Here is a 60,948-nt window from a genome sequence, read left to right on the forward strand (position 1 = left end):
AGCTTTTCAAAAAGTACGCATCAAGCTTTTTAAAATTCTCCTTTTGTTGTCCATAAAAGAAAGAAGGGTAAAAGGTATAAAGACATCACCACAGTGAGTAAATTATGACTTTATTTATGAAATTATTTAACAAAGAAATTGTGAAATTAAGGCAAGCCATTTTCACTTGGCAGCCATCTTTGAAATGCCTCTCAGTCATACAAGTGCAGCTCATATTTCTTTGAATCGGGAAACATCAGAACAATGAGGCTGCACTTGAAATCGCATACTTCCCTTCTATATAGTTTGGTGAAAATCAGTATGTTACAAGTATTCTGAATTCACAGTTCTCATAAAAGAGTAGCCAAAAACCCAGATGACCTACTACTTTCGGTAGACACTTTATTATCCCATGAGGCCGCGGGAGAGAATTTATGAATGTCAGTGAAGCGACGTAACTGACGCTGATAGGTCACATGATAATGACAACATGGTATTTCCGGATTACATTCATACTGGACACATTCATTCAATAGAACATACTGTTTTTAGCTATTTTTAGTATGAAATAATTACTTTTTCAAAATAAGTACCTACTCGAGAGAGTAAGTGATTTTGGATGCAGCATGCCAGTTTTTATAGCATCCGGAACTTCTAACGACAGCTGCAGTGATGCAATGACTTTATCAATCAGCGATTGGGTCTTGTCTTTTTTTCTTTCTTTTTTTTTTGAAATCAGGACTTATTCCGCCATACTGCGCGCAGCATTTTCTCCCACTCATAACTAATATGAGTGCACTGTCTTTGTATATCTAAGTCTTTGTTTAAGCTTGTTTTGTGTCTCAGGTGGGATTTAGCTCTATGAATGTTCTGGCAGATGTGAGCACTCCTCCCAGTCCAGACAACATCTATATTACCATGGTAAGCAAGAAATTAAAGCAAGATATTAAATTATCATTTACTCACCCTCATGCCGTTCCAAACCCGTAAGACTTTCGTTCATTTTCAAAACACAAATTAAGATATTTGTAATGACATCTGAGAGCTTTCAATCCCTCCATTGACAGCTACGCAACTACCACTGTGATGCTTCAAAAAGAGGTCGTAAAACTAATCCATATATGAATTGAGCGGTTTAGACCAAATTTTCTGAAGACACACGATCGCTTTAGATGATGAACTATTTGAAGCGTCAAAGTGTCAGTTGCATTGCTGTCTATGGAGGGACAAAAAGCTCTCAGGTTTCATTAAAAAGATCTTCATTTGTGTTTCAAAGATGAATGAAAGTCTTATGGGTTTGGAACAACATGAGGGTGAACTATCCGTTGCAACACAGGCTCATTAAATCAATATGTTTTAATAGCTATTTTGCAGGGCTTTAAAGTACGCTTATTTTGTTGTGCTAATATACTAAAGCACATGTTAAGTACTTGATTAGAATTTTGTGTTATTTTACATTACATTTTAAATTGCAACTTTAAGCATAAAAGTTTACCATGAATGCTTGTCAGTACATTCTCCAGTACACTTTAACCAAAGACAATGGAATTATGAAATTACATCAAAACTCTCTTTAAAATATTTATTAAAATATTAATGCACAGTCAGATAAAATATTTTAATAATAAGAGTAAGTGTAAGTGTATATCAAATTTCATATTATTCAAAATAATAATAGCAGATTTAAAGCTGCAGTCCGTAGCTTTTTTGGGGTTAAAAATTATCCAAAATATATATTTGAGAAAATACATAACCAGCCAGTATTCAAAACGATCTGCTTGCCTTAGCTCGATTCACAGCGGTAAGCTTGTAATAATGTTTTTGATTCCAGTGGAACTGGTGGATTTCCGCTGGAGATTCGAGCATGTCTTTGCGTCATTACGTCACATCTGTATAATATCTGTATATCGTCACATCACATAAAGAAGGGGTGCTTCTCATTTCTTATTTGTGCATCCTCGTTTCCTTTCCTCGCTTCCTTTCCTCGCGTCTCAGCTCCACCCGCTGTAGGACGCGAGGGAAGGCTGCAAGGAAAAAAAATGAGGACGGAGGAATTGAATGAAAGCTTTTTTATACATTGGAATACTTGATCACTCGAGCGTCACTTCACTGCGTCATCAGCAGTGCTCAAAGGATCTGCCCTTATGTTGTTAAGGTTTGTTTATTTAAGAAATTCATAATAAATAATAATAAAGCAAGATACCTAGTTGAAATATGTGAGTTGTGTGGTTTATGTAAAATACAAAAGTAAAGTATAAATTCAAATGATTGTGACAGATGTGAAGGGGGAGGAGAATTGATACGTGCGTCATGTTTAGTCGATAAAACTCTTCCGCAAAGAGTACACCTGTGTATCCTCGCTCATAGCTCCTCTGGAAGCCTCCTCACTCCTCGATCCTCGCGGTGCAATTAGAGAATTGAGATGTCCTTCAAGATGGCTAAGCTCGATTGGTTTCCGGGTCATAGGATGGAGGACGGAGGAGCGAGGAGACGAGGAGGGATATTGAGAAGCACCCAAGGAGTCTCGGCTAGTAGGCTATGTTGAGTCATTACGTCACATCCGTACACATAAAGAAGGAGTTGGAGGTGGAGATTTATAGCCTTTTCTCACAGCACTTGATATAATTAAACCTATCAATTTGATGGCGGATCCAGAAAGGTTCAAACGATGATCACCAGTGACAACAGATTCACCCGCTGTAAAATGCAAAAGACTTCGTTCGGACTTCGGAGTGGCTAACTTACAGAAAAAAATGAAACTGCAACAACCGGACATATGCGAAAACAAGGAGGATACATATCGGAAGGACATTACTCACGCAATGCTGACGTTGTTAACATTAAAAATTTGAGAACAAAGTATAATTTGCACGGTTTTGCATGATTATGATAAGCGATTTTTAGATTTAATCAGCGTGATTTACTGCAATGTCAGAACCAGAACAAAAGTGGATGTTACTTACTTGTTCACATTACATTTTCCAGTGAAAATTCTTATGTTGGTCATACTCCCAAAAAGAATAATCTGTGATTCTGAATGCCAGTATCCACTCCGGTGCGGTGACTGACAGCTGCACACTCTCCTCAAACATAAGCTGTGTCCCATAGGCGTCATTTACGGGGGGGACGGGTGGGACATGTCCCCACCACTTTTTGCCAGGGTCGATATTGTCCCCACCACTTTTGAAACATCTCGCGTCACGGATGTACCAATACAAATAAAACATCTCCAGTTAACTAGCAGCATTCGTTTCATTCATTTGTTAAATAAGACGCGATCTAGCGCTGAAATGTGTTGTCTTCACTCGGACGCGCGCTTCAATCCGTTGCAGAGATTCTATTCGTTCCAGAGAAATCACAATTCAAAATGCACACAAACGTGTCCCTGCTTCTCTGGGTTCTAATCCGCACTCGTATAGTTTTTTTCCCCCTCATCAAAACCGATAATGTTTATCAGTGATAAAGTATATCAAGATTCTTGATATACAACCACTGATAAACATTATCGGTTTTGATGAGGGAAAAAAACTATACCGAGTGCGGACTAGAACCCTCAACCTCCGACACGCTTGGCAAAAATTCTGCCACTGGCAGAAAATAAATATTATTTAATATTTAAATATTAAATATTTAAAATAATGTATTTGTATAAGGTTTGATAGTCAATTAAAATACTAGTAAAATCAAAGACTTTAATCTAAAAAACTATCACTAAACCATCTTTAGTTTAATAGTCTGTGTAAATTTGCATCCATTCGTTTTTAATTTTTTTAACCCGTAATTGAAAAACGAAAAATGAACGGTTTTAAAAGGCATAGTTGAACACCAACATTTGAATTTGAACTGTAGGCTACACACCAAATGCTGCACCAAAAATGCTGTCGTCACCGGCGCGCAATGAATTATGGGGTAGGATCAGGGTAGGATAGGCCGCTAAGTGTCCATTTATGTATCCTTCCTTTCACGGGGAAACGAAGGGTGCATTTGGCGTCGCTTTTGAATCGGGGCAGCCTTCGTCACGCCGTGATGACGCAACCGGCCTTCGAATACGGCCTTCGAAGGATGCGGAATTGAATTGGGACAGCCTTCATCGCGCCGCGGTGACGCAATCGGCCTTCAAATGCGTCCTTCGAAGATGCAGCCTTTGAATTGGGACAGCCTTCGTCACGCCGCTGTGACGCAATCGGCCTTCAAATGCGGCCTTCGGAGGACGCAGCCTTCACATTGGGACACAGCTATTGTGTTCATCCGCGCTGTGTCATGTCGAGGGTGTTGAACTACAACTAATTCCGCAAATGACTGCAATTGCAGATTTTGAACAGAGATGGCGACAAAGAGGAAAAACTGTGGACTGCAGCTTTATTTGATACTTCATCAAATGTTATGTGGACAGTAATTATACACATATTAATTCATTTCATAATGGCTTGCACCTTCATTACTGTAAGTAAAATAATGTGTACATGTAAATGCATACATCCCTTCCTATGTAAACTGGATATAACAAATATTTAGTAGAGCGAGAATGTGTTCAGAGGATGTAAAATGTTTTTTGTTTGTGTGTATTCTCAATTGCTGGGACCAGCATGGTTTCCCATTCACACCAGACGCTCCTGCCACAGCTGAACGCAGCAGACGTCTTCCCTCTGACTGGCAGCCAAAGGATGAGGAACCTGTATGTACCCACAGCCACCAAGATATACAATCAGATCATGCCGCTTTGTGCAAAACTCATAAACGATGAGGCACAAACAGAATTGGTAATTATGTAAATGGATGAGTGTAAAATAAGTTTGTATTGTCACATAGTAAAATGTGTCTGAGGCATTAGTCCCCATCATTCTGTTCTGGTTAAAGGTACACTATGTTGTGTTTAAAAATAATAAAAAAATACATGAATTTTTGGAAGAACATTGTTTTGGTTGTGTTTCGTGACTGTGTGGATGAATATGTTTATACTGTCCATAAAACATTCACTACTAGGCTTAAGAGATGTTTAGATGGAAAGGATCTCATCTGAAGACGTTACTCTATATAGGCCAACACATTAATACACATGGTACTTCTTTGAAAATAAATTCCAGCACAGACCAACAACCATAATGAAATGAGCCTTCACAGTAGATAATGTTTTACAATGAACTCTGTTAGAGAGCTACATGTGACAATTTATCTGTTCAATAAAATAACTTACTAACCGGGGCTGCGTTTCCCAAAAGCATCGTAAGCCTAGTTGATCGTAAAAACGATCGTACGACTGATCTTAATATTATGGTCTGTTTCCCAAAAGCATCGTAACTTAAGTAGCACTTGAAAATCTTCGTAGAACTACGAGTGCTCTGGAGTAATCGTAAATCCCCAAGTGCATCGTAAGAAGACAGAGTTATGAGGTCACCTGCAGGACAACCGGCAGATTACACTTTTATCTAGATTTAACAGACTACACTACGTGAGTATAATATACGGTTTTGATTGTACTTTATTGTACACTTTGTTGTACTCGTGTTTTGTTTAAATGAATGAAATAATTAAAAAGGGAAGAAAAAATAGAAATACACATCTAAATTAAACGAATGAACAAAAAAAATCATAAAATAAGAAATCTGGGAAATATGCTTTAAAGACTGGGTGTAGCCGGTTCGGCTACCCCTCTGCGTTGTGTTGTGTGTGGTGGTGGTGAATAAAGACTGGAGTCGAAATTGCTGGTTCGGTGATTCTTTTATCTGTGAAATACCAAGTTGGGAAAATGCTGTTAAATTGTTGTATAAAATCAGGTTGTGTAATCAAGCCAGCTCCTCGCTCTGCTCAGATCTCCCGCGGACCGAAGCGAGAGCGCGCACAACGCGCCAATGACGTCACAACTGCGACGAACGCAAAACTCACAAAGATATATATAAAAATTAATTATTTTCCTTTTCTCACATATGGATATTAATTTCTAACAGAAACCAGAAGGATTTTGTGTGAATTTAAAATAAAACACAAGTTATAATTAATACCTGTTACATGGGCAAAATAGGGATGAATTCAAAAAATTCTGTCAACGACTTGCTGACGTGCATGAAAACCAGCCATGTATTGGGCATTTCTTGCGGACCTCCTTCCCTGATCTTTGAACACGGTTGCAGTTAGTTTGCAATGTCCTCCCAGATGTTTAGTTTTTCCTTATTTGTATGGTGTCCTTTAAATCTGTTAAAAATAAAATTTTTGTTTCCCTCTATATATCTTCTCTAAAAGGACATTCATTTTATCTTTTTGAAAGGTATCCTCTCTTGTTTTTTTGTTTTTGTTCAGCCATTTTGTCAGCCTGTATAGGTGCTTGTATATAGAGTATATAGACTTGTCTTGATTTAATCCACAACAAATGACGATTATTAGGTTAAACGTTCAGAATACGATTCCATATAAGGTTATATTTCAGCACTTTGCGAATGGACAGCGACGCTTAAGTAGCACGTAGAACGCGTTCTCGCGTGTTCATGTTAAGTGCATTTTTGGGAAACGCGCGTGGAATTGCGGCGAGCGTTCGTAACCTTGCACGTAGAGAGCGCTCTTAAGTGCTAAGATACATCGTTATCGGGAAACCCGGCCCTGTTGAGTAATAAAAAAACGGTTTGCTTTTTACAACATTTCAAATCCCTCAGTTCTTCATCTCTGAAAAGCCAAGCCAATGTTGATTCACATTTTATAACGAGCTCTGTCTGACTCTCCTCTGTTTGGGGTTTGGGTGATTTCCCGGAGGTTTGAGATTTAGCGGCTCCATGTCGACCTTTCTCACTGGTTGTGACAACTAACCTCTGCCACTCACACCATACACACGTCAAAGTAGCCGGAACAACTTTTCTCTATTTACAGATACGAGACACGTGGGCGAGTGACGTGCAATTTCCCGCTAGAACCATCCCGTCAGGTCTAAAATATATAAACACTTACCATCATAAGGCTTACCATAGTGAATCGGGGTAAACAAAAACATGTTTTGGAAGAAGGAAGGAATGATGATGTATTGACTCATTTCAATTTTGCTAATTTTGAATTAAAAAAGTTTAATTAAAAAATACATGTCAATAATTGGTTTATTTTTTAACACTGCCCGACTGACTGTAGCTTACATTATCCCTCATAATAAATCTGTATCTCTCTGAATATGCATGTGATTCGTTCAATGCCATTTTCATTATTTATGAAATTAGTAATTCATCATTACTTTTCCTCTTTATCTTCTCAATGACTTCTCATCAGCATGAAATGACCACTTCTTCTAACTTCTGTCTCTATTGCAGACTCGCGTATTCATGCTCACTCTGTCCTTTGAGATTTGTGGAACTACATACCAAGTATTAATAACATAATAAAACTAGTGGCTAAAACCACATTGGCATCAAGGCACTCTCAGTGTACTCTCGTTTTACGCCGCCTTAGATGGTAGATGCTTATGTATAAAGTCTATATCCTTAATAGGCAGCAGCATCATCATAATTGTTCAGCACCATTCTCACCTTAAGTCATCTTCAGTAGGTGAGTGGGGTAAGATGAGCCTTTTTTTTTTTTTTTTGGTCCTCAAGATAAGAGAAAATTAGGCAGCAGTAGTGCAATGAAAGTATCTAAAGTAATTTCAGGATGTTTCCTATATAATTGATGACAAAGGGTTAAAAAAATATGGCTTCTTATTAATAAAAGGGTTCCTGTGGCTCAATTTACCCCAGGTTAGGGGTAAGTTGATCCCAGTCAGTGGGTAAGTTGCACCATCTGGGTGTAAACTGACCATCTAACTGAATCTGAATCAAACCCATGTGACATTTTAAAGACAATTTACCTCTTTTAAAAACTAATTTAATAATCAAATTTCCTTTTACACATAGTCAGATTTGTTTTCTTAAAGCCAACTTAAACAACATAAAACCAATCGAATTTGTAATTTAAATATATTTAATTGTTTGCATTTCTGAAACAATATGTTGAACACCAAAGTTGTAACCTTCCCAATAACAGACTAAATAGAATGTTTGTTAAGTAATATCAAATAAAAACTGAATTAGAATGAATGAATAACTGAAACTTATAAACATTTAGTCAAAAGGTTCATTGCATTTTTTTCTGCAATGCCAAACATGTTAGGCCATTAGGGACAGATATATGATTATAATCTGGTGAAAAGCACCTTCTGGTTCTTATCAGAGAAGGATTTGGTGTAATTGTACATTGTTTCCTATCAAATAAACTCAAACTCAAAAAATATATATATATATATATATATATAAACTAAACCAGTTGCATAATATTACATTGAAATTACACCAGTTTATACTTCAGAGATTTAACTTAAGTGCCTTATGGTGGGGTAAGTTAAAATGCTAGCTCAATTTACCCCAATGCATTTGGCTCACTTTGCCCCACAGCTGTCATTTTGGACAAAACTATACTAATTCAGATTAATATTTAAATGATTTGCATGTTTCATACATTGCTAAATCACCAATATCATAAATATTTTTAGACCTGGGCAAATTTCATTTGATGTAACAGCTATTACATCTGGTATACTAAAATGTTACTTTGACAAGCCAAAAACAGTTTTTAATTAAAGCAAATGATTGCCTTCCACTCCTCCCATGTGTTTCTCTTTTTTCACAGTCTGGCAGAAATGATGGGTGGTCACATGACAATAAAAGTGTACGGTTGTCAAGATAAAGGGGGTGGGTCAATTTACCCACTGGCTCATCTTACCCCACTCTCCCCTACACTTTAATCTCCATTAGTGAGGAGAGGTGGTCCTTCTGCAAACTAGTGCGTCATTTTTTTGTTTTGCGTCAACGGCCGCGTAGATTTTCTTCGACTGATTTCTGATTGCACTGAATCGAGGAAGGACATGTAATATATAGATGCGTCCTGGGTTTTTTTACGTCTTGTGAAATTATTTATATACCGTTTTATGTGTTGCTATTATAGTATTTTAATATTATAATGTTGCAACAGGGTTAATTTGAAACCTCGATAAAGACAAATGACAAACCACAACCATAATATCAACCAGTGCTCCTGCTTCAGACACTGCCAGCCATATCATAGCACAAAATAAAAAAACATATCCGTGTTTTTTATATGATTGAAACGGAGAAATAGATCTCACACACATTTTTAATACTTATTTTCCGATTCGTTCATTGTCCGCGACCAAAATGACCATTTTATTGCATTCTGGGGGAACGCAGTGGGCGTCCGCTATGAAATTATCCTGTGTTGCAATGGTGATGTTTTTGGGTAAGTAAAAAAAGCTTCTGCTATTGAAAAAATAAATAAACAAGCCCATCATTAAAATGATCATTTGACATTTTAACGATTTCAATAGCCTTCCAGCCAAACAGATGTGATTTCAGTCATGTTTCCCTGCCTTGGCTAGAGCCTGTTATTAATATTATGCGTTTTAAGAAAGAATGCAAATAAAATTAGGTGTGGGGCATATGTTATTACAGTACATTATAGCGTTTGATGGTGATTATTATTGCAGATTAATAATTGTCTCCATCAGCATTATCTGCGTTTTACTGTGATGCCATTGTGAGCGCATTTAGATCAGATTATGAAACGCTAGGTCATAATTGGCTACATTTTTTTTTTTTTTTCAGTTTATTGTCAAACAATAGGAAACGGCACTTCTGGGTTTTTTCTTCCAGACGCAGATTTGATGACATTGAGCATTGCTGCGTTTTTTAATGATCTGTTAAGCATACAATTCCGTGTCATATTAATGATATCTACAATCCACACTGTTTTTATCACGTTTGTTTATATTTTCCAGTAGATCTTTCTTCAGTTTACATCGTTGAACCAGTAGGAGGCGACAAGTGAATGTGTTTATGTGAGTCAGTCGTAGAATCTTGAACTCAAATGATTACATAAAAAAAAACAATGACTAAAGCAGCAACGATGAAAAAACTAGTTCTACTTTTGCTTCAATTATTATACCATTTTTGTTGACGGCGCAAAAAAATAAATAACTGGTGATATTGTATGATAAAATTGAGAGCGGGAGAAAAAGTGGGTGTCACATTTGATTTCATCACAACCAGATGAATACAAATGGTCACAGTATATAACATTTGAAGACGAGGAACAGCACTTTTAAATAATAATAACAACAATAATGACAGTTAAATAGGAAAATATGGAGACAATACTGCAGGTTGAGGAAAGGGGGCTTGGGATAGTTCACTTAAAAATGTTGTCATTACATACTCACCCGCAAGTTGTTCCAAACCTGTATTAGTTTCTTTCTTCTCTTGAACAAAAAATAAGATATTTTTAAGAATGTTGGAAACCAGACATGGTTGACTAATTGACTTGCATATATTTTTCCTACTATGGAAGTCAATGTCAACTGTCTGGTTTCCAACATTCCTTAAAATATCTTCTTTTGTGTTCAACAGAAGAAAGAAGCGAATACAAGTTTGGAGCGACATGAGGGTGAGTAAATTATATGACAACGTTTTCATTTTTGGGTGAGCTATCCCTTTAATGGAGAAAAGCAATATTGAACAGACATTTCACTTTGTAAACAACATGTAATACAAGGTGCTTCAGAGCAAACCAATGCATTAATAAAAAAAGAGAAAATGTTTAAAAGAGACTCTGAATGTCTGAACAAACACACAAGCTAGCAAGCTAAAATAATGCAAATCATAAACAACCAATGTGTGTGTTCTGGTTGTGAATAGGTTTACTGCTACAGATGTGGTCTCGTGGAACTGCTGCTGTTGAACGTTACATGAGGATTATTTATTTCAACAGAAGGCATACAGTATGCCCTACTTTCTTCTGCTTAATCCATGTGGTGTAGTCCACATTTTTTAATTAATTAAAGTTTTATTACTTAACTATGGCTCATTGTCCTGTAGGCTTAACATAAAGGAAAAAGAGCTGCACACACCAAAAGAGTATTCTTAAAACGATTGACTGGGGAAGTTGCGTTCAAGTTTAAGTGAATACAGTGCAGTTTTTTTAGAAAGTCACCAGAGGGCGTAAAACACAGCATTTCACTGACAGAAGATGAACATGAGATAGAATTATAAAACCCAGTTTCACTAAACTATCTCCAAAAATCGTAATATTTCCCATCCTAGATGATTTAATGAGGTTAAAAGATAAGCATATTTTGTTATTTATTTATTGATTCATTGCAATATCATTCATAAATGTGGCTTAAGTATGCAGATATACGTATTTTAGGACATTAGATGTATTTTTAAAACAAATATTAATGCATGGATATTCTCAGCTTTCATCATCTAGTCTAGAGCACAGTGAATTCCATTGGCAAAATTATTTGCACACCAATACCCCATTCAGGTATACAGATGCATTGACTATGAATTGCAGGAATATTGGTGCAGCATCCTATTCTATTGGAGATTGAAGTTAATAATACATTTCAGTTTGCTTTCTGAAAAATACTGAATTATTCCACTAGCCACAAAAGCTATTGAACTCAATTTCACTATAGAAACCTCTTCCTCTTCAGTATAAACGTAGACTACCGCTCAAAAGCTGTTGTAAATTGCACAAAAAAGAATTACAGTAAAGACATTGTTACAAAACAATCGGTTTCCACAAAAATATTAAGCAGCACAACTCTTTTCAACAGTGTTAATGATAAGAAATGTTTTTTGAGCAGCAAATCAGTATATTAGAATGATTTCTGAAGGATCATGTGACACTGAAGACTGGAGTGATGATGCTGAAAATACAGCTTTGCATCACAGGAATAAAAAATAAGAGTTGATTTAAATTGTAATACTTCATAATAGTACTTCTTACTGTATTTTGATCTAATAAAAATCCTTGGTGAGTATAAGATACTTATTTTAAAGACAAAAAACCCCACAAAAAAACACACACACAATCCCAAACTTTTAAATTCATACAAACTTGAAAGATAAACTATAGAAAATATTGGAGAAAATCTACCTAAGAAAAATAGTTTACAAGAATATGTTTTACTCATTACGTTATTTTAGATTTTTAGTCTTATTTTAAAGGGACAGTTCACTCAAAAATAAAAATGATGTTTTGAAGTGATTTCATTCCAAAACTGTTCTTTCTTTCTTCCGTGGAACATTGTATGGACTCCTTTCATGCAATGAAAGTAAATGGTATCAAGAGCTGTCACTCTCCAAACAGAGCAAAAAAGCAACTTGCTCTTTTTGTAAGGAACAGACTCAAATTTAAGATGTTATTTACTGAGTTATGGTCACCATTCACTTTTATTGTATGGAAAATCTGCTTTGACATTCTGCTATAAATACCTCTATTTGTCTAGATAAAAAAAAGGTAATTATACAGTTTTCTAAAGACATTAGGCTAGGTTGAGTAAATGATGACAGGATATTTATTTTTGGGTGAACTCTCCCTGAAAATAATGGATCAATGGATACAATCCAACTGCAGTAACAGTTGTCTGTAAGCCGAATATGACATATGGCAGAGAAAACAATTGCTGTTAACAAGCTGGTGAAGATCTGCTTCTCACAGAAATACAGATGTCTCACTCTTCTTATTTACTGTGCTAACATACCATGTTCAAAGTTTTGCCCACAACATTTCAGTCATTAAGCAGAAAGTAAAATGTGGTGCATTAAACCGTCTAAACAGATTTGTTGCCATAACATTGCTTTTAACAACCTTATACTGAAATAAAAGAGAGGTACGAGCAGTGAAATGTCCCAGTGCTGTTAGACTGTATATCAGCACACCTAAAACTAACATATTAATGTTACAGATATATACACAATACACTATATGAGTCAAAATCTGCTAATTAAATGTAAGGAATCATGTAATAATTTATACTCTTTTATTGGAAAATGAAACAACATCTTATCAAACTTTGATAACTGCCTTAATCTTTTAAACAACAGAAGATAGGGCTCAAACTACATTTTATAAGTCACCTGTAAAGTTTATAATATATATATATATCTCATCAGCATATGAGGGCCTAATTGAACGACTGCAGGGACTCATCTCAAGATCAATCATTTAACAGTTCATCTATTGCCAAATTTATGAAAAAAAAGATCAGTCGAGAATAGAGAATAAAAAATTATTGAAAATATTCAAATCATAAATGTAAGAATCAAAATAGTTCATGAATTAGAAAATGTCCATCAAAATCAACACGTTGAATGATGTTAACTATAACCTGCCAAAGTTTTTCTATTGGACTGCTGTTTATTCTCTTTAGCATGCAGGGTGAAGAACAAATTTATACTCACGTGCGTTATGTATTATGCGCGTTATTGTCTCTGACAGACAGCATGTTGATGCTACTCAGCCCGCCATTTTCTCCCTGCTCTCGGAAAGCAATAGCGTAGTCAAAACATCCGGTAGTGTGGGTTTTCCATGTACTCGCTGGAACTCTCCTTCTCGTAAATATTTCTGTGTCTTGTGCACGTTATACAGTATTTTGACAGACATCGATGTTGTAATATTCAAATGATGTGGATTTGTACAAACATTACAAGGTAATGTTTATTTGTGTCTTAGCCGGAAAGTATTCAGTGAAGTGATTTATGAGTGTGTTATGTTGAGGTTTTTAGTTCTAATATTCCAATCGACAGAGTTTTTGACAGATGTAATAACATGCATAAGGGGTGAACTACGTTTGATTTTTGGGTAATTATAAAATGTGCTTTAGACGTTCAAAATGCTTTTTGGGTAGGTCATTATACTTATTTTATGGACTAAAGTTTATTTCATGGCTTAAATAAATTAGATGTTACTCAGAGACTGACATGTTTGGCTTGTCATAAACGTTACATTTAGCTGTCACGAATCCATTGACTTTGGAAAATCGAGTTATTCAAAAATCAAATCATTTTTTTTACCAAGAAATGAGTGTTTTTTATGCACCAAGTTGTTTGTTTTGTCTCTTATAACAATTAGTTTTTTTATTTAAACCCTTGAAAATGCAAATCCTGTTGTAAATAATAGTGAAAAATCACTTTTTCAAACAGATGTTCCATTATTTCCCCTTAGCAGATTTTGACTCATATATATATTAAAATGTTATTATATTATTATTATTATTTGTTTGTTTATGCATGCATATACAGCTCCACAACGTACCTTGTCCACATTTCTCCTTTAACCATAACCTTGAGAGCAGATAAAAGAGGACAGAGACAGCGCAGGGAGGGTGTAGGGATGGGGTTTGTCAGGGACTGTTGTGAGAGAGGGCGAGAGAGAGCTACACTGCAGTATTTTATGCCTACAGCACTCTAAACCGGTGAATATTGATACATGCATCAAAACGGTTCTCCAAGAGTGGGCTGGAGACATCAGCAGTAGTCAGACCCTGTATTTTCATGCTCATATAAACCCAAACAGTCATGTAAGAGAGTTTACCGATACATTGTAGCTTTTTAACGACAACAGTTAGACTATTATTTATTAAAATGCATGAATTCAGTGATTAAATGTGCATGGGGAATGCGAAGGAGTTCTGAAGCGCCTCTGCTGTAGCGCAGAGAGAAACCGACTAAATATACATGAAAGTAAAAGGGAGGGAGGGTGGGGACGACATTGACGTAGTGCCGGTGTTGAGTAACACACCCGGCCGAGTGCTGACTCTGCGTGTGTGTGTGTATTTGCTGAACATGCGTGTGTGTCTCTGTGTGTGTTTATTAGGATCCAGCACCAGCACAAAAACACAAGTATAATGAATCCTTGTATATCTGTATAGTTCAAATGTTGCTATGTGGGCACTGTGAATATAACGCACTATAAATCACTGTGATTACTGGAGGTATTCACGTACACATGAGGTTTGTGTGTGTCTGTGTTCTCCCGAACACAGCTGCTGTAGTTCTTGCTCTCTATACGTGAGGACACCTGATTTTCCGAGAGGGAGGGGGACGGACTAAAACTGCAGCACTTTGAGGGGGGTGGGGATGGTATGGGAGGGTGTGACGAAGTTGCTGCTACTACTGCAGAGAGCCGGGCCGATAAAGCATAACTGCTGCAGCAGTGGGAACTTGTCCAGAACTTGTTGCAGAATGGTGTCCATTTGGCAGAATTGTCCAAATGGTGCAGAGGTGGAGAAAGTAAACCTTCCTGATAGACAAAATGATGACATTTTAGCTGTTGATTCAATACAAATAATGTCACCCAGTGTAAGCTTAATGTAGATAGAGATAAAGAATTTTCCATGTTTTCTACATGTGACCACATGTCCCACTTTTCCACTATCAGGCCAAACCGTTCTAATTGCCTAACCGTTCCATTCTGTGCCGATCCGGCCGTGGTTTAATTTTCCTCTCTGGGACTCATAAGGGAGCTTTTTGGAATCTAATACAAATGCGTCAGTCATTGCCTTGGTTCTTTTAATTTCATTATTAAAGGAATAGATCCCTTAAAATTTTTGATTCTGTCATATTTTACTCACCCTCAAATTGTTTCAAACCTGTATGAGTTTCTTTCTTCTGCTGAACACAAAAGAAGATATGTTGAAGAATGTGGGTAACCAAACAGTTGATGTACCCCATTGCTTCCATAGTATTTCTTTTTAGTATTATAAAATTTAACCACCCATTTACCTCTTCCAGTCAGAATTTAGAGTCAAAAATAGCCATTTTATGTTAAGGTACACTTTTTAACTGTTTGAAAGTTATATAAGACCACTATGCAACTTATTTTGGAAGTTTAAAGAACAGCTTTTATATCGGTTGGGAATAACATTTCTACTCATACTTAAATTAATGACTTAATTTCAGTGACTTTAGATGAAAAAAACGTGGACCAATCAGATGACAGGAAAATCAAACGGCAGGAATTATACATGTCTATATATTTACATATCTTGTAGCCTGTCCAACGACTTCCATGGATGTGCTGGTGCAACAACAGATCAACGCTCTCAACGGAACTGATGTCAGAATCCCGTGTACATTCACCTCATGCTACAAGCTGGACCCCAAGCAATTTGCCATGAACTGGACCTATCAGGAGACACTCAACAGCACAGAGGAGATGGTGAGAGAAAATAAGAGACTTAAAATGTTAAATATCATCAATATTAGCCCCTTTCACACATACAGTCTTTACTGGTAAATTACCGGTAAGAGATCATGTGTGAACCGGACCTTTTCAAAAATACCTGTAAATTGGTTCCAGCAATTTACTGGTAAGGGAAGTTGTAACAACACTACCAGTAAATTACCAGTAATGTGTTCTGTGTGAATGCGGAATGAAAATTGACGGTATGATCACGTACAATGTCAGAACGTGCTGACGTAAGAAGTCTGCTTTGTGCCAATCATAAAGTTCTTATGGATATAATGCGATTACTCAGCACTGTTTACAGTTTTTCTTTTTAAATACGCGCTCGATGATCATCTTTGACCGTTGCGCCACATCTCACAGCTTTTTCAACGTGTCGTGCTCGAGACCCCACCTTCTTTTCCATTCATCAGTATTATGCGTGTCTCGTGTTTTTAAGATAAAATTGAACAGATGGTGAAACTAAAGCAGATAGCTGTTGCTTGTGTGAACAGCATATTTGTGTATTTACCAGTAAAGTCATTCTGGCAATTTTACGGTAATTTACCGGGATTTCTGTGTGAAAGGGGCTATTGAAATATCAATGTTTACAGAAATATAAAAGTCAGACGAATCTTTTGTTTCGTCACTTTTCTCAATCTACCTTCAATTTCTTCTTTTCAAAGTTCATGACCTATAAGAACAGGATAACACCCCTGAAGCCAAGCCGATTTGGAGAGCGAGCTATTTTTTCGGGAAACCTAGATAAGAATGACCTCAGCATCACTATCTTAGATGTGCAGTTGACAGACGATGGAATCTACAATTGCTATGTGCGCAACCCTCCAGATCGCATTCAGGGTCACGGCACCATCCAGTTCAACGTCTTGACTGAATGTAAGACTTCAGCATGGGCTAAGAGGCTGTACGAAAAGTTTTGGGTCTTCAACCAGGGTTGCTTCAAGACAGGCCATGATAAATAGGATTTCATTATTGCAGGTGTTGTTAAGTCCAGGATTAGAATAGAGTGCTGCAGAGATAGTATATTTTTGTAGGTCAACCCGGAAATTTGCATCACCCTGGTTCCCTTGACAAAAACCCAATCAGATGTTTCTATTGGCTTTTGGAATATTGTAGAAAATAATCTCCTCAACCAACAAAAAGTGTATTATTCTTTTCACAAATTAACACAGCTTCTATCCTTTTAAAGCCTAAATGCAACCAGCAGGAGTAAAAAGCTAAACATAGGAAATAAACGAACTACACCACGGTTGCATTATTTCAACATCACCATCACTAAGCTTCTAACAACTGTCAGTCTTTAAAGAAACACTAGAAAATTATAGAAGACTTTAATAGCTACTGTCTGCTTTAGCATCCCTTTAATGGCAACATTGAGAATGCAACCAGTACTAAGATTTTGGCTGTTTAGCATAGGCCAGTTAGCCACTGGAGGTAGATGCTGTAACTACTCAATCTTGGCCCAGAAAGATTTTATTTCATTTTTTTTACATTATTTTACAAAAAAAATCAGAATATACTTTTTCCACTGAAGAAATATGCTGCTTTGGTGAAGTTTGTTGTTAGCATCTCTTCTTTTTCTCTATTTTCCTCTGCCCAGTGCCACCACCAAGGGATTCGACCATCGCTGTCGCCATCGGGGCATCTGTGGGGGGCATTCTTGCTTTGCTCATTCTGTCCATGGTAGTGGTGAAGTGTATTCGTAGACATAAGAACCAGGAGCTGATCTCAGACGAGCAGAAGATGGAAGAAGAGGGCAAAGTAGATGGAGAAGGAGGAACAGAAGAAGCAACAAAGTAAGAATTTTTTCTTCTTCTTTTCTTTCCCAGTATTTGAGTATTTCGTCTCTGTAAACAAACTGCTCACTTTGAATCCTGAAACAGACAGCCCTAACCCGCCATCTTAGCCATGGAGGCCTAACGTAGGGTGGAGCTCCATCCTTCACGTTCTGGTAAAACTGATTGCTAGCTAGTGTGTCTTGGTGGTCATGTGACTGTGGTTGACAGTGGCTCTTTCAAGTTCTCTTTCCATCATTGTTTCATCAGTCTGTCCTTCTTGTTTTTAGGTTGAATTCTGAATTCTCTGGTTGCTATCAGTCTTTGTAGTCTTTCTTTATCTGGGGTGCGTTTCCCGAAAGCATCGTTAGCCAACTATGGTCACAAGTTCCGTCGTTATCAGCATAGTTCAACGAGTCGGTGTTTCCCGAAACCATCGTTCCAACGAACATTCGCAAACACCATCGCAAAGTTGTGTGGTTGGAATGACAGCTCTTGAGCTGTGGTTAGAAGCAGAGTTTCTGGACCTAATAAATCCTTAACTTGAGCAAAATAAGCAAGCTAACATTCAGTACAACCTGTGTCTTTTATTTAGAATGCATACAAATGTCGTTTACGTCTTTAAGTTTGTCAAGAGATTTAAAGCACCGTTTTTGAAGACTGCGCATGTGCGAACATGCTCTGCTATGTAAGAACGAGCCTATGATTAAATCTAGAAATAAAGGGAAATAACTGAGAAAAATTAGAACTATTCCTCAGATGCCATGTCTGTAATTTATATCAAAACATCTAGCATTAATTCGATCTCAAACAGTTTCATTAAAATAAGTTATTACTCCACCACATGCGTGACGTCATAAACCAATGTGTTTGAACACCACTTTGCGACAATATGGTTTCGGGAAAGGGAAACAGTCATGACTAGCTAGTTGATTTCTTCAACGATGCATCGTACTATGGTAGTTAAGCAGCGAGTTACGTTGTTGTACGGGAAACGCACCCCTGGTTAGGTTCTGTTGTGTCTGTTTGTGGTGGTTGTTGTCAGTGTTTTTTCAGCTAACCAAATAACTGCTCTTGCGATATATATATATTCCACTCAATATGTATATGTATATATGTATTGCAAGAGCAGGTCTTGTGCAGTTATTTGGTTTGCTGAAATACACTATATATATACATATATATACAAATACAACAATGCAAGTGAATCATTGAATCAGTAGTTTGAACTGCTTAATTGAAAGTAATGCCAAAGGATTCACAGAAATTACATTTTCGAACTTTTTGGAACATTTTGGAATTTTTCCAACCGAGGTTCTGGCAAATGAATCATTGAATTAGTATTTTAAACCCAATTCATTGAGACTATCAGAAAAAATAATAATAATCTTGGATCACGATTTTCTTTTCCTACAAAATGATTAAATATACTGTTAATAATAAATTCTCACATTTCATTGTCTTTCTTTTACCTTCCAGAAATTTATGCCTCCTGCCTGAAGATATTTAAAATTTGTTGTACTCTTCGTCCTGTAACGTCTCATTCAACATTCCTCAGTTTTCTTGTGTAGCGACCAAACATGTCATGTTAGGAAGATCTCTGCCACAGTGCCATGACGTCCAATCACTGGTGAGAAATCACAAAGGGTTTTATACTGCCTCTTCCACTCAATATGGCAGGCTAATGTGATAACAACTGTGTCCTACAGAACTGTTTATTTGGTCCACCCTTTTTTCAAAGTCAGTATGTATGTTTTCTTTCAACTACTGCCACTATTAGCACTATAAATATTAGCCATCCAGTATTTCTGCTAAGAATTTTCTAAAAGGGAGAGTTTTAAATTATTCAAAGTCCTGCTTTATTACTGCCAAAGTTACCTTTATGGTGTTTATACTTTTTGACAGTTTCTTGAGAAATCACTGCCCTCAACGTCCTCTTTATGTGGATGCAGAAACATAATGTGTGTGTTTGTGTGTGTGCCTTCTCGTTGTGCCAGTTTGCAAAATGCTGTGCTGTTTTTACAATCCAGCATGCACAACAGCAGAATATTTAGCAGTGATACCTTGAACCTACCATTATGTCAGGACCATGACTATCCATCAAAATCTATCATTTTCTTGTTTATATAACACACCTCCAAAACATGTACAATCATTGCATGACAATTTTCTTATACATGATACACACAAATTGCACAAAACAAATCATTACTTTGCATAAGCATCTGGCACATTCTATGAATAGAGTACACTTTGGTGTCCCATGACTTTTTAAAAGCATTAAGGCCCTGACACAAAAAGCAGATGGTCGGCCATCGGCCAACATCGGGCCATCGTTGAACGTCAGTTGGCCCAGTTTTTGTGGTGTGTTCTGTACCGTCTGCACTAGTTGGACTTTGTCGGGGGTATTTTGGCCGATTGAGCACGTCATCTTACCTTATGTTTTCATAACTTAAGCTGCCTGAAATTAAAAAAAGTGATCAGCATGATTGATATTTAATGGGAATGTGGCTAATGTTTCCACTTTTGAATGACGAATATAGACTATTGATACCTGCTGATATAGACAGTTGTTTTCTTACACGCAGGTGCAGAACGCATGTGCTGACAGTCGCCTGTAGCCTTTACGTTGTCTTCAAGTCCTGGGCCCGTATTCCTAAAGAATCTAAGAATCCTTTTAGAAAACTCTTAATTTAGCTTAAAAACTTTTACGTAGGAGTCTTAGCTTAAGAGCGATTCGGCGCCGATCTGAGAGCAACTCTGAGTAAGGAAAAGACAAAAACTCTCATCTTAGTGAGGAGGCGGGGCTGACCCCGTTGCTATGTATGACACAATCTTTTGAAGACTGTGATTGGTTGGTTGTCCAAGAAGGAAAAAAAAGAGCCATTTTAAGTATAGAGTTTACTCACACACACACACACACACATTATATTTATGTATATAAATCCTTTTTTTTTTACCTTGCTGTTAATTTGATTGGCTTAGAATGATAAAAATTGTTCCAATCTTTCCAATTACACTGATTGCTGTCTATTTAAGTGGTGGTTTGAATGTTTGTTTTGAAAACATGGATTAAAAAACAAGAAAGACGAGAAAGCCTGACTGGTCAGAAGAACCGTGTTTACTGTTAGCCGAGTTAGTGGATGAACACTAGGCCGTCCTTAAAGGAAAATTCGGGCAGGGTGTCACAGCATGGAGCGAGAAGCGGACGTGGGAGCTTATAGCGCACATTATTAACGGTTCATTCCCCTGCTTGTGCGCACCAGGGAAGCCTGCTATATTCATAAATACAGTTTTTTGAGCCTGCAAGGTGGGAATGTCCAGTGGAAACTAAATGAACTGCGACACAATAAGAGGTTCTGAAAGTGCTGTAATGTTTGTGTGATCACTGCTTACAGAAGGTTGTCACAGACCCAAATCACTATTGCTTTATTGTATTTTCCCATTTGCCAAATATCTTAATGTAGTGATCATTTCTGGCGTTATGGCATTCCTGCGCTGTGTCGGAGATATTAGCGTGTCTCTAATAAGATCAGTCACAAACATGATCACTGCACAATCTCATCTATAGCGTCTTATTAACTCACTGTCGTCATCTATTGTCTGCATCACATTTCTTCTCCCTCTTCATCGTTCTGTCATTTTCTCCTCTGCTAAAGAAACTCTTAAGCCTCTTAAAAGTCCTCATCCATACTCCTAACAATTTTGACCTTAAGACCTCTTTTAAGGGTTAAGATGCTTTCTGAATTACTTTTTTCTTTACTAGGATTTTTTCTTTAATTTTAAGAGTAAACGCCCACATTTCTAAGAATTTTCTTAGAATTTTGTCACTAGGAGCTACTTTTTACATTAAGATTCTTTAGGAATACGGGCCCAGCTTTTTAAGGTGACAACACAGTCGGCTTTCATCGCCGCTAGTTCTTTAACATCGTCTTGGTGTGTCACGGCCTTTAGAGGCACAAATCCCTTGGTGTTTTTGTTATGACCTATTAGAAACTGTATGCTTGTTATCTAATATAAAACTAATGTAGCATGAAGAGTCGGTAGGTTTTTTTTTTTTTTTTTTAAATGGCGATTTTAGTCTGTTCCACCTCAGAGGACTTAACTTTCTTGTCTATATCTAAAAATTAAAATCATAGAAGAGTTACATGATTTTAAAATATGGACATTGAAGTTTTTAACATTCTGCTAATAGTAAAAAATAAGTGAATTTTAAATTCAATTTAAAAAACATATTTTTTCCATTACAAAAACAAAATGTGTAACATTCCTTGTAAAGCCCAAAAAATAAGCTAAATTGGACCCTTTTACAGCATGACAGAAATTATGAATATAAATATACATATATATATCAGTCAAATATCCTATGGAGCGACAGCTTAATTTATGCCAAATTTGCAACCCTAAAATATTTTTTCAAGTTTCAGGCATTTTGTACCCTATTTATAGAAAATGCCATTTACAAAACACTGTTTTCACACACAAACATCGTCATTTCAGGTGCAACGATTATGTGGCATTTGAAACATTCTGGTGGATACTTATATTTTTTTGATAAAAACCAAAAAACAAATTTGATTGTTGATATTATTGTGTTTGATAAGTATGTTGTGGTGTGTTATTTGGAATGTGTGAATTTATTTCACATTAGTATCTATATACGTTTATTTTTTTTCTCTGTACTGAATTTATGAACACTTCATTTTTAACCTGATAATCAATTTTCACAGCTAATCTTATAATCTGAAAGAGGCTTAAAAAAGGTTCAAATTGAAACTGTTCATCACTGGTGAAAGATGATTGAATGCGTCAAATTTAAATGAAAGTGAAACATTTCATGGAAAGATAAAAAAATCAGAAGAATTGAATTTGGGTATACAGAGGAAATAATAACCTTTTATTGATTCACTTCTACCTTTTTCCCAAAAGAAAAAGAACAAAACCAAAACCAGACATTTAGTTCTGTTTAAAAAATATATAATCTGTTTCCATATCGAATGTGTTGGGAATCCATTTTGATTGTAAAACAAACATTGATTGTGAACTCACTTTCAGTGGACTCATAGTAGTATATAGACTATGGACTGTGTAGTAGATTATGTAGTGAAGGGGCAGTTCCGCTACATATCATCTGCTATAACAATTTCAGCAAAGAATAGCATCAACGTTATAACAGTATGATTTTGTGTTGTGTTCAGGAAACGTGAGAAGTATTTTTTAAATAGTTTAATTCAATAAAAAGAAATATATCTAAATATATATATATATGTTGTAATCTTGAATGATGTTGAAAAGTCTGTCTATTTAAATTGAAGCAATTAATAGAGATGTAGGTTAGAACATTACATCACATTACATTCATTAATAAACAGTTCTTCTTTGTTCTGGCATAAAAAAAAACTGTACAGTATTTGCCTTCAAACCATAACAGTTTACTGTAGTACTTATTTTACTTCAATATTTATAGTTACTCGGTTCGCATGCTGTAAAAAAACATTTATGCAGCACAGGCCCAAAGCCTGGAGCCACAGTGATTTTGAGCCTAGGATGCCTCACCCTTAGCAGGGCAAAGCCAACACATTTTTTGGCTTATGTTCAGGCACTCTTTAACTCACTGAGTGCCCTTCTGATTGGGTTACGCTGCTTTTTTTCTCACTGCAAATGTATTATGTTACAGTTCCCCATCATCTCTTATCTAATTAACCATGGCTTTACTACAAATAATAATAATAATTTTTTTTTTTTAAAGATGGTTATCCATGGTTACAACAAATAAACCATAAACCATTGCTAACCATAGTTTCTCAATGGTATTAGTGATAAAACTGTGGTTATACATATGGAAATCAATCCACCCAAAAAAAAACATGGTTACTACATGTTTACTATAACAAAACCATGGTTAGGGATATTGTATTTTATGGATCATGACATGTTACATTGCTTCTTGTTATATCACTAACAAAAAATGTACCAAAAATACATGGTAAATCCATGCTGTTGTACCACTATAATTTGCTGTTACCTCTATACTTTTTTGTATGAATGTATTCTTATTTATGTATTCTGTTTATTACTATTATTTGAATTCAACATCTTTAAATCAGTGTTGATTTATTAAATATGGACTCAATAAGGTTCTATTGACATTTACATATTGTGTAATCAGAACTGTTAACTGTTATTGCTATGTATTCAATTATAATTTCATACAAAATGACGCTTAGTTACTTTGTTCACGTGCACATGTAGATTGTGAATTATACTGTTTTGTTTGTATGTTTTACGACCCTGTGCATTTTTGCAATTGTGTAGATATCATAATGTGAGTGTCACATAATGTGAGTGACACAAAGACACTCCAAAAGGATAAAACATAACCATCAAGCTCATAATTTGATTTGCTGCACAGCAGTTAACATTAAGCCGTCTTTTGAAATATAGACTGTGGCACAGTGATTTTATGGCTGGTGCATTAATGGTTGCCATTTATAGGTTGAATTGCCTTCATCTCCAGGCAACATGACTCTAAATCCCTGATTATCTTTTAATAATTTTGTCATTATAATTATATAACTATACTATAGGTCAATTATAGCACAGATATGTAACCATGATACCATATTGTTGATTGTACTGCCTTGATGTTTTCCTTAATGCATTTGCCAACACATCAAGATCATACAAGCATTACATGTAAATGGACATAATCAATAACAGCAGTACAGCGAGGCTGGTTGGAATGGCTTGGGGACCAGTTTTTGCATTTTTCATGCATTTTTCCATCATGCATGCCTCTGTTTTAGTATATCTCTGAAGGTCTAACCCTGGCCTACTTTAAATACATATGCTTCGCTGAACCATTACAATGAGCTGCATCACTGATTGTTTTTTTTTTTCAATAAAAACAAAGAAAAAAGCATTTTGTTCCTGTTTTTTTTTTTTTTTTTTTTTTACTATTCACAAAAAATATTTGCATTTTCACTGAAAATATTAGCCTAATAAAGGATAGAAAATTCTGTTGAAATGAAAATCAGTTACTCACCCCCATGATGTTCAAAACCCATTAGGCTTCCTTTCTTCTGGGGAAAACACCTGACGATGATCAGTTCCTTTAAAAGAAATATCAAATATTACAATTATTGTATTAAAATATTGATTTTTTTTTTAGTTTATTGCAGCCTACTGAGCTACTTTCAGCTATGTTGTCAAAAACAGCTAATGTTAGTGCTTGGCAATATGCATTACATGGACATTTGGAGCAGGTAGGCAGAGCAGGTGTTTTTAAGTAGGTTATACTGAGGGAAGCTGACAGAGGGTGTTGAGGGGGCAGCGTCTCTGCAGAGTGATCAACACAATGTAGCTACTGCTGGAGAAAATTGCAGCACAGGCAAAAGTGAAGGTGACTCATGCATGCAAATATACTCAGTAGATATTCATCAAAGTGCCAAATTCAGCTAGACCACAACATCATGACAACTTAAATATAAAGACTGAAAATCTGCCAACAAATTAGGTTAAACAGACCACCATGAATTATTTGAGATGTGCATCTATTGATTACTAATACTCCAATCAGATAAATAATTTTTATTTTAGTTCAAACATATTTTATTTAAATGAATCACATGTAATGTTGGGGGTGCTGCCGCTACAGTGAGTCAGCAAGACAGATGTGATTTAAAAATCTGGTGTAAAAAACCCTTCAGCAACTCAATCTCCCTGCAATTAGTCCGTTTTTAGATGCACAGATGTGCTTGTTTCTTCTTTTTCTTATTTATATTGGTAATTATGTGTATATTACTCAAATAACTTTATTTGTGTATTTATTCTAGAATGACCCAGTCAAATTCCTCATAAGACCAATCTTGCCTAACTTATTAGCACTCTTATGTGTTCTTTTAAGAAAAGGGCAGATATTATATGTGTACAGATTTTGGCAATCTCACAATTATGTGTTTTTATTTAATTTTCCCAACTGTTTCCATAAGGAATCCTCTTTCGATCTTCTCATCGACATGTCTCTATTACAAGAGTAAATTTATAAATGTTTCAGCAATGCTTGGATCTGTGCTGGTGATAATTAAGAACCAATGTTGTTGTTGTTTTTTAGCAGATTTGTCCATTCTCTCTTTTTGTCCCTTTCAAATAGTTTTTAATTAATCCAGATGCATGAAGTTCCCTTTCGAATGGGAACTCACACTGCGTTCTAGGAAGCTAGACCCCTCAGTGTGACCAGTGTCTGAATAACCTGTTTAACCCTCTGGGGTCTAAGGTGTTTTGGGGGTCCTGGAGATGTTTTGACATGCCCTGACATTTGTGCTTTTTTTCAGTTGCTTATAAACATATTAATGGCAAAGGTGTAATTACACTATTTAGCACAAACAGGGCTACCATAATATGTGAGTATGCTAATCCAAAATCGAAAATCCAAACACAGTCTAAGGTCAAATACCTGCAAGACTGTCCAAAAGGACACACAAGCAAAGAATAATCCAGAGCAACAGGCAGAATGAATCAAAACACGGGAAAACAGGACACAATGGCAGAGAATTGCAGACATAACATACGCAAGACTTAGCGAAGAGTGACTGAGAAACTGGTTATTGCCTTTCTGCGATACCTTCTCATTGTAGGCCTCTGCTAGAGAGCTGAGTCTAGAGATTATGTTTAAGCAGACAGGATGTAGGCTGACTAGGTTAAGATAGAATGATGTCAGTCCCTCTGGTTATTCTAGGGGTCGATGCGTATGATCCCCCTGAAGTGATAGGCCAGTGTCTTTTTTTGCCCCTGGTCATATTCCCTTAAAGGAATCTTTCATTAGGTAAATGATCCCAAGCCTTTGAGCTCTGCCCTGTGTCAAATCCTTCTGTTCTACCTAGAATGGTAAGAGTGAACTTCCTGATTGAGGCATGCAGCTTGGGGTCTGGGAATTTGGGAATTTTACTCTGACAATTAGGCCATTTGAGTCTTTAGGGCTTAGTCACAGCCAATCTAGCATGCATTCCCCTCAGCATGGCGGAGTGGGCATTTGTTCCCCATTAGCGTCCTAGGACACAGTGCGAGTTCCCATTCGAAAGGGAACATCTCTAGTTAAAAATGTAACCTTGGTTCCCTGAGAAGGGGTCTCGTTGCCATGCTTCTGCTGCCTACGTGGTCCCTTCAGATGAAGAAGTGGATGACATTTTCTCTAGGTGCCATTCTTATACCTCACAGGGACGTAATAGGCTGTCGCCAGCCGATACAATTTTCGCGTTTAAACACATCCTTCAGACACCGGTCACGCTGAGGTGTTCCCCATTAGTGTCCTAGGACGCAGTGTCTAGTTCCCCTTCTCAGGGAACCAAGGTTACATTTGTAGTCATTTTGTAGACGCAAGTCATTTTTCATGCGCAGAAAGAAATGTGACTATCACATACTGTAAGTGTAATAACACCGTTTGAGGCTTGCCTATATCGAGCTTAAACTGAAGCATTTTTATTAGTATATTTATTTTTATTTTATTTTTTGCATAGCAAATCCTACAAGTACTTTGTATTTGTACTTTGATATATTTGGCTGATAGAACTTTGGTTATGAACAAATAACAGTAATTGCAATACCAAATTGCATTTTTAAATAAACTAATTGAATAATAATATCAATAGAAACTCTTATTTGATGAGAGTTTTAATACGCAAAACAATCTCTTGTACACTGATATTTTGCAAGACAAGCTTTGTCACATCAAAACCTCACCTTCAGCTCTTAGTATTTGTTTGTATAATAATAATAACAATATATACCATACTATAACCATGCTAAATTTCCCCATGAATTGTAAGTTACTCTTTGTAAGTGTAAAGATTTGTAAAAGTGTCTCTTCAGTATAAGTTCTGTCAGGAAACCTAAAAATGTGCCTCACATGGTAACATCTAAGTTATCGGATTTAATTGATACAACGTCACTGAATCAACCTTACTGACTATGTTTCGGACCAGGTACAAATAGTTCCTTAAAGCCGGGGACACATGAAACATTCTAAGACTGAACTGAAGACACTTACAGAAAAAAAACGTACACTTACAGTTCCCAACGCCTGGAGCAGATTTTAAACACGACTATGAACCCAGACTGAACGCAACCGTCTCTGACTCTGAGCGTTTGGGCACGATCAGTCGTAACGTAAGTATCAAATTACATTTATAATCGGCCTTACAGTTGTTAAGTGTGTCCCCGGCTAAAGGAAACAACTTCACAACTTTTTAAAGCACTGCAATATATAATAATGTAAAAACAATGAAATAACATTTACACAGACATTAGTATCAGTGAATAGTTTAAAGAGATTCAGATGCGTTTATTCACAGTACAGCAAGATAAAAATGACTTTTACTTACCCAGTTTTGAACCATCAAACAACAATTCTTTGCTCTTAAATTTTAAAGTACAATTCTGTAAGTGAAGCCTGTCCTGCACATTAGTCCAAACTTCTCCTCCCCATCACATTCCATGCATCATAAAGTTGTAGAAAAAGAGGAAGCAAAGGAGAAACAGAGGTAGGGAGGGCTGCATCATCCTGCAGACACTCTTGTAGTTGTTCCTGGGATGCTAAAGGTATGAAGAAATGCAGCATTGTACTTTAATGCAGAGTGAGTGAGTAAGAGAGAGAGACTGGGAGCGAAACACATAGAAGGAGATTCTAAGGTCACTGTTGAGCACTTGAAATGCAGAGACTCTCTTACTCTCTACCTCTCCGGCTCGCTTTCTCCCTCCTCCTGCTGTTCTCCACACCTCTTCTCCTCCGCCCCTCCCCATTCCTCTCTGCCTTTCCCGTCTGGCGAAGTTTTGCAACATCATGCTCCCCTCGCTGTTGCAGTCCGGGGAGTTCAGCATCTTCGCTATTACGTTTGTTTATCATTGATAAACAAACGTTTCACCTCCAGGATGCTTTCCAGTATTTGTAAATCATTAGTTTGATAGGACAATTCGACGTGTGGCATCCCGTATGTGACTTCCAGGTAAAATCTACCCATCCATATTAAGGTCACGGTAATAAAACATTATTTTCTTTTTCTCTTCTATTGAATGGCCATTCTCAATCCGACGCCAATGGTAGTGTTTCTTGCTCCAAAGTGTTTCCAACCTCTGTCTTGTTAATGCCTTTCTCCATTCTTCAACTATGAGTGGGTCTCTCTTGTCCAATCTTTCTCTCTCTCTCTCTCTCTCTCTCTCTCTCTCTCTCTCTCTCTCTCTCTCTCTCTCTCTCTCTCTCTCTCTCTCTCTCTCTCTCTCTCTCTCTCTCTCTCTCCTCTCTCTCCCTCTCTCTCTCTCTCTCTCTCTCTCTCTCTCTCTCATTCTTACTGGTTCTATACAGTAGATTGCAATATGGGAATTGCTCTCTCTCTCTCTCTCTCTCTCTCTCTCTCTCTCTGAATCTCCACCCTCACATAAGCACACACACATATACTGTGATATGGACTCCCAAGGTCACATTGTCCTAAGTATGTGTTCGTGTGTGTGTGTCCGACCACAGGGGGTTGATATTGAGTGCTCTCCTATAAATCACAACGGCCCACACATGATGACATTCTTTCAGTCAGATATCTGTGTGTGTGTGTGTGTGTGTGTGTGTGTGTGTGTGAACATCTCTGTTTAGATCAGATGTCTGTGAAACAGCTGCTGTCTCTTTTTTTGGTATCACATCTGCATCGAGCAACAACGTCGTTCTTCCGCAAATGTTCCCGATCAAAGCTAAAGATTCACAGTCACAGTTATCAAATAAAATAAAAAAACACTAAAATGTTTTAAAATATACAAAAATTTATATTTTCCATAATATTATCATCAACCAACCCCATAGGCACACTCACACACTCAGTAAGTAAAATGTGCAGCGGTAGGCGAGACATACCTGGATGACATACCGTCATTCTATTAGATATCCAAAATGGCAAAAAAGACCTGCATATTATAAGGGTGAAAGAAGGGGAAAACTCCAAATGTGAGATGTGACTGTCTTTCCATTTTTTGCCATTTTGGATTACTGTGGCCAGGATAAAATCCAGTTTGTTGCTGTGTTTTTGGTGACTTTTCATTTAATTCCAGATAATATTTCAAAGCAAGAGGTATTTATTTTAAAGTAAAATATCACAAGCACACTTTAAAAAAAAAAAAAAAAAAAAAAAAACATTTGACTACAATTAGTTTGTTAGGTTTTAAATAAAATAAAATAAAAGTATATACTGTATACGTATAGTGGTCAAAATAAAGTCAAGCTCTAACATTTGCAGACTACTGCTTGATATGATGAACTTATGGAATAAAATAAATACAATTTGAGGCTGTCATATGCCTTACTAGTTTGATAGGTGAGTCATAACTGATATGTTGTTTCGCTTTTAGGCGACAAGTCAAAACCACATCTGCATTGAACGACCAAAGCAATTGACAAGTCAAGTGTCATAGTCCATAAAACTCTGACCACAAGGGCCCCAGTCCACTCCTCCATGTATTAAGCTTTCCATTTTAACAACTGCACTGCTGGCTCATCTGACGTTCAATCCAATTGTTACAATTCTGGGGGATGGGGGGGATGAGACCCAGATAATCAAATAATCTATGGGTAGTGCATTTCAGATTGCTTATACTCGGAGCCAGACCTTTTATCGAAATAAACTTTGCTCCACTTTGCAAATCACGTTGTGGACAAGAACCAACAATTCATATTAGAAGACATGTGGATGACATGTGCAACGATTAACGATACAATAATGGCTGATAAAACAAGAAATTAACACCAGAGATCAAAAATTCTGTCTGCACTAATGTAATAAGTACTTACAATTTCACTCAATACACAATATATAGTTTTGCTCATGGATATCTAATTAGTGCCTCATGCATCTATCTCTCAAATATGTTATGGCACCAACCTTACAAACTTTAAAGTATGTTTAAAACACAATGTGCACCCTGGAGAATTTGCGTAGCATTCAGCCAATCAGAGCTAGTGATTTTAGCCAGCTTCTGACATGTTTGTGTGCAATATGCATGAGAGGGTCAATGAAAATACTGCGGTCTGTGGGTGTGTTGTATAAAGCTGAGGCTACAGAATGCTTAGCTCGACGTTTTCTCAAGCTAGGAATATCTAGCATGTAGCTTGTGATATGCTTTAAAAAGGGTCTTGCTAATCATAAGATAATCATCATTGTTTAGCTAAAATAAACAATAGCCATTGGCCTAAGCAAATAAAGTGTTAATTTACAAGTTGTTTTATAATGTTGTTTTATTTATGAATGTTATTTAATAAATAAAAATAACATTTATGAATGCAATCTAAATTATTATTATTATGGGGACCAGGATATAAACGTCATCTGCACAAAGCAGCCAATCAAGTGTTTACAAGGCTAAAATAGCCACTATGGAAAACAAAACTGTTTAGATGCATTAAAACAGAGATTAAACCGGCATCATAAATTATGCACATAATATATTTGATATCCTGAATGAGTGCAGCTGGGATACTACAGGACTCTCAAGTGTCCATTACGTCATATTTAGTATTTCAGTCAAGCTATAGGCAGTGTTCGATTTAGCTTATCTTCCTGGAACTTTAATCATTGACCCAGTCCTGCATTGTAGGGTGGTTTGTGGTTTGTGGTTGGTTTTACTTCAGACCTGGCAAAGCTCCAAAGAGAGAAACAGACTGAAAGACGTCCATATGAGGAAGGAAAAATCACTAAGGGAATCTTTGTAATTCCTTAATTGTTTTTCCTAGATGTCAATGAGATTAAATGGAGACTTTTGTCCGCTCCTGCTTCTTTTTACAAGATAGGCTTAGAATACAACTTGAAACTGAAAACTGGAATATATAAAATTATATATAACAGATAAATAAAAGGAAATTCATTACGGGGACATTTTTGACCCCTATGTTTTAAATATCTGGAAAATTTGCGTCACTTTTAGTGGCATTTTTGCCCCGAAACGTGATTAATTTCTGACCTTGCTCCTGAGATTTGAAAGAGCAACCTCTGAGCAATAAAATATTATTGTGGGCAATGCAACAAGCTCAGACAGAAAAGTAAGGGAGATGAAATTCGGAAGGCGGCAGCAAATGAATAATAATAGCGTACGCAGATATAAAAACAGAAAGGGGCAGAAAGAAAGAGTCTCACAGGCACTGGCTATAACGGGACACACTGAAGGTTTTATGATCTCCACATATGTGATTAGTCTAAAAGACAACCCCCCCACAACACACACGCATCCCCTCCTCATACACTCTCCCGCCCTCCCTTATTTCTCTCCTTCTTTCTCTCTCTCTCTCTCTCTCTCTCTCTCTCTCTCTCTCTCCCTCTCGCTCGTCCCGTACCTCTGCAGTGGCTTATTCTTTCCTGCGCCGGCTACAGACACACACCGCCCCCCTTCACCCCTCCTTCAATATGCTCCTCTCCAGGGGTAAGACCAACAGTCTCTTCCCCAGACTGAAAGTGGAGCTCTGCGCTGCAGCTGCTGCTGAATGAATGCAGCCTTTCCTGCGTCTACAACCACGCTGAGTGAGAGAGGGAGTGTGTGTCAGCGAGACACTGCCGCAACTGAGAGCCACTGATCTGAAGATCAGAACAACGGATCAGGTCCTGCCTTCGTATTTCTCGCTCTCTAGTTCTTTCTCTCTCCCTCACCAGGACATACTGCAAAGGAAGATTAAGGACCGGAAGGTACTCCGCAATCCTTCCCCAGCTGAAAGTCTTTCTGAATTGATTTTGGGTCTCCCTCAGATCTAAAGTATCCTGCCCAAGACACACAGCGGAAGACTCTACCAGGGACAGACAGACAGACACAAGAGGGCAGACGGTCTGACATGGAGTTGAAACAAGGTAGATCCTTCCTGCACAGGTGTGCGGGGTCCGGCGATGTAGTCCACGCAGGTCTGGTCGTCACACTTCTGATTGGTAAGTGTCTTGTAGTCTTTCCCTACTATCCCACCCTTGTACCCCTCTTTAGCTGTTTACTCTTAAGCCCACCGTCCTACGCTTTCCAAATGGGGCGGCTGCCAAAATGCTGCAGTTTTTGCATGGCTTGCCCAACTCGAGACTTTTTAAACAAGCCGGGTTACTTGTTGCTGTTTGATTTCCTAAAAGATCTCGGGTTTCAATGTCTCGAGAGGCTACAGTCTGGGAGGACTAGGTTCTCTCTCATACCTCTGGTCAAAGAGAGGGATAGAGGGGGAGACGAATCATGTAAACGCATGCATGTCGGTATGTGGTACATATCAAGAGGGCATAATCAAGTTGGCATCAAACCTCTTAAATCAGTCGATACTGAATGTGATCATCAGTCCCACTTGTGCATTTTGGTCTATCGAAATTCATTCTTAAACGTCTTCACCTCCAGCGCAGTAAATACATCTCATTAAGTTACTAAAATAAATAATCAGGTGACTTTGCCCTTTCTTTTCAATCACCCTTTCAGCTATGTCCGTTGTTCTCTGGGCCGTAACCCTGTAAAGTTTGGGGGGGGGGGGAATACGCCCTTCCCCAGTCGATGTGGGATTTTTAATGACTGATTCTTGAACTTTTACATTTGGTACCCCAAATCTTGATTACATTCTTACTGAAAGAAATTCTTCATATTTTCTTTTTTCTGCGATGACTTTTATATCAATATCCGATGATCTCACTGTAAAAAGCATACGCTTTACCTCAGCAGCAGGATGTTTGTGGGATGTGGTTTCCTGCTTGGAGTGTCTTTATGATGTATTACACTGTGTGAGTCTTGAATCACACTGCACAACAGTATGCTGAGCTCACTGAATTTCGCCGCTGAATTACATTAATTATTTTTGAGCAGGTGGGCCTGATTCTTCTTGCCCCCCTCCCCTTTCCCTTTACTGCTTGTGAAGGTGAATCAGAGGCCGTTAAACTAGGTCATTTTCACTCTCTTCTTCATATTATGAACTCGGGTGGTTAATATGCATCCTCTGCAGAGTTCCCGGTGGACTCGGGGAGGTATGATGTATGTGTTCATGGCACATCCGTCAGGTTATGAGAAGGTGCACCACTTAGGGGTGAATCATCATTTTGATAAACGACACAGTTTTGCTGATGGTTTGATGACACTTTATTCTGCAATTGATAGAATGTGAGGTTAATTGCAATATGAACAACACTCATTCATGTATTATCAGAGTTCATCAGATCGGTCTGCTTCCATGCCTGTTGGGAAAAAAATGGATCGGACATTCTGTCCTGTGAAGGAAAGAAGGTCAACTATTGTTTACTACTACAAACACCTACACCATAGTATTTAACACGAAATACTTTTTTTGATACTCCATCAGGCCTGCGAAAGAAGAGGCTTTACTTGCTTAGCAAGGGAAACGATTCAGCTTTGACAATGATTATGCGCCGAGACTTTTAGGTGACACAGGAATATTCTGAGGCTTGGAAGTTGGAAGTGAAATGGTGAAAATGCTTCTTAAATCAGTTCTGGTCTTAAACAATTGTCCAATACAGTTGATTAAAACTCCAAATGGACATGCTCCTGCACTTACTAATATTACTAATTAAATGAAAAGTACACACAGTTTCTCCTGTGCACGAATGGATAAGACTTGGGCTCTATAAATAGTCTAAGAGCACATGTCTCCTCTAACGCGTTATCTCCTCTACCGTCACTCCATCACAAATGTGATTAGGAGCTCACATGCAAACCCCTGAACAGAATCATCAGCATCATTGAAAATTAGCAACATTCTTAAATGACTGTAGGACTCATCTGATTTCAGGGAGAATATCTATTTATTTGCGGTTCCCTTACCAAAAATAATTTTTTCAATGTGTGTTATTAGTATTCTTCTTTTAAACTAAAAATAAGAATGTATACTTTCATTCTATTTTTTGTACTTCTCAGAAATGTTCTTTATGTCCTTCTCAGAAATGTACTTAAAATTGCACTTAAGTATACTTGACATACTGACAGTCCTCAATCTTTTGATCGAGGTATACTTAAAAGTATAATTAAGTATTCTAAGTATACTTGGCTCGTAGTGTTTACTCTTTTGATTGAGTATCCTATTAAATAGTGCTTTCACATACTCCCGGACGAAGGCTTGTATGGCTTGTGACTCCCGGACGAAGGCTTGTATGCCGAAACGCGTCGGAATGTTTTAATAGTGTTGAGTATGACCAAGCCATAGTATTAAAGGCTTTTTAACTTTTCTAAAGAGAGTGCCTTGGATGTTCCTGATTATTTCTACAGTGCTTTCACATAGTTTTAGTCTTAATTTTTTTTCTTACCTCTGTACAGATAAAACCTTGTCGGGATAATTCCGGTTCACGTGGCTACGCGGAAAAGGGATAAATAATTCTTTATTATACATTTTTAAGGCCAGACAAGTAGTTTGTTGAGGGTTGGTTTGTAAAGAAGGACTACACGCCTGCGCACATATATATTCAAACGCGCATACCTATAGACTAAACACGTGATGCGCATGTGCACGCCGTCTGCGCTTTTGTGGGTTTGCGTTTTTAAGGTTTGCGCAGAGATAACCTTTTTTTTTTCAAAAAATTTCAAGGCTTGCACCTTGGAATCTATTTCAGGGTTTGCGTTCTCGAGCCACCAGGCACTGTTTTGTGCGGATGAGCGGGCCAGAGTGCTTTGAGTGTTTTCTGTTTGAACGGTGTCGTGTTAGCGGCCCCTAAGTTAATAACTAATGATCTTTGCAACTAACTTTAGCTGGACAATAACTTTATTCTAGAACTGCTGTAAAGAAACAATCAAACAATCTCTGTTACTGTAATTTCCTATTATCACTGAAAAGCTGCTTTGAAACAAACTATATTGTTAAAAGCACTATATAAATGAAGGTGACTTGACTTATAGACTTACATTGTTTGAAAATATTGATAATGAAAACAGATATGTTAGCTAAGTATCAGAATTTTTGTGTACACATGAATAAACTTCGAATCTAGTTGACTGCTTGCCCTCTTTTCCTCCTTCTAAATCCTTTTTGGACGTAGTCTTTGACAAAAATGCAAAAAAACAAAAAAGACACTAAAATGCATTTTCTGTAAAGCTCCTTTGAAACGATGTTTATTGTAAAAAGCGATATACAAATAAATGTGAATTGGATTGAATTGAATGACTAAATAAAGTATATTTAAAATATACTTGAACTTTACTCAAGTAAAATGAACTTGAAGTATACTTATTTTTGTAAGGGTTGCTGTCAGTGACTCCCACTTAGGGACTTTGATGCTAAATTTAGTGACTTTACATACCCCTTTAGCAACTTTTTTCAACAAACAAAAAGCAACAAGAAGCAACCAATCTGGCAAGTTTTTGGACATACCTTAGCAATTTTCAATAGAAGAGACTATATGAAGGCTGTGTGGGATAAAAAAAAATAAGTTATCTTTAACTTGTGTATGATGATTTTGACAGGATTTTAGCTGTGATAAAAAAAAATTTGGATTCAGAAATGTAGATTGGAAGTAACTGCTGATTAACATGTTGTCTTAATGGATTGCATTTCAGTCACTGTTTCACACTCGTTCCAGAAACAGAAACAATATGTAAACGAAAACGGCTTCATTAGGTTTTGGCTGTATTGAAATAAAGTATATTCCTAAGCATTTCCATTCATCTCAACTGCAGTTCCTCACATGTAGTTTCTTGTGTGTGACCCGGCTCAGTTCCATAAAAAATAAATTGTGAGACAATTGGTCAACAATGGCTGCATGTCTCACAAATGGTGCACAACATCAAGTACTTGCAACATCCAATCAAAATAATTTATGAATGGCCGTTATTATTTTGATGATAATGTAAAAGCATCTACCGGCATGGGCTAAAAGCCAAAGGTAACCATCTAAATCTTGCCATCCTTGCAATGCTAAATATGCTGTGTAAAAGGTTTGTGTTTCAATTTAAACAATCAAACATCCTATTTGTAGAGGCTGTATTGAGAATGACCCAGGCCTTAAAGGGTCTTTGGTTTAATCCAACAGTAAGGGCTGTCGGCTCTAAAGTTTGTGCATGATATGCTGATGTCATAGGATGTTCTGAGCAAGACGTGGAGTTCTGTTACAGAGATCAGTCATTGTTATCCATCACTCTCTTCAATCTCTTTCACTCAACTCCTCTCTTTTTTCTCCATCTACTCAATGTGTCCTATTAAGTAGCAATATGAACCGTATACCAGTACAGATTAGTGTTTGTGGTGTATATTATGAGTATTGATTGTCTCCCAGGGGGTGAAAGAAATGTCTAATGGTGCTCTATTTTTAAATGCTTATAGTTATATCTAATAAAATTAAAGTTTTTGTAATGCATTTTACACATTTTGGCTGGGTAATCCAATATTAATTCTTAAACTCCATATATATATAGGCTATATAAAACGAAAATGTGCACTTAACTTGATTATGTTTTTAGCATCTCATTGACCAAATAAATTAACAGCACATATATGTGCTGTAATGTAAACAAATATTAAATTAACTTTATAGAATCAAAATTGCTCAAATCCGCAACTGTTACATTATTCGCTATTATATCGCAATGAGGAACTTCAAACTTATAGTCAAGGGAATGGCTTGTCTGGGATAGAGATAATGAGATATGATAGTTGACTGAAAATTGATGGCCTGAATACGGGAAAGAAAAAGATGCTTATGAAGGGCAGAGTAATGGGAGAAAGGGGGATTGTTTTCTTTAATTAGTTTTGTTCTCTAGAGTGATAGTCAGTAGAATGGTGTGTGTAGATTTAAAGGGAAGTTATGTAAACCAAATCTATGACAGAATAATATAATTTCTCTTAGAAAATTTAGGGTTTTTGTTTTAAACTGGCTAATTTGGTTTCATTGTTTTTGTTTTATTTCATCTTAACTGTAGAATCTAAACAAAGTTGGCCTTTAAATAGCCTTTTGGGTAATTTTTATCAACCATTTATTTATTTTATTTACTAAAGGAAAAAAAAATAGCTTATTCTCAATTCACAATTTTACTCTATGATAATATAGTCTAGACCAGGGGTAGGCAAGTTCGGTCCTAGAGAGCCGCTGTCCTGCAGAGTTTGGCTCCAACACTGAAAAAAAACCTCTCCTGCCTATAGCCTTAGTAATCCTGAAGATATTGTTTGTTCAGGTGTGTTTGATTAGGGTTGGAACTAAATTCTGCAGGATAGCGGCTCTCTAGGACCGAACTTGCCTACCCCTGGTCTAAACCAATGTCATTTTTGTATTATACTGCTCTAAGACTTGTGTTGAAGGTCCAAATGCAGCTTTATTGGGACATTCCAGAATCTTAATCCATATAACGAGCACAGGGTCAAACACACGGTCAAACAATCCAAATTAGCAACAGGATACTGAAAACACAGGCAAAACGGGTAATCCAGAATACAGGCAGAGAATCAGAGAATCAAAAAATGAAATAAAACACTTAATGAGAACAGGCAATGGATACTTGGAAATGGAGTTCATGATGAGATAGCACAAGAGACGGAAGGAGTCCCCTCTGGTGGCGATTATGGGCACTCCAGCTGGCGGATGTGACATAGACAGCAGGCAGAGTAGGTGACCAGGGTGGAGCAGGCAGAGCAGGTCACCAGGGTGGAGCAGGCAGAGCAGGTGACCAGGGTGGAGCAGGCAGAGCAGGTGACCAGGGTGGAGCAGGCAGAGCAGGTGACCAGGATGGAGCAGGCAGAGCAGGTGGCCATGGCGAAGCAGGCAGAGCAGGTCACCAGGGTGGAGCAGGCAGAGCAGGTCACCAGGGTGGAGCAGGCAGAGCAGGTGACCAGGGTGGAGCAGGCAGAGTAGGTGACCAGGGTGGAGCAGGCAGAGTAGGTGACCAGGGTGGAGCAGGCAGAGTAGGTGACCAGGGTGGAGCAGGCAGAGCAGGTCACCAGGGTGGAGCAGGCAGAGCAGGTGACCAGGGTGGAGCAGGCAGAGCAGGTCACCAGGGTGGAGCAGGCAGAGCAGGTGGCCAGGGTGGAGCAGGCAGAGCAGGTGACCAGGGTGGAGCAGGCAGAGCAGGTCACCAGGGTGGAGCAGGCAGAGCAGGTCACCAGGGTTGAGCAGGCAGAGCAGGTGACCAGGGTGGAGCAGGCAGAGCAGGTGACCAGGGTGGAGCAGGCAGAGCAGGTGGCCATGGCGAAGCAGGCAGAGTAGGTGACCAGGGTGGAGCAGGCAGAGCAGGTGGCCATGGCGGAGCAGGCAGAGTAGGTGACCAGGGTGGAGCAGGCAGAGCAGGTGGCCAGGGTGGAGCAGGTGACCAGGGTGGAGCAGGCAGAGTAGGTGACCATGGCGGAGCAGGCAGAGTAGGTGACCAGGGTGGAGCAGGCAGAGCAGGTGGCCATGACGGAGCAGGCAGAGTAGGTGACCAGGGTGGAGCAGGCAGAGCAGGTGGCCAGGGTGGAGCAGGCAGAGCAGGTGACCAGGGTGGAGCAGGCAGAGCAGGTGGCCATGGCGGAGCAGGCAGAGTAGGTGACCAGGGTGGAGCAGGCAGAGCAGGTGACCAGGGTGGAGCAGGCAGAGCAGGTGACCAGGGTGGAGCAGGCAGAGTAGGTGACCAGGGTGGAGCAGGCAGAGCAGGTGGCCATGGCGGAGCAGGCAGAGTAGGTGACCAGGGTGGAGCAGGCAGAGCAGGTGGCCAGGGTGGAGCTGGCAGAGCAGGTGGCCATGGCGAAGCAGGCAGAGTAGGTGACCAGGGTGGAGCAGGCAGAGCAGGTGGCCATGGCGAAGCAGGCAGAGTAGGTGACCAGGGTGGAGCAGGCAAAGCAGGTGGCCAGGGTGGAGCAGGCAGAGCAGGTGGCCAGGGTGGAGCAGGCAGAGCAGGTGGCCAGGGTGGAGCAGGCAGAGCAGGTGACCAGGGTGGAGCAGGCAGAGCAGGTGGCCATGGCGGAGCAGGCAGAGCAGGTGGCCAGGGTGGAGCAGGCAGAGCAGGTGGCCATGGCGAAGCAAGCAGAGTAGGTGACCAGGGTGGAGCAGGCAGAGCAGGTGGCCAGGGTGGAGCAGGCAGAGCAGGTGGCCATGGCGAAGCAGGCAGAGTAGGTGACCAGGGTGGAGCAGGCAGAGCAGGTGGCCAGGGTGGAGCAGGCAGAGTGGGTGACCAGGGTTGATCAGGCAGAGCAGGTGACCAGGGTTGAGCAGGTGGCCATGGTGAAGCAGGCAGAGTAGGTGACCATGGTGGAGCAGGCAGAGCAGGTGGCCATGGCGAGGCAGGCAGAGTAGGTGACCAGGGTGGAGCAGGCAGATCAGGTGGCCATGGCGAAGCAGGCAGAGTAGGTGACCAGGGTGGAGCAGGCAGAGCAGGTGGCCATGGCGAAGCAGGCAGAGTAGGTGGCCAGGGGGGAGCAGGCAGAGCAGGTGGCCATGGCGAAGCAGGCAGAGTAGGTGGCCAGGGTGGAGCAGGCAGAGCAGGTGACCAGGGTGGAGCAGGCAGAGCAGGTGGCCATGTTGGAGCAGGCAGAATAGGTGACCAGGGTGGAGCTGAGGGGACTGAAGTTCCCCACAGCAGAGCAGAAGACCACCACAGCAGACTAGACAGGGCTGATGACCACCACGGCAGAGCTGGCGGGGCTAAAGACCACCAAAGCATAGCTGATGACCACTATGGTGGAGCAGGCAGAGCTGCTTACCACCAAGGCGGAGCTGAAGACCACCAGGGCAGATCAGGAAGAACTGGAACAAAGAGCACAGCGAGGTTAGGTTTGGCCTTTAGGGCTGTGTCAAAAAAGGCAGGATATAACAGATTGAGTCTTCAATCACGGTCTCCTTGACAGAGAATCTGGAACTTAGAATGAACTTTCTGGCCGAGACGAGACAGGCAGGGAGTTCATAGGCGACCTCCGTGGTCGTGACAGGACAGACTGAGAGTTCATAGATGACCTCAGTGGTCGTGTCAGGGCAGACTAAGAGTTTGGTGATGACCTCCGTGGTCGTGTCAGGGCAGACTGAGAGTTTGGGGACAACCTCCATGGTCGTGTCAGGGCAAACTAAGAGTTCAAGGTCGACCTCCATGGTCGTGTTAGGGCAGACTGAGTGTTCGGGAACGACCTCCGTGGCCGTGTCAGGGCAGACTGAGAGTTTGGGGACAACCTCCATGGTCGTGTCAGGGCAAATTAAGAGTTCAAGGCCGACCTCCATGATCGTGTCAGGGCAGACTGTGTGTCCGGGATCGACCTCCCGCCTGGAGACTCTGGCATGACGTGGTAGATACAGCCATAGATATACATAATAAAGGCCTTTATTATGTATATCCAACGCATTCTCATCCTTTGGCGTCATATAGGTGACGCCATATGACATTTCGTCGAAATCTTACGCACATGGCATCCTTTAGCGTCAATATAACAGGTTTAGGTAGGTTTAGGTCTGGGGTAGGGTTACGGTTATGACGCCTCAGGATCTGCGTCTCATATTCACGCTAAACGATGCCATGTGCGTTGGATTTAGACGAGCGTCACCTGTATGACGCCTTGGGTTCTGCGTCTCATATTGACGCTAAACGATGCCATGTGCGTTGGATTTAGACGAGCGTCACCTGTATGACGCCTTGGGTTCTGCGTCTCAAATTGATGCTAAAGGATGCCATGTGCGTAAGATTTCAACAAAATGTCCAAAGCGTCACATGTATGACGCCAACGGATGAGAACGGGCAGGTATATCTATGGGTACAGCATGAATGTCACTTTCATCCTCCACAACACCCACAGTAAAATCAGAGCCACTCGGCTGCAATACAAGATCTAAATAATGTTCCAGAGTCCAGTGAGGATCATTCAAAGGCATAAGCAAACTGAGCGACTCAGATAGCCGAAGATGAAGATGATGAAGACTTCTAATGATAAATGTATAATTTCTTATTGAAATCTCTGACTTATGATTTCAAACTTTGCCATTTGGCAAATCTGAGCACAGTTTGAGCCAATGAGACACTAAAACTCTAGAGGAGACAAATGTGAGATTACTGAGGTCTTCTTCACAGAAAAAAAAATCTGGGAGGTTGAAGCTGAATAAGATTCTACAATATGTCCATGAAGACATCTCATTTGTCATTTTTCTTTCCTGTGGGAATCTATGACTAACTGACTGCCCATCCATAATAAACACTAAACAGCCTGGATCATCTGCTTGCAGGTCACCCATCAATAAAAACGGAAACCACTTGACAAAGTGGCTTGTGGTAAAATGATCAGAATTATGCCCTCCCCATCTCAGTGCAATGCCGTAGTCTGTACATTAAGTGAGAAAGCATTACTGTAAACCAGAGCCCCTTCCGCTTATCCTGTAGACTGCACTCAGAGTCTCTCAGGGGGAATTAGGGCCAATGGAAGCTGGAGGTACAGAGAAAATGGAGGGATGGAGATTGAGTGTGGAAGAAAGACCCGCAGCAATGATGATTATATTGTCTGCTGCAGTATAAAATTCATTTAGTAATTTAAGAGAAGATGAATGCGAGAATGCAAAACTGCATAAAAACCTGTATATAATTATACAGTAATTATTTATGTACATATACACACACAATTTTGGTAACACTTTTCAAAAAGGTTTCATTAGTTAACATTAGTTACCCAGACAGCAACCTAGTGTCGGCCCAGATCTGGCCCACATTTGGGGTGTGTGGAATCCACGTGTACCAGATGTGGCAGTGGCCCGGATCTGGGCCGACACTATTGCTGTCTGGCTAACTACTTTAGTTAATGGGAACTAAGAATGAGCAATACTTTCAAAGAATTTATTCATCTTAGTTCATTTTAATTTCAAACTGTACTAATACATCATTCAAATCATATTAACATTATATTAAATGTTAATAGGTAAAATATAATATGTGAAATGGAAATGGCTGGATATGAAGAAAGGGATAAAATGGCAGTGTGAAGAGTGAGTAAGGAGGAAATCTGGCCTAAAGAGGTAAAGAGAAAGAGGATGTAATGGCTTTGAGGAATTTTGCACACTTTTAGCTGGATGTGGATGGAGGAAAGCCACCGCTCAGAATTTCAGACAGTTTAAAGACCTTGGATAAAAGGCAAAAATAAAAGGCAAATCAGAGTGTTGCCCACATGCTGACCTTAACCGGAGGTAAAAGTGAACTCATCCTGAAACAGTCCACTCAAAAAAAAAAAAAAAAAAAAAAAAAAAGTTTGAGATGAGAAGATGAATTATTCACTGATGTTCAGCTTTGCAACTACGGTATAAGGAGGGACCATTATTCAGGTGGCAGGTATTACTGTATTAAAACTACACTTAAATTAATTTAAATCCATTTCAGTTCTATTTAATTTCAAAAAAATTTTTTTTTAACATTTTAGGAGGAACTCTGAGTTGAGTTGTGAAAGATTCAAAACCTCACTAACGTAATTAAATCATAAGTTGGAAGCTGACGTATAAATGCATTGTTACTATCAAGCGTAAACAGCATCTCCTTTTGGCCGCATGATTACGTTAGGCAGTGCTTTGTCGTTGTCTACATATCAAACAAACATTCACTCAAAAGACACTGTTTTCTGTAATACCTGAGTCTATTTGGAAGAGAAGCATGTGTGAGTTTGTATCGTCCTTGACTGGCACAGCAGTACATGTTGGACTCAGTGGGACATCTGTTCCACCGTCAGAGAGCACCAAGATCTTTCTTTTCCATCTGTTGCCACTTGCCACCCAACTCACCCTGTCAGAAGGCAAAAAGTGTAAACAGTGAATATAATCAAAAATAATCCCTTCACATTGCCATCAGTCCCATTTATTCTATACATGGTGAATGGCACATAGTGCAATAGGGGATAGTGAACGATTCAGACAATGAATTTTATGCTTTCAATCGGGTGGATGAAGTCTGGATTCACGTTGTCACCACAGAAAACGTATCGGACCCATTTAAATTCTGCAAAGAATGCTATATTTTAAAGCGATATGCTAGGAGGAAACCTAAAGGGGGGCACTAAAGGCCTGTTCACTTCAAGAAGGATAACTCAAGATAATGATAGCAAACTAAACAAATAAACTTATGTTATTTCAGGTAGTTTCCGAGGCAACAATTCTCATTTTCATTTAGTTTAACTTGCCCCCGGTTTCAGACAAGGCTAGTCCCATACTGAAATGCATGTTTTAACTGAAAGCAGCTTGCACTGATATCTTAAAATATGTCACTGCCATTATTTCTCAAGATGCCCCCAGTAATGTGTTTTTTTCTAAGGCACTTTTATAAAAGCTACTTAAATGTCATAATTGAATTAAGGCCTAATCCTGGCTTAATCTAAGCCATATCTGTGAAACCAGACCTTGATGTAGGCTACTAAAATAATTCAAACTAAAACTGAAAAAAAAAAAAATATATATATATATACACTCACCTAAAGGATTATTAGGAATACCTAATAATCTAATACTGTGTTTGACCCCCTTTCGCCTTCACAACTGCCTTAATTCTACGTGGCATTGATTCAACAAGGTGCTGAAAGCATTCTTTAGAAATGTTGGCCCATATTGATAGGATAGCATCTTGCAGTTGATGGAGATTTGTGGGATGCACATCCAGGGCACGAAGCTCCTCTATTGGGTTGAGATCTGGTGACTGTGGGGGCCATTTTAGTACAGTGAACTCATTGTCATGTTCAAGAAACCAATTTGAAATGATTCGAGCTGACATGGTGCATTATCCTGCTGGAAGTATAGCCATCAGAGGATGGGTACATGGTGGCCATAAAGGGATGGACATGGTCAGAAACAATGCTCAGGTAGGCCGTGGCATTTAAACGATGCCCAATTGGCACTAAGGGGCCTAAAGTGTGCCAAGAAAACATCCCACACACCATTACACCACCACCACCAGCCTGCACAGTGGTAACAAGGCATGATGGATCCATGTTCTCATTCTGTTTACGCCAAATTCTGACTCTACCATCTGAATGTCTCAACAGAAATCGAGACTCATCAGACTAGGCAACATTTTTCCAGTCTTCAACTGTCCAATTTTGGTGAGCTCTTGCAAATTGTAGCCTCTGTTTCCTATTTGTAGTGGAGATGAGTGGTACCCAGTGGGGTCTTCTGCTGTTGTAGCCCATCCGCCTCAAGGTTGTGCGTGTTGTGGCTTCACAAATGCTTTGCTGCATACCTCGGTTGTAACGAGTGGTTATTTCAGTCAAAGTTGCTCTTCTATCAGCTTGAATCAGTCGGCTTCAACAAGGCATTTTCGCCCACAGGACTGCCGCATACTGGATGTTTTTCCCTTTTCACACCATTCTTTGTAAACCCTAGAAATGGTTGTGCGTGAAAATCCCAGTAACTGAGCAGATTGTGAAATACTCAGACTGGCCCGCCTGGCACCAACAACCATGGCACGCTCAAAATTGCTTAAATCACCCTTCTTTCCCATTCTGACATTCAGTTTGGAGTTCAGGAGATTGTCTTGACCAGGACCACACCCCTAAATGCATTGAAGCAACTGCCATGTGATTGGTTGATTAGATAATTGCATTAATGAGAAATTTAACAGGTGCTCCTAATAATCCTTTAGGTGAGTGTATATATATATATATATATATATAAAAATCTAAAATCTAATTCAAAATATTAATAAAAACTATAATAGTATCTGAATTAAACAAAAAAAGAAACACTGCTATGCACACATATAAAATATGAGATCATAAATTTACTTTAACCCTCTGGGGTCCTTCATTTCAGAGTCACACTCAGGACCTTCGGGTCCAAATGGGCCGGAAGGGTGGGATTAATATTTATTTTTAAAAAATCATCTTTTTTTTTTTTTACTTGTTTTTTATAATATTTTTTCTTTTCTTTTTTGGTGTTTTGAGATAATTTCAAAAATAAAAATGTTTATAATTAATATTAATGCAATAATTATGACCCATTTTTTCCCCATTGAATATAATAGAAAATATTTTTATTTATTTTTTTAAAGCTGTATTTCATTTTAGAGTCAAGCCTAGGCCTCATGAAAGCAATTTTTGAAATGAGATGGATGCCATCTGGTGGACAAACTGAGCATTTTAAAAATTCAAAACCCATATGTAATCTGAATTTATTAGTGTGTATGTGTATAAAAGTGTGTTTGTGTGTGTGTGTGTGTGTTTGTGGCCTGGTAAACCCTACGTTATGGGGACAAAATGTCCCCACAAGGATGGCAATATCCGAAATCCTTGTTCGTGTGGGGACATTTTTTGGTCCCCATGAGGAAATCAGCTTATAAATCATACTAAGTGATGTTGTTTGAAAATGTAAAAATGCAGAATGTTTCCTGTGATGGGTAGGTTTAGGGATAGGGGCAGTGTAAGGGAATAGAATATACAGTCTGTACAGTATAAAAATCATTATGTCTATGGAAAGTCCCCATAAAACATGAAAACACAACATGTGTGTGTGTGTGTGTGTGTGGATGTGTCTGTTTTGCACTCTTGATGTTTTATAGATTCACCCCTTCACTGTTGTGTGCTTTTTTTCTGGATCGTGGCTGATTTGTAGATTGTACGCACAAAAAAACTCTGTATTTTCACATTTTTGCCAATTTCCCATTCATTTCCTATGCGGGTCCATTTGGACCCGAAGGTCCTGAGTGTGACTATTTTTTTTACAACCACTTAGACTATTCAAATCCTGTCCCCAATTTTTTTGGGTGTTCATATACCAAGTACCAACAAAGTCACCAAATTTCGGACCATTCCGATAAAGCTATGATTTAAAAAAAAAAAAAAAAAATTAAATGCTTCGGGTCCATTTGGGCCGAAGGACCCCAGAGGGTTAAGAATGCAGAACTATTTATAAACTTTGAAAACAAGCTTTAAGTTAATGCACCACAGATCCACCCAGAGTCCAGACGCAACAGTGAACATGAACTTTCTCATTCTGCTTTGGTGTTGATAATGCCATCATGGCACACAGAATGGCATGTCATCTATGCTAAACAGGTCAGAGTGAATATACAGGGTGCCTCAATTCACTCTGTAATTAAATAACATAGCAGCACCCCAAGGACAGCTAAGGCACAACTGTCAGCAGACAAAGGAAATAAATAACATGGGCCACCGAACATTTACTGTTCAACAAATCAGAGAGATAGAGAGGAGGGGGGATGGGTTCAGGTATTCCTAAAATGAGATTGGATTTTAATTAAATTCCACAGCGACTGAATGAAAACATTGTAGGTTTTAATAATTAAGTTGAGGAATTTATCCAAAACACAATGGCAGTGAAAATTATGAAATGGAATGGAGACTGTAGGGATGAAGGTTAGCGCTCAATTAAACCAGTTTGTAGATTAGACACACCAAGTATGATGGACACACACAAGTAATCTGCTGATTTAGTCATCATTTCTTTCCCAGAGGTTCAACATTGGTATTCTTTGTAAGTCTGCTAAATGAATATAATTAAATATGCAGAGCCGGAATAGCACATTTTTGGCAGACTCACTTAATTATCATTGCGTCTGTGGTGTTTGGAATAATATCTATTCTGTTTCCTCACTATGACTGGGTGAGCAGAGTTTTGTTGAGGTGTAAATGTGAGCGGTTGCAAGCGGATCCACACTGCTGAAGGTATGCTATCCTCAGCAGTGAGAAGTCTTGTTCAGCACTTGTTCTACAATTGCTTTGGTTGGATGAATTATCAAAACCACTGGGCTGTTAAGTCATTCACTGTTTTCTATAACAGAGTGATGAAAAGCAATAAAACGATTTGCGGGATTGCAGAGGAACAGACATGTTCTTGCTTTCCACTTTCATCTGCTCTTTTTCAGGATAGAATGTTTGCAAACACTTCCTTGCCATATGTGCTAAAGTAGACTATTGTTTCTCATTTTTAATGTTTTCTGCGCTGATAATATAATAGCAGGCCTAATAATGTATTTGGTATGAAATATGTGCCTTAACAACATTCTAACAATGCAAAGCAACATTTTAAAAACATTATAAATGTGCGGCCACATTAATCGCTGTTCTGCGAATCGCAGGTGAAATCTAGTCGTTTAATAGGAATCCATGCAATCTGGAATTTCATATATTATAAATAATAATCAAAACTTACGTTACCAAAACATTTAGAACATATTTTTGTTAGCGCAGCACATTAGCAATATGTTGAAACATGCTAGAAGCATGCTAGAAACATCAAGTTCGTAACATGTTAAAACATTTTAGTAATGTTAGCTAAGAACATATAGCAATGCCAAAAATGCAATGCAAGGAACGGGTAATGTTAAACCATGTCAAAATGTGTTTAAACATTCTAGTAATGCCTATATCAATGTATTATCAACATGCTAAAACATGCTAGAAACAAGTTAGCACAATGCTAAAACATGGTAGAAATGTGGTGAAACATGCTAACAATTTTTTTACATGCTATCGTCATCTGACCTTCTTTCTGTCTGTCTGACAGTAAAACCTTCAAACCTCAATTAAAACTACTTTACACATTCATGCCAAACATAAAAATTTGTAAAACATTAAATCGTTATATATTCTGTCTTGTTATTATTTCAGTTACGATACATTTATTTATATGGCTTTATGACTGTTTTGGGCACAAAAAATATATATATATTTGTGGCATTATAAATTGACCTCTATATGGTATACCTCTTTTAACAGAGACCATAACATACAGTATTAGTTGATTGAAGGGGGGGGGGGGGGAGTCTCCAAAAGGTGGACAATGAGCACGCATTTGACAGCATCTTTTGCGCATCAGTTATCCACACAGTGTCTGTGTATGTCAGTGTGATGACAGGCTCAGAAATGAACTCTCTGAGCTTTAGAGTGGCCTCATCGATGAATAAGTGCACTATAATGGCTGGCCATCCATCTATGAGCAAAGCTACAGGGATCAATAGCCAGAAGGCATCAGGCAGGAGGCAGGCATATGATCTTGGTGAAGAGGCTGTTATCTTCCTTGAACCCTAACAGCGTCATATAAAGTGCCGCACAAGGCTATTTGATCTGAACCTGCTTGCATTAAGTTTGACTATGTCTCAAATCTGCTGCCTACCTAAGTTGCTGTTTTTGGGCATCACAGCCTTTTCGGATGTAAAGTCTATCTCAAGTTAAAGGTAGAAAAAGTATTATCTTTTGATATATCCTTTATGGTTAAACCAATCGCACAACACATTGTGAAGAACATAGAAATAAATCCCTCCAAAAATGGAAGAGCAAAATATCCAAATATATTGTTTGCAGTGATATAAAATTTAATTTTATGATATTTTCATTTTATTTCATTCATATGTTCATGATTTTAATTTAAAGGTACACATTGTACAGGGTTCCCACACCTTGGTTAACCTGAAATTCAAGGACCTTTCAAGGACTTTCCAGGTCAAATACCCTCAAATTCAAAGACTAAACCCTCTGGTCCTCTTCTTTTAGGGGTCACACTTGGCTCCGTCGCAGTCAAAAGGGACCGCAGCCTTGAAATGTAACTTCTTTTTTTTTCCAGGAAAACCAATGTATTATATTTTTGTTCAATAATATTTTTTGATGATATTATTCAGAATTTTGAAGGAATTTTATAATACTATGTAATATTTATATTTTTTTATGAGCTATTTTTTTCCATTAGAACTAATTTTATAAAATAAAATAAAATCAATAAATGCAATATTTCACATTAAAATAGAGTGGAGGCCTTTAAAATCCATTTATTGAAGTGAGAAAAGTGCCACTTGGAGGCGTTAAAAAAATAAAAAATTGTGTAATGTCCTGTAACCAACTGTATAGCTCCCTATATAAAGGCTAGGATGGCTTGAGGGGGGAGTAAATCATGGGCTAACTTCCATTTTAAAGTGAACTACTCCTTATAGTAACACGTAAATGCCAGTAACTAACGTAAATCAAGCAAGCTAGTATGCATAGGCCACAAAGTGTTGGCGAAATAACACAGCGGACCGGAGGGAATAATATGGATTTTTTTCCAGAAAACTCCTTGCAAAAAAATAAATTCAAGCACTTTCAAGGACTTGTATCTATTATGTTTGTTTTCAAAAACTTTCCAAACTTTCAGATTCACTAACTTTCATGGATTTCAAGGACCCGTGGGAACCCTGATTGTAACTTTTGACCCTCTAGCGGTTAAAAAACAAAACTGCATGCATTTTGCGGGAGAAAATTGTTTTGGTTGTGCTTTGGATCTGGGTGACTGTGCGGATGAATATGGTTATCCTATTTCTAATAAAACATTCACTACTAAGATTAAAGTTAGGGTAGGTAATTTTGGAGAGGCTTACAATAGCAGGCTAGCTTTAAAAGCATAAGATCCCACCCTCCCATCAAAAACACATGCACGTGGACAGCCAGAGCAGAGTCTGCAAAGCGTCACGAGGGACGGCGTTAAATGACCTCATATCTCATGCTGCAGATTAATTTCGGCATTGATAGCGTTGCCATGGAAACGCATAATTTCGAGGTGAGAACAGCTCCAGGTTGAACGTCACGGGTTGTCATCTCGTAATTATGGTAATTACTACATAGTGTGAACGCAGCATTAGCTTGTTGTTTTGGTTCAGGAGGAACTGTTAAAGGTGGCTGCTGCTTGTTTGAGGCGATTGGTGACTGTCTGTCTACAACCCTGCATAGCCTCATGGAAAGTGCTGATGACGTGTGATGACTAAATGCAATGATTGGACAAACTTTTTTTGGTCCTGAGACTTCAACAGAAGACATATTTGAATATTTAGACCACTTCTATAATTGATTGCTATCAGGATGTGAAGAGAGTTTTTCAACCAGTATAACAAAAAGTGTTTGTGAAAAACATTGCCTACCCTACCTTTAAGATATATAACCAGTTTAGATGTTTAGGTTTAGTTTAGGATCTCAAGCTGAGCTGAAGACGTTACTGTAGTTTTACCCATAGACACAAGTACTTTTTAAAAATATAAAATATAACATTTAAAATATATTCCAGCACAGCGCTACAACAACCATAATGAAATGACTCTTCACAATATATAATACTTTGCAATTGACTCTGTTAGAGCTACATATACTGTATGGCAATTTTATTGTTCAATAAAATACCTTACTTACCTGTTGAGTAATAAAAATGCCATCTCTGCATCACTTTTAGAATATTTCAAATCCCTCAGTTCTCGCCAAGCCAATGTTGATTCTTGTTTTATTACGAGCTCTGTCGTGTTCTCTTTTTGTCAGCAGAATCTCCTATGTTCAGCGTTTGTTTAAAACTGGTGAATCCCCGGACCCGGAGGTTCGAGATTTAGCGGCTCCATGTCGACCTTTCTCGCTCGTTGTGACAACTAACCTCTGCCACTCACACCATACACACGTCACAGTAGCCAGAGCAACTTTTCTCTATTTACGGATATGACGAGACGCGCATGTGGGCGAGTGACGTATGTACACAATTCCTTGCCAAAATCTTCACACTAGGTCTAAAATATAAACACTTATAATAAGCTTAGCTTACCATAGTGAATCAGGGTATAAGACAAAAACACATTTTAGAAGGATTGATGATGTATTGACTGGTAACACAAAGGTTGCGGGTCGATCCTCAATACCTGCAGGAAATAACTGAGGTACCCTTGCCCTGAGCGCTCCCTGGGAGCCACACCAAAAATGGCTGCCTGCAGCTCCATGTGTGTGTGTGTCCATCATGGTTTACAGTGTGTGTTCACTACTTATGTTCCTGATGTGTGTGCTGCTCTAACTTAGATGGGTGAAATGCAGAGGACAAACTCCAAGTATGGGTTACACATGTCACCTTAACTTTCACTTTATAATTGGGAAATGTTATAAATTATAACATGTTGCACCACAGGACAACCACTTGAATTTAAGTCTACTACACTTATACAGTACAAAACAAAGTACTGATATGATATAGTTCTATCTAATGGAAAAAATGTGTAGGCCCAAAACAGTGTGTGCTGTGTATTTTTGTGCTTAGAGTATAAAAACAATATCCTAGCAACATGCTCACATCAGAGTTATCTATGCTTGTGAAATTAAACACTGAGATGGAAGCATTTAAAAATAGTCCTTCCCGCAACGCCTCTCAGCTAGACACATGCTAAGAATACCAGAGCTGGGTTAGAAAACAACTCTGCATGTCATATTGAATGGCTCTTTTTCCCACATTGGGAATGCAACATTTATGAACTGATTATTAACCCTGATTGTAAGTTTTCAGTCTGTCAGCAGATTAAGTAGAATAATTTTTATTTTTTTTAAGCTGGGTTGTTTCAACTCATGTTTGGGTCAAATGTGGACAAACCCAACCGTTGGGTTTAAAATTGAATGAAAAAATGTAAACCAACAGATGGGTTTGTCCATATTTGGCCCAAACATGGGTTGAAACAACCCAGCATTTTTTAGAGTAAGCTGTTTTCCTCATGGGGACCAAATAATTTCAGGGCAAGGATTTCAGAAATTGTTCCCCATGTACATGTACCTATTATAATTACAATAACTGGGTAATAAATAGATAGTAACCCTGAAGTTGAACCTATACCCCTAAACCTAACCATAACTCATGTAGTTACCTTTTAACCAGTACTCTCTTAGGTAAGAACACTGTAAGTACACGTAAGTGCACATACTGTAAAATAAAGTGCAACCACTGCCATCTTTGTAGGGAACCATACTAGTATCTCGTAATCAATTGTTTGTGCTAGGATGACAAGTCTTGATAATCGATGTTCATCTTTTCTCCATGTCTCTCAGGAGTGTGGTACGCTCAGGCTTTGGAGGTGAATACAGGGAAGGTCAATTTCATAGAAGTGATGAATGGAAGTTCAGTGCTCTTACCCTGCACTTACGCCAGCTGCATAGGCATTAAAAACCTTTACTTCAACTGGCAGTATAAGGACAATGGGACAATGGTTAAGGTGAGACATTCAGCCGTCTCTCAATCACACTGATTTCATGCAGCTCATGCTAACAGAAGAACATTTTTACAGTTTTTTTCTTTACCCATTTCACAATAATGCTTCACACAGTTCTCTTATCGAACTTTCATCTTGGCACAGCAGTTCATTTCACATAAAAAATGTGATATCAAATCATCTCATTCTTAATTCTATAGCAAAAGTTGTCACCCAATAGGCACAGTTTGTCACTCATAAAACAAACACTAACAACATCTACCATTACACAGAATTTATTTCATAATATTTATTTACAAAACAAAAATGACAGCTCTTGACTCTTTAGAATTCACTGCAGTGTATGTTACATGGTCCATGTTTACATTACAAAATTATTCCTAAGTTTTATTTTCTTTTGTATAGATAAAAGACTAAACACATGTAGGTGTTCAGCCACGTCTAATGTGTTTAGTATTTCATTTTGTAGACTTTTTAGATGGTTATATGGTTTTAGTGTCGAAACATTGGAAATTACTGTCTTGTACAGTTTTGTATTATGTTAGGTTTTGAAAGTTAGTTTAAACGTTTTGCAAAGAGCATATAGACATGCAAAATTAGCCTGTACATATAGTTTCGGCAGTGGTTTTGTGAGAAAAGTGAGATTTTGTGTAATTTGAAAGGAGTAGTCATTGAATGCATTTTGTGCCAAAGCAATGATAAATAGCTATTGTAGATATTGTAAAATGGTGACATATGTAAACAAATTATTAGTTTGTTACATTTCTGTTTATAATTTATTCACAGTTTAAATAACAGATTATTTTCATCAAACAATGTGAAGTTGACTGTTTGATTTACTGACACAAACAGCAATAAACGATTTTGAACTGTACATGAATCATTACTTATCAGAAATCACTGGTCACAGATCAGGTATTAGAATGAACATGGTTACTTACATGTTGTGGCATTACTGTCGAGTCCATATCGTAAAAGTCTGTTTGCAAAGCCTGCACCGAAATTGCGACTGATATACCAAATAATTCACAGTGAAATGTACAGAATACAAATAAATAATGCTCAACTGAGACATTCACATTGATGAAAATAAATAACCACATTCCTAGCATTAGGATCCTTTGGAAGGTAATGTTATTTTTAGTCCAGTGATCGTGTACACTCTTCTATCCTCGTCATCTCACTAGCACGCCAGTGGGCGGGGCTAAAGTTGCGATGATGAATAGGCGTTGATCTTCTTCTGCAGAGGCGTTCTTTCAAATATGACGTCATAAATCACCACATTCCAAAACGTCATTTTCCGTCATTTTCTGTTTTTTTGGCACTAACAAGGAAGTTTTCGGTTCTGAAACTGTAAATTCCTATAGTATGATGACCTCTTATATGTCAAAAGCTCGAGGAAAATTTGATTCCTCAATTCATGACCCAATTAAACAGTGTCTATTTTGAGTGAATTCAAGCAAAAATAAATACATGGCACTTAGTATGATGTTTTGTTTCTAATGCGTCGACATTTATTTATTTCCCGTGATCTATTCCCTCAGCTTTGTGAGGCCACTATCCCAGCAGAAGGAGTAGAACCTAACGTCAAAATCTATCATGAGCGGGTGGAGTTTGTCGGCTCCAGCAAGAAAAATAACATCTCCATCTTACTGCATAATGTCACCTTCGAGGACCAGGGAGAGTACATCTGCTTCGCCCGCAACCCTAAGGAGAAGGAACGCAACCATAGTGCCATTTTCACTCTTTATGTGGTGGACGAATGTAAGTTTCCATTCTCAGTTTTGCAAAAGGTCTTACCCTAGTGAAAAAAAATAGTAGGCCTATACTTAAGCACAATTGATTAAATTGGTATACTTAAAGTCTGTTAAATTAGAACAACTAATTTTATACTAAATGTATTTTAGTTGCAAGTAGTGCTGAAGTTCAAGAAGAAGTACTAAATGCAGGATTCACTCCACTCAGCATAAACTTCAAATGTATTTTGGTGACATTATTATTATTACTGTAATTGAATTACATTGCAATTCAATTACAGTACACTCTGCAAGAGTAAACTTGAAGTGCTATTGGCATGGCATCATTATTGTGTGCTTCAAATACAATAATTTTCCCGCCACTCATCAGTCACCATGGACACTAATCCTCCACCACAGCTGCTCATCATTTAGTTTGTTATGTATAGTTCCTCTGTTTTCAGTCTTCAGTGTTGGTCATTGTTTGTGTATGCCTGTGTTTTGCTACATACTGTTTTTATACTTTTATACTTTTTATACTATTTTGATATTTTGATCCTGCGCTTAGATCGTTAAAATAGCGCCCTAAGTGTTTAACATCAGCAAGGATGGTATGATCAGTGTATAATTAAAATACAAGATATTTAAAGTCAAGTGAACCTAAAGTACTTGCAATTTCACTTTAGCACAATCAAATATACTTAAGTATGTTTTTAGTTGGACTTCAGCACTATTTCTGGATAACTAAAGTGCTTAATATATTTTTTTTTCACTAGGGTAATTATATGTATTTTATACCGTGTGTTTTTTCACGATGTGTTATAGCACTGAAAGCATCTCGACACGTGTTTGTCTTTGCAGTGAAAGAGGTGGACAACACATTGACCACAATCATTGTGTCCGTGCTCGGAGGTGTCATAGGCCTGATCATTCTCATAATGGTGGTGAAAGCTGTAGTCCTCGCCGTTCTAAGCCAGGTCCAGGAGAAGAAGTAAGTCAGATTTATGAGTCAAAATCTCTACAGTAAAGAATGTTCCCTTACTTTTTATGGCTAGATAATAACATAATCAATGAATTTTAGCCTGCCCTTTGTTGTGTTAAGATACATCCCTTACAGACAAATAAGTGTACTTACAGTTCATTTTATTAAGTATACTCAAGTAAAGTTCAAGTATATTTTTGTAGTAAGTAGTAAAGTCAAGTCAAGTCATCTTCATTTATATAGCGCTTTTAACAATGGAGATTGTTTCAAAGCAGCTTTACAGAGATAAACATACAATTTACGGTAACAGAGATTTTGGCTTTATAGCGTTTTTTGAATAATGTTATTTCCAGCTAAAGTTGGTTTTGATTGATTCACTTCCAGCAAAATTATCATTTGTTATTACATTAGGGGCCACTAAGACAACGGCGTTCTCTCTAAACAGACTTTAACCTGTGACCTGATGGCGTTCACATGCGCATAAAAAATTGATTCTATAGTTAAATTCGTTAAGTCGTTAGTAAGTATGTAGTAAGTATACTAATATCAATGTACAAGTAGTATACTTGTAAGTGTACCATTTAAAACACTCAGGACTAAATTAGCACACTTTTTAGTGTATAAAAGTATACTTATTAGTATACTTTAAGTATTATACAAATACATTTTTCGTTTGTACTGCAACATACTACAGACGAACTTATATACTGACAGTTTACTAGTTAAATACATGTAGCACATTTTTTAGTTTATGAAAGTACACTTTGAAGTATACTCAGTAAACTAGTAGTTTAGTAGCTCTATTCTGCAATTAGTCTTCTTTAAGGGAATTTAACATCATACTTATTGTTTACTATTTGTATTTATGTTATTTTTTCACTTTAAGTATACTACTATGTTCCTATTTAGGTATTCATTTTTATACTTAAATAGACTTTTAACTCTTTCCCCGCCAGCATTTTTTTTATAAAGTTGCCAGCCACCTCCAGCATTTTTTTTATCGCTTTCACAAATCTTTCATGGCCCCCAGAATATTTTGTTGTGAATATCTGAACACGCAATTTATCAAAAGAAAGAAAAGAGCCTCTGCTTTAGAATACATAAGCCTCTGCTTAAGAATAATTTAGAATATATAAGCCTCTGCTTAAGAATGCATGATTTCATTCAAGCGTCATGCATTCTTTTTTATCAACACTTGAATGTGGGTAAGTTTCATTTAAAAAAAGCAACATTTTAAGCAAAAAGCTGAGGAAATCGCGTTTTTGTCAAAGACTACGCCCAGATAGGATTCAGAATGATGATCAAAACATAGGAGTATCACTTTCATCAACACCCCATAGCTTGCCCATAGTTCTGTACCTCTTCCTGCGTTCGACATTTCATTCTGTAACGTTGGGTAGTTTTGATTTATATGCCGTTTAATGTCTGATGATCACGTTAGATTACATGCACGTCAGCAATGCTTCTATCGCTTGTTTCTGCTTCTTCTTCACCTGTGTTTTGATCTGGAGATTCTGTACTTTCAGAGCATGTGTAATAGCGCCCCCTACAATATAACAGTGAAAACATGGATTGCCGGACAATTTCATCAATGGCGGGGAAAGAGTTAAGTAGATTTGAAGTAAATTATTATGTACACTACCAGTGGACTAGCCTACAAAAAAAAACACACATACTCAGAATTAATGCTTTCTTTATAAATCAATATTTTCAAACAATGTAAGTTTCTAATACAGTATTAGAATAGATGGATGGATGGATGGATGGATGGATAGATGGATCTACAATGGGCAGTGGTTTGCAACATCACGAAAAAATCTGCAGAGTCATCTTCCCTTCTGTTCTCTGTAAATGGTGGCATGTGTGCTGCACACTATAACAGAAGGGACTCTCTAGGGTCCAGTGCTCTTCTGGTGACTTTGACATGGTGACTGTTATAAAACTCCCTGTGAGACCAGAGCAAATGTCAATAAATATCATTCTGTCATTTTGAGTAAATGTCAATAACAAGGCATTCTGGGTAATGGTGATACGGGTCATCCCTCACAGGACACCATTTCTCTATATCCTCTGTCTGAAATAAAATTCATTACAATCCCGAATCATTCTTAAGAACACATTCTTCAATAAAAGAGTAAAATTCTTGAAAAGAAAACTCAGTTTAAAATTATAAAACATAAAAACATGAAATTATGTCATAAGGGATAGGGTGCGGTCACATTATCAAAAATGTCATGGGCAATTAGGCCCATTGTCTGTTGTCAGTAGTGATCATGAAGCACAGCTGACTCTTTGTTCAGAACTGAACTTTCGGGTTGGTCAGCTTGGTGAATCCATGTGATCAGCTTGAATCAGTTGTGAAATTTACATGGGTAAATCGTTTGTCCTTACGCATAATGCCCAATCTCATGGATTCCTAAATAACACCAGTAAATGTGACCACACCTTAAGTATCAGATAAATTGACTTTTTTATGTCAAGGCAAAGTTGTTGTCCTACAATGTCCTACAATGTCTATGTCTTTTTTTCCCTCTTTCCTATAGTAAAGAGTGCCTTGTGAGCTCTTCAGGGAATGACAATACAGAAAATGGCCTCCCGGGAACCAAAGCAGACAGCAAACCAACACCAAAGGCATGAAAACAGCATGTATGTGTACATATGTGAGCATATGTACACATGCATAACTATAACAGATTGAAAGAAAGTCATAACAATGGACAGTTTTATTCTCTTTATCTCATGAGAAAAATGCTATATAAATATCATCATATATTTTAGACTGTGCTTGAGGAAAAATATGAAGTGCTGTAGGCTGGATCACTGGACAGAAAAGCATAATTGTACTACTAACAGAAAGCAGATGATGGCTGACGCTTTGGTGTGCTTGCATTCTGCTCTATCTTGTCTGTGAGACACAGCACACTCACACTGCCTTCGCAAACTGCCATATCCTTTCAATGCTCGACAGCACAAGAACCACATAACGAAATGTTTCATATAAACTTTTCTCGTGCAAATTTATACATCTTCTTCACACTGCATTCCAAACGATCCTGAGGTGGAATCACTCGCAAGCTGACAAGTCAGTAACAAAACAAACGCTAAAACAAAAATACTAAACAATTTACGCATAAAACCATGGGTGCCTCTTGACATTGGAATATGTTTACCACCAATTCAAGCAGCTAACCGATTCTGATTATTAACCTCTCCGACCAATTTTACAAGTTATAATGAGTCATAAAGAGCAGGATGTGAGTGCACTTGAAGGCCAGAAACACACTCTACGCAATAGCACCCCTTGTGGCAATGCTGATAATACAACACTAACTTGCCGTTCATTGTAAATTGTGTTCTGACACATTTCATGTGTGAAAATTAGGTTGCGTAGAGTATTTGTCATGTCTAATAGCCTTCTTTAAAGGGTCAGAAGAGGGGGGGGGGGGGGGGTGGAAGACTTACCAGAGATGCAGCTAAGGGGTGTATATCCAGGATCCAGCCAAGCACAGTTTATTCCATTCATTTCTTTTTCATGTTTTCTGCTTTAGATAAAACACAGGTGCCTGTAAACGCTTCAAGCTCCACATGCTTCCTGGGAGCCTTCAAATGCTATATAAATAATGCAATGCTCACATAAAATAAAAGCAAAAAACAAAACAAAAAAAAACCTAGAAAATAAACACCAATATAAAGACAATCCCCAGAAACCAACTCCCTGTAAATGAATGATCTTCTGATGCTGCTTTCAACAAAAATAGCCAATAACTTTGCATGTGAATGTTTTATACAGTAGGCCTACATCTAGTGTACTATGTATCCATTTCTCCGAATCGTGTTCTCCTGTCTTTCCTCGCGTGATCTAAACGTGACTGATCAATCTGTGCTTGTCGTATACATCACCCTCGCTAGTTCATAACATCATACCATCCAGACTCCACAGGACACCACACACCGCCATTGTTGCTAACTGCTAATGTTGAATATTGACATCTGAACGAGCAAGCTAGCAACCTCTGTGCGCTAACCTGCACCAGTCCTCACAGATGCTATGCTAAGAATACTGTTTTCATATCATCATACTATTCGTAAACAAGTGAAACACTTTTGTGACAAAATATAATCTATTGTAATACCTCACATGCCTCTCAATGGCTACTTACATGTGACTAGCATTAGCGTGAACCTCTCAAATCTTCTCATCGATCAGATTAGCTTGATGCTAACTTACGAAAACACACAAATTGCAGAAAATTGTTTTTGTTCTGTAAGATGTTAAAGCGAATTCTGTTTGTCTAAACAAGCCAACTTTCCAAATGTTTCAGGAGTTATTTAAGATTCAAGTGCCAAAACTGAACTGCAAGTGGAACGGTGGATGATTTAGCTGTTGCCTCCATCTAGTTTTGTTTGTCCTCCTCTTTCCTTTTGTATTGGAAACCCCATAAATGCACAATTGTCGCTCATATCCATATCTGGTTTAAGTATTATGACAAATCCATAACATGTGATGAATGTCACTTTGCGATTGTACAGCAAAAATGCAATGAAACCCTCACTAGTCTTCCGCCATAACCCAAAGATGAATGTACGCAGTGGTTGTAGTTATGGCAAATTCAGAGGGGTTGTTTCTGGGCACTTTATTCATAAAGATATATGTGTTTTGAATGCGCATTGTATATGTAGAGCGAAGAGAGATGTAGAATTTATCGCAGGATATTTGAATATGTAGTTGAATAGCTGCAGTGGGGATATTACAAATAGGGGAACAGGAATAATTTGTCTCTTTGAATGGCTGTATCTCTTATATGTGCACATATTAGCAGTCTTCCAAATCTCTTTTAGAAATCAGGGGGCTTCGGCAATCTCAACTGTTTGGAATGCTTTGACAGAGCGGTATGAAATCCAAGTATTTATTAACAGTTTTCATTTAATCCCTTTAAATTGTGTCCGTAAATGTGTCAAAATAAGCCATGATTTGGAGAAAGGGTTTGGTGCCGCTCTGTCTGTCAGATGCACTGTACAGTCATGTGATTAGCGTTGAGTGTCCTAACTGTTGTTGAGCTGGTCACATGGCCTCTTTGATTGATTTTTTTTTTTTTTTTATATTATGCTTCGTACAGCTTGTTGCCTTTTGTCATTTTCAGCCAGTGTATTTATGGATTAAACGATCGCATAAACAAGGAGATTACGTAGATCAGCAATACTGTTAAAAAAAAAAAAAAAAAAAAAAAAATGGCTGTATAGGCTCTCACGAAATGGACAGTTGTATGCAAATGAGCAACTTTTAGTAGAGCTTCTTTGTTATTATTTAGCTATTTTAAGCAATCATGTTAACCCAATTCCTGTTCTGCTCATTTTTTGTGACTTTGTACATGTATCTTTTTTCATAATGATTTTACATTTATTAAAATCAGATATATTGATTAGTATAGTATGGTGGTTCTCAACTGGTTTTGCTTTTCACTGGACCTCAAGCGGCGTACGAAATAATGCTTATTGTACAGAAGTAAACAATAATGCCTTCAGAATTAAATACTGAAAGTTGTTCATATTTCCATGAACTGCG

The 60,948-nt window shown here is 38.1% G+C and overlaps 3 protein-coding genes across 5 annotated transcripts in view; all 3 read left to right on the forward strand.

Annotated features, from left to right (window-relative positions):
• The window catches only part of LOC130095755 (uncharacterized), an 8,956-nt gene extending 4,233 nt beyond the window's left edge, over window positions 1–4,723 (forward strand). The window contains exons 6-7 of the mRNA XM_056262531.1: window positions 826–900; window positions 4,565–4,723. Of these exons, the coding sequence (XP_056118506.1) occupies window positions 826–900; window positions 4,565–4,723 (234 nt within the window). The remainder of the gene's footprint in view (window positions 1–825; window positions 901–4,564) is intronic.
• Window positions 4,724–9,034: 4,311 nt separating this feature from the next.
• scn2b (sodium channel, voltage-gated, type II, beta) lies at window positions 9,035–20,251 on the forward strand. Of its 2 annotated transcripts, XR_008808152.1 has the most exons (6): window positions 9,036–9,240; window positions 15,842–16,008; window positions 16,701–16,911; window positions 17,636–17,831; window positions 17,919–17,986; window positions 19,290–20,251. XR_008808152.1 is itself a non-coding variant. In XM_056262482.1 (5 exons), exons 1-5 carry the CDS (start codon window positions 9,159–9,161, stop codon window positions 19,318–19,320), a joined length of 687 nt encoding a protein of 228 aa, XP_056118457.1. In that variant the 5' UTR covers window positions 9,035–9,158; the 3' UTR covers window positions 19,321–20,251. The 2 variants fall into 2 exon arrangements, 1 of the variants encoding a protein (XP_056118457.1); XM_056262482.1 differs by lacking the exon at window positions 17,919–17,986 and having other exon boundaries at window positions 9,035–9,240.
• Window positions 20,252–32,445: 12,194 nt separating this feature from the next.
• Window positions 32,446–58,783, forward strand: scn4ba (sodium channel, voltage-gated, type IV, beta a). 2 transcript variants are annotated; one of them, XM_056262480.1, is made up of 5 exons: window positions 32,446–32,749; window positions 52,507–52,670; window positions 54,212–54,431; window positions 55,265–55,394; window positions 57,929–58,783. In XM_056262480.1, the coding sequence occupies exons 1-5, from the start codon at window positions 32,659–32,661 to the stop codon at window positions 58,020–58,022; spliced, it is 699 nt and encodes a 232-aa protein (XP_056118455.1). In that variant the 5' UTR covers window positions 32,446–32,658; the 3' UTR covers window positions 58,023–58,783. The 2 variants fall into 2 exon arrangements, with proteins under 2 accessions (XP_056118455.1, XP_056118456.1); XM_056262481.1 differs by lacking the exon at window positions 32,446–32,749 and adding an exon at window positions 47,963–48,016.
• Window positions 58,784–60,948: the final 2,165 nt, after the last annotated feature.

Source organism: Rhinichthys klamathensis, unplaced genomic scaffold (assembly GCF_029890125.1).
Source record: "Rhinichthys klamathensis goyatoka isolate OS25496 unplaced genomic scaffold, OSU_Roscu_1.1 h1tg000192l_1, whole genome shotgun sequence".
In the NCBI taxonomy this organism is placed as follows: domain Eukaryota; kingdom Metazoa; phylum Chordata; class Actinopteri; order Cypriniformes; family Leuciscidae; genus Rhinichthys; species Rhinichthys klamathensis.

What these genes read in the sequence shown, in the direction of transcription:
- scn2b (XM_056262482.1), top strand. Translation starts at nt 9,159, where the DNA reads ATGACCATTTTATTGCATTCTGGGGGAACGCAGTGGGCGTCCGCTATG. An exon ending in GTTCAACGTCTTGACTGAAT is followed by an intron (nt 16,912 to 17,635) that starts GTAAGACTTCAG and finishes TCCTCTGCCCAG; the next exon opens with TGCCACCACCAAGGGATTCG. An exon ending in GGAACAGAAGAAGCAACAAA is followed by an intron (nt 17,832 to 19,289) that starts GTAAGAATTTTT and finishes TTTACCTTCCAG; the next exon opens with AAATTTATGCCTCCTGCCTG.
- scn4ba (XM_056262480.1), top strand. Translation starts at nt 32,659, where the DNA reads ATGGAGTTGAAACAAGGTAGATCCTTCCTGCACAGGTGTGCGGGGTCC. An exon ending in GGTCGTCACACTTCTGATTG is followed by an intron (nt 32,750 to 52,506) that starts GTAAGTGTCTTG and finishes CATGTCTCTCAG; the next exon opens with GAGTGTGGTACGCTCAGGCT. An exon ending in ACAATGGGACAATGGTTAAG is followed by an intron (nt 52,671 to 54,211) that starts GTGAGACATTCA and finishes CTATTCCCTCAG; the next exon opens with CTTTGTGAGGCCACTATCCC.